General features: G+C 58.9%; 1 protein-coding gene across 4 annotated transcripts; it reads right to left on the bottom strand.

Moving 5' to 3' along the window:
• Window positions 1-9,015: 9,015 nt before the first annotated feature.
• On the bottom strand, window positions 9,016-60,677 carry PRR5 (proline rich 5). 4 transcript variants are annotated; one of them, XM_079936664.1, is made up of 9 exons: window positions 60,160-60,677; window positions 34,422-34,541; window positions 24,552-24,632; window positions 22,036-22,084; window positions 20,478-20,535; window positions 15,676-15,767; window positions 15,117-15,257; window positions 11,504-11,639; window positions 9,016-9,936 (listed from the first exon to the last, which is right to left on the bottom strand). In XM_079936664.1, the coding sequence occupies exons 2-9, from the start codon at window positions 34,529-34,531 to the stop codon at window positions 9,461-9,463; spliced, it is 1,143 nt and encodes a 380-aa protein (XP_079792790.1). In that variant the 5' UTR covers window positions 34,532-34,541; window positions 60,160-60,677; the 3' UTR covers window positions 9,016-9,460. The 4 variants fall into 4 exon arrangements, with proteins under 4 accessions (XP_079792790.1, XP_079792789.1, XP_079792791.1 ...); XM_079936663.1 differs by lacking the exon at window positions 60,160-60,677 and having other exon boundaries at window positions 34,422-35,055; XM_079936665.1 differs by lacking the exons at window positions 15,117-15,257; window positions 60,160-60,677 and having other exon boundaries at window positions 34,422-35,055.
• Window positions 60,678-69,618: the final 8,941 nt, after the last annotated feature.

Below are 69,618 nucleotides of genomic sequence, written 5' to 3' on the forward strand. Positions count from 1 at the left end.
GCTGCCTCCTCCCCGTCTCCCTGGTTTCTGAAGGTCGGCGCCCGGGACTGGGGCTGCACCTCTTTTCATTTACTCCCCAGCCTCCTGCTTTCAATACAGCCTGTACCAGATGATCCCCAACCGTTGTCTCTCGACTCCAGCCTCCTGCCTCTGACTGCCCACCTGACATCCCCACACGTCCACGTGGCCTTCTCTCCTGGGCTTCCCATCCGGTTCTCCACCAGCCCCTTCCAAACCCGTCGGGGCATCCTTGGCTCCCCTCATTCCCTCACACCCCATGCGTGGTCCCTGGATGAGCCCCGATAGCTTTTCCTTCAAAACATGTCGCAGTGCCACCACTTCTGTCCACCCACGCTGGCCCAAGTGGTCCAGGCCACCAGCATCTCTACGTGGCTCAGTGCAGCAGAGCCTCCTAATACATCTGGCTTCTGCCCTTGCCCCTTTCCATCTGTGTTAGCACAGCAGCCAGGGGCATCCTTCCATGCGATGCTGCCCTGCCCCTGCTCGTGTCCCTCCCCCTTCCTGCTCTTGGGGGAGGGGGCTGGCGCTAGCAGCTGCAGAATCCCAGGCTGCCTTGCGTGGAAGGTGGCACGGCTGCTGGCAGCTCTGGGATCACGTGTGGTGGGCTCTGTGGTCCCCAGTGGCCTGGGTACAGCAGCCAAGACAATCAGGTGTGTTGGCCCCTCCCCATTTCTAGAGGGGGGATCTGATTGCAGAGGCCAGCTGGCATAATATCACACGCTGCTACAGTGACTGGTTCCGGTTCCGGAAGTCACTGGGCCCAAGCCAATGACGCAGGCCTTCGCTGGGCCACAGTGAGCAGTTCAGGACACTCCAGTTGGTGGGAGGAGCTGGACTTTGCCTGGAAGATTGGGGAAGAACAAATCCTGCTCTGTCCTTTTCTCTCCCCCAACTTAGATGAGAAGCTTAGTGCACTGGGAATAGCAAGAAGCCATCCTGTGACCACAATGGGATCAAGGCTTGGGATAAAACAGAGATGGCAAGGAACTGGGTCCTTGGTGACCTTGCAGAGCCCCTGGATCAAACCCACCCGGGGGGCCCACACTTCCTCCAGACTTTCTCATTAAACGCACCAATAAATTCTCTTATTGTTTGAACTAGTTTGAATTTTCTATTTCTTACAACCAAAATGCCCTCTGATAAAATATCTTTATACCTTTTAGCTAAATTACAAAGAGTTTCTCTCCTGACAGCATTAGCAGAAAAAAAAAAAAAAAAAAGCCCAGGGAAGCCCTGGATGACTGAGCCCAAGACACATGACCATTCCAGGGATAGGAAGGGAGTTAGACAGACCAAAACTTTATCCTCCCCAAAGTCAAGACAGTCAGCTTCAAGCCAGTTGTGCTAATGGTAGCCATGAACCATGAGGCTGTTTGCTCGCTGCAGTATCTCCAGTGTCTAGCCCTGGGTCCGGCACATGGTAGCCACTATCCCCAATCAGTATGAATGAATGAATGACCACTGTTTCTCTCTACCGTCACTCAAGCAGCTGCCTGTTTCTGTGCAAAGAATTTGTAACCATCCTAGCACATGGGCCTGTTCACCTCACACAGCACACTTGCACGTTATTTGGACCTTCCTTGCTCCCAGTGGACTTTGGTGGTGAGAAAGCGGAAGCATCTATGGTACTGCCTGACCTCTAAGTCTCACGCATACCTGAGCCCCCCTCGATGGATCAGGAAGGGGGCCTATTTCTGGGTCGAAACTCTTCTTCCCTCTCAAAACTTGACAAGGAAATCGAGAGGATGCCTAATGCCAGGGACTCACACTTGATGGGTTTCATCTAGTGCTTTGCGCTGGTTTCCCTTTTCCTTTTGTGGAATGTAAACACCTTTTATTATCAGTGTCAGATGGGTCTCATGAAAGCCGGACAATTTGCAGGTTTTCTGGTTCAAAAAGCGACTTTGGACAGAAGTAAGAGAAAACACGCCCCAGATGGTCTATGGCTGGCAGAGTAATTCCGTGGTATCAAGACATGTCAGGGGGAATGCCACCCTCCTCGCATTTGTGTTTTGTGAAAATCTCATACAAATTCCGCTACCATAGCTTAGTGATATTTAAATATATACAATAAAGCAATCATACAGAATGATTGTCAGGAAAAGAATGCAGGTGTATCCTGCCTTTCATAATAAAAGGAAAAAGAAGTAGAAAGAAACTGTGAGACCCAGGCCAGCTCCCTTTTTGGTTCTTCTGTTTTTCCCCAAGCACGTCTAATCAATAACCCACCAGTTAGTCATTTCCTTTTGTAGCTATAACAATAACTCCTTGCATTTCAAATGCTTTGCGATAGAAAAGAAAGAATAATAATGCAAAATGAAGGAATTACATCTGAATGGTATTATTCTCAGCTTTATTAAATTTGCTCTCGGTACAAATGTTTATGAAGTCGGAGAGCTGCTTTTCCCCCAAGCAGCAAATTCCACATCAATAAGCAGTGGGGGATGGGAACTTGAAGGAAGGAGGAAAGAAAGACCCCTGGTCCCTGGTCTTGGACTTCTCATTTGTTTTTTCCCAAATTAACTCTCCCTGCCAGCTGCTTGAGCCAAGACGTGGTCTGCTTTGAACCTTATTAAAACCATGAAACCAAAATAGGTTGAGCCAGAAGGCATCTGGGAGATCGCGTTCCAACCCTCCCCCTTAAGGGCGCAGACCAGCGAGGTAAGGGGTTTTCTCTGCTGCTGCGTAGCCAAGCCAGGAACCCCAGCCAGGTTTCCCGACTCCCTGGCCTCCTATCATGTGCCCTGGTCCAAGTTTTAGAGCAAATGCATTTGGTTGTTAGCGTCGACTGCAAACGGCAAACCACTTCTCTGCAAACTGAGTACAACCCACATGCACACTCCACGATGTCTTCTGTGATTGCTTGGACCTAATTGTTGAAACTCTTTTGATCTGAAACTGAGCAGGTGACATTCTTGATGCCTTTTTGACATCAGGCTGGAACGCTGGTTGTGCCCCCTGACACCGTGCACCTTTCAAATGCCCTTGTTCTATTGGGATTCCCTGTCCTACCAGTCTCTCCACCCGAGGTGGCCAGACCACGGGTTTACCCAGAGTCCTTTGCAGTCAGGACCCAGACATTGACTAGGCTCCACCATTGCGACCTACACCTTAAGAGAGGAGGTGGCCCTGCAATTTATTATGGGAAAGGGCAGCCTCGGATGTTCAGCTGGGGGTGGGGGGTGGGGTTGACACTGCAGTGGGTACAAGTTTAAATACCTGGGACGTGATTGCTATTGGTGCTGGTGACAGTTGTGGGTTTGGTCCAGTACAACCGGAGCATCCTTGTGTGGTGGGAGCATCTCTATGTGGTAAGCACATCCCTGTGTGGTAGAAGCATCTCTGAGTGGTGGGAGCATCTCTGTGCCATAGCAGCCTCTCCAGGCAATGGGAGTATCTCTGTGGGGTGTGAGTATCCCTGTGCAGTGGCGTGGTAGTGGCAGTTTTCCCACCAGGCCTGTCATATGCGACAGTTTGAGGCATTTGGAAGGTAAGCCTCGAGCTTGGCTCTCCCACCTCCTGACAGCTCTAGGAACTCCCAACATCCTTCAATAAACTCCTTCTCTGGGTAATCAGCAGAATCTGCCGCCATTGCTTGCAGATAAGAGCCCTGCCTTATCCTCTGCACCCTCCTATTTCGCGCTACCTCTCCCTCCTCCCCTGCCAAACACAGGCTGATGTAAACCTGTCCCTCCTCCCCTGCCAAACACAGGCTGACGTAAATCCCCGTAGTGAAAAGAGAAATGCCAACGTGAGAAATTCTTCTCGTGATGACGTCGATGATGCTTTACATTTTTATAGCTTTTTGCAGTCTGTTAAAGCAGTTCTGAGTTTTCTGCAAACATGTCTGTCAATGAGGGGAAGCGTTCTTGGGTGAAACCATCAGTTTATTAAGTCATTATCACCTTCAGGTCAAAATCCATTAAGTTCTTGTCAGGCCCCATACATTGTCATCTGCACAGAGTTTCTTTCTTTTTTTTTTTTGTGGTACGCGGGCCTCTCACTGTTGTGGCCTCTCCCGTTGCGGAGCCCAGGCTCCGGACGCGCAGGCTCAGCGGCCATGGCTCATGGGCCCAGCCGCTCCGCGGCATGTGGGATCTTCCCGGACCGGGGCATGAACCCGCGTCCCCTGCATCAGCAGGCGGACTCTCAACCACTGCGCCATCAGGGAAGCCCTGCACAGAGTTTCTTAATCAAGGATGCTTGGTATCTCGGGGTTTGTGATCTTACAGCCCCTGCTCTGCCTGTGTCCATAGTGTACAGACTAGCAGAGAAATATCATCGGTCACAGAATATTACATCTGGAAAGAGCCTCACTATGGACGAGGAATCTGAGAATGTGTGACTGGCCCAATATTACACAGCAAGGTAGTGACCAATTCAGGATCAGAACCCTGGGTCCTGGCTCTGCCCACGAGGGGGATGCAGCACACATAAATAAATAAATAAAATGCCATATGCCAGCATCAGCCTTCTCCCCATCCGCAGATGACCTTCCTCTAGAGTGTTTGGGAAAGAGGAGTGTATCAGTTAGTCACGCCAGGTTATGCTGCAGCAATAAATATCCCCAGTCTCCTGGGCTTACACCAAACTGGTCTACTTCTCATGCACGCTGCCCGTCCACAGCCCCCTGGGACCCAGCCTGCCGGAGCAGCCCCATCTGGAGAGTGCCCATCACCACACAGAGAAGAGGAGAGCTCTGGAGGGTCTCTGCCTGGCAATGAAAAGATCCAACGCCAGAGGGGCCCTCTGCTCAGAAGTCGCTGGCCAGAGCTGGTCACAGCACCCCACCCAGCCCCAAGGGGACCAGGAAGTGTGGCCCTTCTGTGTGCTCGGGAAGCAGGGAGCAGGAGACCATTGTGATTTTAGGGACTTATCTTGAGTCTGTGCCCGTTGCATCCCTGGCACATGCTCCTCTGTCCAGCAGCCTCCCCACTTCTCCCAGCCTCCCCAAGAGTACTGCCCACTCCACTGCCGGACACGCCTGAGCTTTGGGAACACGGTTCCCTGCTGGAAGGCTGCTCCCCTCCACTCGGGCCCTTGCAGAGGGGCCCACACGGGCCGCCCACACTCCCCAAGGCAAGCGCTGCGGAACTGCAAGGAGAAAGGGAACTCTTCATCCCCCCTCCCCCCTTCTTCCTTTCGTTCTTGTGTGTGTGCACGCGTGCGTGTTTTAATGTGGTAAAATACACGTAACATAACATTTACTGTCGTAACCACATCTAAGTCTACAGTGAGTGTTGTTAAGCACACGGACGTTGCAAAACCGAAACTCGGGACTTCCCTGGCAGACCAGTGGTTGAGGCTCCGCGCTGCCAATGCAGGGGATGCGGGTCCGATCCCTGGTCGGGGAACTAGGGTCCCACATGCCGTGTGGTGTGCTCCCCGCACCCCCCACCAAAAAATGTTTTAAAAAAAGAAAACTGAAACTCTGTCCCCATAAACACTGACTCCACATCCCCTCCCCCTGCCCCTGGCCCCCACCATCTACTTTCTGTCTTGATGAACTTGACTCCTCTAGGTGCCTCATGTAAGTGGAATCCTACAATATTTGTCCTTGTGACTAGCTTGTTTCACTTAGAAAGGTTCATCCCCGGTGTAGCACATGGCAGAATTTCCTTCCTTTTTAAGGCTGAGTCATATTTCATTGAATGGATGGACCACATTTTGCTTAGCCACCATCCACTGATGGACACCCTCCCCTCCTGCATCTATACATAGTTTTCATTGCTGTCCCATCACATCAAGGACTGTGTTCGCAAGAATATAGGTCCTGGGGACACACACACACACACACCCCAACAGCCAATTTCCCTTCCTCCCTCCCCCCCAACCCGGCAGGAGTTCCCGACTCTACCAGCAATGTTCCTGGAACCAGCTATCCCTTGAGACTGTGGGCCTCTAGGGTGGTGGGCAGGGAGCCTGTATCCTGTGTGCCCTTTACCCCCTGAAGGGCTGAGTCCAGCTCCTCTGGTGGGGAGAGGAGGCCAGCAGACACTGGAGGGCTTACAAGGCCCCAGCGGAGGGGAGTGTGGAGGTGGGCGGCAGGGTCTGGAGTGCAGCTCTCGGACTCCCCGCTGCCTGGGGAAAGCACTTGGCAAAAGCGACGGCTTTGTGCTGGCTAACTGACCTCGGAGTGGCGGTCAGCCTCTCCGCGACAAATCGGCTTGTCACCAGCAGAGGTGGGGACTGTGCTGACGTCACACCCAGCGGTTGCTAGTTCCACTCATCGCCACCCCGACCCCGGTCAGCAGGTGACCTGCAGGAGATCTGTCTACTGATGAGTTAATAAGGCACCACCAGTCACACATTTTAAAGAGACCTTCAAGGTTGTACGTCAGCATAGTTGGTTTCCTCGTCATCCTATGCGTTTTATCGTGAAAACACTATTCTAAGACTGTGTCCCTGGGCTTCCCGGGACGCCCGAAGGAGATACACAGGGCAGGTCAAGACCCCCCCGAGGTGGAGAATGGCCCCCGCTCAGTGCTGACGGGGAGCCCCCAAGTGTGTTTTTTAAATAACATCTTTTTCACTTCCCCCAGATCTCCTGGACGTGCAGCTCTCCGGGGCCCCTCGTACCCCCTTCACCGTGAGCACATCCTCTCCACAGCGAGCACCCCTGCTGCAGGTTGCTGGACGGATGGGACAGACGTCCTACTCTGACTACAAGCGATGTTCTGCCACCTGCTTTTTGGCTGTTTCGCCTGAAGTGCTGTCGACTTTCATTATTTAGCGGGACCTTCCATTCCAGATGCCTTCGGAACACCCGCCTCAGACCCCGAGCACAGCCAGCACAGCTCACAGCACGCAGACCCCCAGCATCTGGCTGAAATGCAGATCCAGCATCAGCAGGCGTGGGCTGGCCTGAGACTCTGCATCTGAGAGGCAAAGGCGAGCGTGGTCATCAGGGTCCCCTGGAAGACCTACAGCAAATAAACCAGAAAAAGACAAAAACAGTGAGCTGGTCTCTTGCACCTCAGCCTTGGAGATGCAGACGGACCATCCTCTGAAGAAGGCTCCCCTGCTCATGCTGAGGCCGGATCAACCTTCAATTAACTGAGCAACCAGCGTGTGCTGGGCACTGACCTGGGGCTGAGGGCTCAGTGGGAACAGGGCAGGGGGGCCTCCTGGCCACGTGGGGCTGCCTTCTTGTGGGGGGAAAAGCTAATAACAAATTCATTTCTTCCAGAGGGGTCTCCCATGAGCTAAAACCTCCGAGCCTCTCTCGGGCTCTGGTCCCTCCAAGGCAGATGTAGTTTATCCACTGTCTCTTTCCACTCTGCTCTGAAAGAAAACTGCACCACATAAGCTTCCGACCGCACAGTCCCTGTTTCCACCCTTAATTACAGAGTGACAAGTGCCGTGAATGGGTGGGGAAACAGGAGGTGGGGAGAGGACTCGGGGGTGGGAGGCGGGTAGGCCGGTGGGACGGACACAGGGCCATAGGCTGGCCTTGGCCACAGCTAGCTTGGGGCTTGGCCTGAGCTCCCTGGTGGCCAAAGTGAGACACGGTCGGTGATGTGACCTTCATTGCAAGGTTTGGGTCTCGGCTGGGAAACCTGGGCTCCATCTTAAACCAAGGCCCATACGGCTGCGCGTGACGGTTCTGTAGATTGGGGAGACCAGCAATAGCTGGTTTTCTATTCGAATTTCTGTGTTCCCTGGTCCTGATTTTTCATTTATAATTTACCAATTTATAGCAAGATGTTTCGATGTAGAGTTCCTCAAACATTTTTCGAACAAGAGTGGGTTCAACACATGGACACACTCAAAGCCCACCTTGATGGGATACCCCTTTATGGGGGGAGCGGGGGCAGCCCCAGCTGGAGGCCCCGCCTGGGTGTCTGGAGCTGCTGCGGGACCCAGGCTCAGCAGCCACCCCCTCCCCGGGTTCCGTCTCCCCACTGCTGGGAAGGCACGGCTGGCCGGTGTCTGGGGCTCCCCTTCCGCCCGGGGTGGAGGGATTGGTCAAAGAGCTCAGGGCCCCCCACAGACAAAGGTCATGCCTGGGCGTGGGGCCGTGTGCCAGCAGAGTCCCCACGTATCAGAGCAGGCCCAGCAGCCCACGAGGTGGCAGTGCTCGATAGAGCCCCCGACACTCGGGAGGTGAGGGCAGGACAGGGCCCAGTGCCGGGGCGGTGGGGGGGGGGCGGATAGAGCCCAGGCAGACAGCCCCCTGCTACAGCCTCTGCCCTTTGCCTGGTCCTTCCGTCTCGAGGGCACCCTGCCCATAATACTCCCCACCCCACCCCAGGCTCAGCCGGTCCCAGGCCTATCCCGGGTTCCGTAAGGGAGCTGGGAGCCAAGCAGGGCGGTTCAGGGATCTCAGCCCCATCAGCGCAGCTGAGCGGCCACATGCTCGTTGGTCCTCAGACTGGGGACGGGCTTCCGGCCCCATCCCCCACCTGGCTCCTCCCAGGCCGGCTCACTTCCGCTCTGCCGGCCACGCCCCTGGGCACCTTCCCGCTGCTGAGGAGCGACGAGGCCCCGTGCAGTCAGTACGTCCCAGATCAGACCACGAAGCTTCGCTCCTACCCTGCCATCCCCCGCGCACCCCTCCCTGGGCTGGAGCAGGGGCTGCTGGCTCGCTTTTCCCACTCGACAGGAGGAGCTTGTCCCCCCAGGTGGCTCCCCCCGCAGGCCCCCGTGGGCTGACGCTTCTCACCAGGCGCCCACCTCCCTTCCCCGACCACCCGACTCCCAGCAACCGCCAATCACCGGCTCACGCGCCCTGGGTCTGTCCTGTTATCTGCTCGTAGGGCACCCACGCCCCACCTCCAACCAAAGGTTAACTCCACGAGAGGGGAGCCCTGGGAACGGGGTCCCCGCCTAGCCCGGAAGGCCCCCTCCAGAGGCCCAGAGCCGGCCCTGGGAACCTGAGCCCTCTGGGAGCGGGAAGGGGAGACCCCAGTGAGGCCGGGTGCAGCCCGAGGGTGAGGACCCTGGAGGAACGTCCTCAGGGCCTGGCATCGCAGACACAGCTCGAGAGCCGGGCAGACAAGTTTTATTCCACCCGCTTCCCACCCACGGCCACGCCAGGCCGAGCGAGGACGGGCTGTGTGGAGGGTCTGGGACAGAGGTGCACACAGGAGGTCACGCTGTGGCCCGAGGCGAGTGGGGGGCGGGGAGGCAGTTCTGCCACCGACCCTGGGGGTCTCTCTGGGGGCCTGGCCGAGCTGAGGGGTTCACAGTCTGCATGGTGTGGACACTGGAGGGCTGAGCAGGCTGGGGTGCAGGGAGCAGCCAGGTCTGCTCCACGCACAGGAGGCTGCCCTGCACCTGCTGAGCCCCTGACGCAGCGACGGTCTTTTCGACAAAGACTCAGGAATGCCAAAGTGGCTGAGGCCGATGGGGGACTGGACGGGACAGAGTAGAAAACTCTCGCACTCACGCACCGCACAGGCGTACACGCGGGGTCAGTAAAAACACAAGGCCTGGGTCACACGACACTCTGCCGGCCCCCTGCCCCCTCAGACTCAGACGTGCCACAGCCGCCGCCCCGCCCAAAGTCAATGAAGATCCCTTCCGAATCCGAGTCGACCGACTCCAGGATCTGGTCCACCAGGTTCTCGGGGCTGGAGGAGGCCGGTGAGCTGCGGGCCGGGCCTGGGCCAGGCTCAGGGGGCTGCGCTGGGGGGTACAGTCTGCTGGGGCAAGGCCCCGACGGGGGCGCTGGGGAGGGTCTGAAGGTCCCAGCAGGGTCCTGGCCGGGTGTGTCAGCAAAGCCCTGGGGCTCGGGGCAGGACGTCATCTCGGAGACCGAGTGCCTGCGGATGCCCGTGCCGCCGGCCACCGCACCCTCGGCCTCGTGCTCCGCCACGGGGTTCAGCAGTGGCGTGTTGTAGCTCTTGGACCGCACCACCGGGTTCTTGGCCAGGATGTCCCCCGATCGGGAGCGGCGCAGGAAGTGCTTCTCTGCATACAGACAGACAGACAGGGCATCAGGCAGGGGGCCAGGGTGGGGCTGGCCAGATGCTAGGGAACACCCACTGCAAGCACCTACTTGGCGCCCAGCTCTGCAGGAAGGGACCGCTACAGGGAAAAGCCCGACCGGTGGAGATCCTGCTGGGGCAGCCTGGAGGGGAGCTGGGGTTTCCACCCCAGCTGATACTGGGTCCAGCCCTACGTGACCTCCTTCTCTCCTCAGTCTGGCCTCTCAGCCTGGAATGGGGGCGGGGGGCCTCAAGTCAACCGCCTGGGTTCAGACATGCACCTTGCCAGGGACCTATGCACGTGCCTCAGTTTCCTCACCTGCGGAAAGTCAACAAACCCAAGCACTTGCTAAGGGCCAGCACTTTCTTAGGCAGACACAGCCCCTGTCCTCAGAGCTGGAGTCCTACTGTGTGTGTGTGGGACTAGAAACTCCTCTGGGTGGGCCACAGGTCGGGCAGTGGCAAGTGCCCGGATGGGGCAGCACATGAGGTCAGGGCTGGGGTTTGTTCTGAGTGTGGGGGGTGACCCCGGGGGTGGGAGAGGACGGATGTAGGGGCAGGTTTCAGGCTCCCACTCAGGACCCTGCAGTTCCAGAGTTGACCGCCAGGTGGCAGGGCTGAGCGGGATGAACCAGAGGCTGTCCTGGACCACAGGACACAGGCTCCCTCTTTGCCTGGCAGGGGTCTCGGTGTCCAGGGCCACACAGACCTCAAAGTTCCTCCAGCTGCTGGAGCCCCGCCGGAGCTGGGACATGCTAGCTGGGCAGGTTTTATAACTGCAGGTGTGTGGGCCCTCTGGACGAGGGGACACTCCTGATGAGCTCTCGTACCGCTGTCCCCTTGGTTCTCTTCATGCATTTCTTCCCAGGCCTGGATCCTCCCTGCCCTTCAGCTCCCAGTCTGGCCTTCCCTGAGTTCCCCGCCCATGGCCCTCATGTCACCTGGGCACTTGTCCCCTTGGGCGCTCATCTGGGGATGGTTTACTCATTGGTCTGCCTCCCCTGGTGGACAAGAGCAAATGAGGGTGGGGCTTGGTCTCTGCTGAACCCTCAGGACCAAGAACAGGGGCTGGCGCACAGTAGGTGTTCAGTTTACAGTGCTGAACGAACCGACGGGGCCAGGCAGCCCCAGGACGCCCAGCCATGCCCACTTCACAGCCCCTCCACACCCCCCGTGAGTCCCCAGGTAAGCCAGGACTTCTTGGGCTCCGGGCCTTTGCACATGCTGGGTCCTCTCCCTCGTCAACTCCTGACTTTCAGGACTGAGCTCGGAGGTGACCTCCGTGGCGGGTGCGGGGGTCTCTGCCGGGCTCTCAGGGGAGGCACTGCAGCACCACTTGTGACGTCAGCCCTTGAAGGAGGGACCCCACGTGACCCGCCCTCTGCCCGGTGCCCCGCACACAGCACGGCCGGTGGATGCTCAGGTCAGGTTTGCCGTGGCTGCACATCTGGTTCTGCATGACTCCCCTGGGAGGCCTGGGCCCCTGACCGGGCAGAGGTGGAGGGGGCCAGGGGTCACCCTGCTCCCACCCACGCCCAGGCGACGCCTACCCAGGATGCAGGAGTGTGTGAAGGCACCCTCGCTGGAGTAGAGGCCGTAGGTGCCCAGGTAGGGCGACACCACCTTCTGGATCAGCGTCTCCAGGCGCAGGTAGTCCTTGGTCACTCCCCGGGACTCGTGCACCCCCTGCAAGAGGGAGGGGTGCGGGGGTCCGCTGGTCGGCCTGTTCCCTGCCTCCCTAGCCCAGCCGTGCTTAGCTCAAAGGCCACCACGAATGGCGCCCTCCCCCTCCCCCGGGGTCCTGGCCCCCAAGGCGGTGGCCCCGCACCCTCCCTTCTCAGCCGTCTCTCGGGTTGGGGCCTCTGAGCCACCCTCCTGCTTTAACGCCCTCGTGGCTGCCCGCTGCACACAGGAGCCCGCGTGGCTGGGAGACCATGATGCCTGCGGGAAAGGGGTCTGTGGCCAAATTAGGCTGGGCACCCTGCACCTCCCCCTCGGGACAGTTGTGTGTCCCCTTCCGTGAGCTGGCTTCCCAGAGGCTCTGGGCAGTCCTGGGGGGCCAAGCTCATTCACCTGGACCCGCACCCTCACTCCCTCGCCCCAAGGAGCACTGTAGGCAGGACAGGCTGCCCCCTGGGCCAGGCCCAGGTCCAGGTCTGTATCCAAGCTGAGTGGTCAAGGCCCGTCCATCTGATAGAGCCGCCCCTCCCCCTCCCACACTGCTTCCCCGGCCAGGCACCGTCCAGCGCCTCCCAACACCTCCCCTCATTCGCAGCTTTGAAGGGTTTTCCACCCCTCCCGTTTCACTGGAGCCAAAGCCTGGAAAATGAGGCTGCCCACGGGACAGCCGTGGCCTTGCCCACTCAGCTGTGAGCTGACCAGGAGGCAAGCTCTGGGTCCCCAGTGCCCCCGGCAGAGGGCCGGGCACACAGCAGGTTTTTAGCGAGTGCTTGCTGAACGAATGATGTCTCTGAACGAATGAATCATCCCCAAGGGGCTGCCAGCAGTTAAGAAGCAAGATACACCCAGGTTAACGTTGAACGACGATTCAAGACAGCGAGAACCCAACTCTGTGCTGCCTACGAGAAACCCACTTAAACTATTAAAGACACACACAGACGAGAAGTAAGGGAGTGCAGGACTGTATGTGAGAACACGGATCACAGATCACCATAACACAGATCACAGCAGGAGGAGCCATGTCGATTTCAGACAGGACAGACTTCAGACCAAAGCAATCTATCAGGGATAAGGAAGGGCATTACCTAATGGTAAAGAGGTCACTTCTCCGAGGTGACATAACAATCCCTAATGTGTACGGACCTAACACAGAGCAGGAAACTACGGAGGCAAAAAGTGACGGGGCTGCGAGGACAGAGAAATCCATCCTCCTAGCTGGAGGCTTCAACACCCCTCTCAGAAACAGATCCAGCAGGCAGAAAATCAGGAAGGACACAGATGAACCCAACACCACCATCAATCAACTGGATAAAACTGACAGCTATAGACAACTTGTCCAATAGCAGAATCTAGATTCTTCTCAAGCTCACGTGGGACATCCTCCAAGACAGACCACGTTCTGGGCCATAAAACACACCTCGACACATTTAAAAGAACAGAAGTCGTACAATGTCTGCCCTCAGACCACCAAGAAATTAAACCAGGAATCCGTAACACAATGATAACTGAAAACCCCCAAACACACGGAGATTAAACAACTCCCTTCTAAATGACACAGGGGTCAAAGAAGAGTTTTTAAATATTTTGAATTAATGAAAATGAAAACGCCAACGTCCAAATTATCAGGATGCGTCGAAGCAGTGCTTAGAGGGAAATTTATAGCACTGAATGGATACATTAGAATATAAAAAGTCTACAAGCAGTCTTGTAAACTTCCACCTTAGGAAACTAGACAAAGAAGAGCAAATTAAGTCCAAAGTAAGCAGAAGAAAAAAAATAAGAATCAGCAGAAATCAACGGAATTGAAAACAGAAAAATGGATGGAGAAAATCAACAAGAGCAAAAGCTTTGAAAAGATCAATAAAACCCACAAGCCTCTAGCCAGACCAGCTACGGACAAAAGAGAGAGAAGACCCAAAGGACTAACGTGAGAAACGAAAGCGGGGACATCACTACAGACCCACGGATCCAGCTGTGTTTGGACAAGGAGGGGGTGCCCCCGGAAGTCATCCAGATGAACCTGGAGGAGCCGCCCCCGCCCCCAGCAACAGTGCCATGGATGAGGATGGCGTTACTGCTGAGCTGTGCTGGGCGTTTCACAAACGTTGTGTCCCTTCATTCCCAGCATTTGTTTGTGGTGTCTGGTCTCTGCTCCCCATTGCCCGGTGAGGAAATGCGGGCCCCGGGGTTGCATTATTTGTGTACCACGCTCAGATGCAGGGCTGGTACTCAGCTTCTGGGACCCCAGTGAGAAGGAGCTTTGATTCTGCACGTGAAGCATGGGGCACATAGTAGGCCCTCAAAAGATATGCTGACCAGTAGCTGTGACCTCAGATCCATCTGGGACTTGAAAACAGTGGGGACAAGTTCACCGCAGGGCTGGGACAAGGCCATTCAAAGTGGAGGCCAAGGCGAGAGCAAAGGGTTGTGGCTGGGGGTAGGGGTCGCACCCAGGAGGGATAGAAGGACGCTCTGGGGGAAAATGGGGCCAAGCCCAGAAGCTGCATGAGGCACAGCGACCACCAGGGGGCAGCACCACCGCGGCCTGGCCGCCACCCGGGTGCTGTTCATGGGATCAAGATGAGACCTTATTCCTTGGCTTGAAATCCCAGCCTCATCACTTCCCGCCCCCAAGAGGAAGTGCACCATGGAGGACTTTGTGTCGATTTCTCCTCGTTATCCTTCGAGGAAACAGGCCGAGGGATGCAATGTCCCGCCAGTCGCTGCCCTGCGTGGCCGCCAGGACGACCACCGGCTCCCACCGAGTGTAGCCCCTCGACCCTTCTAACGTCCACATTCATCAGCCCCTTCTTTGCTCTGGAATCTTCAACCAGCTGCCCTGGGCCCCAGGACCAACCTCACAGACATAAATTTAGAAGGACTTCCACGTGCATGGGTGGGTTCAGGACAGTGAACAGGGTTGGGAGCCTGTCAGCCTCAGGGAAGGCCAGGCTCCCAGCCATCACAGCTCCGGGCAAGTGAGGACTCTACTTCCCCACCTGTAACATGGGGTTGTCCTGGGGCTGTGACAGTGAGACAGGCTGGCAAACTGTAGGGTGCCGTGCCCGCCACAGGGCTTGGGGCGCAGCAGTTTGCAGAAAGGTCCTTCGGAAATGTCTGGAACTGCTGTGGGGAGCGGGAGGCGGTGGCCCCCAACCTCAGTGACTGACCGATGGGGGAGTAAAGGCCTGGCCCCGCTGCCCTCGAGGGACACTCTGTCCACACTCCTGGGCTCCCTGTGGGCTCCCGGGCCGGCCTTATTGTGAAAGAACCCACACCTTCGTCCAGCTCCTTCTCAGCCCCCGCTGCTTCCTTCTCCCTCCCAGGTTTCTCCTGGGAGTCCCTCCCCACCCCCGCCCTCCCCCACCGTTGAGAAGTCACGTGGCCCCACACCCACATCTCAGGCTCTGTCCCCGGGGAGCCTGGGACATGCCGCCTGTGCCCGTCACCGGGCTGAGCGCAGCCCCCACGGGCCCCGCGCACCTGCAGCACCAACAGCATCTGCACGACGGCGGGGGGCACGCGGGCGCGGGCCCGGGCCAGCGCGTCCTCCAGCTTCACACTGAGGGTGATGATGTTCCGGAAGTGCAGCAGAGCCAGCTGGCGCACCGACGGCTCCTTGCCCTGCAGACGTGGGGGCCGCCGCTATCACGTGAGACCCTTGCTCCCCTGCCCCCACCAGTTCTGGGGCCAGATACAGGGACGGACCACTGACCGCCAGATCCCCTTCCACCCCGTCCTCCTCCCCAGATGACCCTCGTTCTGCGGAGAGAGGGCCCCACGCGGCTCCCTCAGGCAAGGGAAGGGCGGCTGTCACGCACAGAGCCCCTACTGCGGGCAGGGCACGGCCTACTGTGTGCTAAGGGCTTCCCAAGGTTCTGAGCATGGAGCTGTCCTTATGCCTGTCTTGGGGGTGGGGAGCAGGTTCTGGGAGGTCCGGGGGCGAGCACAGGCGCAGATGGCCCACACGTGGCAACAAGGGCAGAGGTGTGCCCACCCCCAGGCCGGGATCGGCTGTCCCTGTGGCCCAGGAGCCGCTCACCTGCACCGGGTAGAAGACGGCCTGCAGCGTGGGCAGCACGTCGCTGAAGAAGAAATCCCAGGTCTCTGCCAGCGAGTCCAGCAGCTTCTGTCCTGTGGGCACAGGGACCGTCACCATTACCCCAAGGGGCGCCGGCAGATGCTTCCCGCCTTCCCAGGTCGCGAGTCACTTCTCCTGGCAGCAGGAGGACGTGGGAGCTGAGGGCCGGGCCCTGGAAGGCCCCCCCACCTGCCAGGGTAATGGGCCCGGATGCCCAGCTTCACCCCCCTGAGCCTCAGCTGCCCCACTAATAAAACGGGGCTGTAGCAGGGCGAACCCCTCAGAGCCGACAGGAGGAAAGGAGATGAAGCAGGGCCTGGGGCAGAGAGGTGCCAGGGGGTCCGTTTCCTCTGCACACAAACCCTACAGGCACAGCCCGACAGGCGCTCCACTCACACCCTTGTCTCATCCGCCCTCCCCCTCCTTCCGCCCACCCATCGGTCTGTCCCTCTGTCCACCTGACAGACATTCACACAGCAGCTATGCTGTGCCAGGCCTGGCACTGGGGACCCAGCTGAGCCCAAAACTGCTCCAGTCTCACCACGTGACAGGGCAGCGGGACAGTGAACAGCCACCCTGGCGAGGGAGGAGTGACCCCCAGCGGGCAGATGAGGTGCCTGGGCCTCAGAGGTGCGGGTCTCTGCCTCGAGGGCCTGCGTCCCCACCACCCAGGCTGCCTGGGCTGGGATCTGGGGAGCCAGGGAAACCGCATCCAACAGCAGCAATGGTCCCAGGCACGAGGGGGTCACGCAGGGAGAGCTTCCTGGAGGAGGTGATACCCAAGCTAATTCAGGAGGACCGTTTTGCCTGGTGGACTGAAACCCTTGGCACATGAACCATGGAAGTACACGTGTGGAAAGCAGGCATTTGGACAAGCTCTGTGGGCCTTTCTGCCGGCTCTGGGGAAGCAGCAGCGCCAGTCACAAGGTGGACAGACCCTGGGGGTGGGGACAGCTGAGGTGCCCCCCAGCCGGCTCTGCACTCCCCCAGGAAACGCCAAGTGCTGAACCCTCAGCCCCTCTGCCTGGAAGGAGCGGAGAGCTGGGATGAAAGGCTGCTGGGTCAGGATAAGCAGGCCTCCGGGACATGTCGCCGAGGCCTCTGCTGCTTGGCGGGACCCCACCTGGAAGCCAGACTGGCGGTTGGCTGGAGAAACACGGCCGTGGTGGCGGGCATCCCCAGGAGTGGAGGGGCCAGGGCCACGGGCTGGCCAGCCTCCCAGAGCGCAACGCCCATGCCCGACTCCTCAAGGTTTCCGTGGGAACCAGGAGGTCGGTCAAGGGCCTTTGCCTCTTGTGCTCCCTTTTCCTGGGCTCTGAGCCCCCCAACCCCTCCCCCCCATAAAGCCCCCGGGTCTGTGTGGGTGCCGGGCTCTGGGAGGGGAGCCTGGTGGGGGTGACCGTGGTGAGGGCGGGTCCACCTTTCCATGCAGCCCGTCTGCCGGAACTGGAGCACCCTGGCTGGCGGCCAGCTCCTGGTCCGACCGGGGCCCCACAGCCCACAGCGGGCTCTATGGAACCCAGGACGGTGGGTGCCCATCACCCGAGGAGCTCTGCCTGCATACAAAGGTCCCTTGAGGTCCCCGCCGTCACCGGCGAGAAGAAAGGCGGCTCAGTTCCCCAGGCGGCCGTGGGGCGGCTCTGGGCGCGGGCCAGGCGGCGTCTGCGGAGCGCAGGCTGCTCTCCAGCCCGCGGGGCGGAAAGAGGATGTCGTACAGTCCAGGCCCCGCCAGAGCCACACGCCGACCAAGGGGCCAGGAAGCTCGGCTCCGTGTCCTGGCTGGGCTCTCTGCTGCCCGGGAACTGCGGTCTGGGGACACCAGGGTCGGCAGGGGTGAGTCAAGCACACGGCGTCGAAGTCCCGCCCTGGGGCCCCAGGGGGTCCCTCAGCCCGAGCCTCAGTGTGGTCCTCTGTAAAATGGGCGTGATCAACGTGTCCACACTCAAAGGCCAAAAGCTACCCTGTAGCAAGTGCTCAGCTGTTAGCCTGGCGCTGACTAGCGGGCCCGCGTGGTCTGAGGCCGCGCCGACGCTCAGGACACACGCCACCCAGCGGCCGTGCCCTTGAGCTGGATCTCCCAGGATGGGGCGTGGGTCAGCCTGTCTGTCTTCCTTTCTTCAGTCCGACTGTGCAGGCCCTGGAGACGGAATGCACCAGGCTGATCTTAGCTCAGATCTTAGTGGTGACCAGAGGGCAGTCGGAAAGGCCACAGCAGGAGCTTGGAGGAGGGTGGCCAGGCTCGGAGGAGAGCGTGTGAGGGCCGTCGCAGTGCAGTTTGGTGGCCTGACCTTAACAGGCTGGGATTCCTGCAGGGCAGGCAGAGCCCAGGGCCCGGAGCCTGCAGAAACCCTGGGCTCCCCCTCGGAGTCCCAGAGCGTCCGGCTGCTGAGAAGCTACCCCCGCTGCAGCTGAGCCCACCGAACCACCACCTTGAATGTGGCCCCAGGGAGGGAGGCCTCCACCTCAAGGCCCCTCCAGGCCTCCCACTTCCAGGAATCACTGTGCTCGGGTTCAAGGTCTTGCTGGAGGCTGGAGGGGGGCAGGTGGCCAGGTCCTGGGCTGCCCCTCGTGGGGCTACCCACCACCTCCAGCAGAGGCACGGGCTGAGGACATGGCTGGCCGCAGGGAGTAGTCTTAAGGGAGAGCTCTCCCTGGGACCCGGTAGTAGGCAGAACGGGGAGGCTCCCAAGGCAGCCCCTCGGGGTGTGATGTCAGCCACTGTCCCCACTGCACTGGCTGAAGGGGGGCAGATGTCCTCTCGATGTTTCGAGGCCTGACTCAAAGGCTGCCGCTTCCACGCAGCCCTCCCTGACTGCCAAGGTGGAACTAGCCCTTCCTTCCCCAGGGCTTCCCTTCACTTTGACATTCATCACAGTGGACTCTCACTGTCTGGTCCATGTCTGTGTCCCCAGCTGGGCTGTGAGCCCCTGCCAGGCAGGGCCTAGGTCCATCTCCAGGTCCCCAAAGGCTACCTGGGGCCTGACCTGTAGTGAGCACATGGGTGGAGCCTGTCTAACCCCCTGTGCTAAGGTGGGGACAGAAGGAAATGACAGTCTGTGGCTGGAAGGGAACTGGAGGCCGGGCCCCCTGGCCCCCAGCCTGGGGCTCGGTGCCTGTGCCTGAGGCCAAGGGCGGTTGGATGGGGTCGGCGCTCCCTCCTGGGTGGCCTGGCGGACACGGCCACTGCGGGCAGGACTCCACCAAGCCACACAAAGCGCCTCTTCTGCTAAGGTCCCAGCTCCCCTGGGCCGGAGCTGGTGGGAGGGCAGGCACTGCCGGAATGTGCTGAGCCTGCTGGCTCGGTGCTGCCCCCTCCAGGAAGCCCGCCCGGACGCCCAGCGGCCTGTGCCTCCTGCCGCCACGTCTGTGGTCCTCACAGCCCTTCTCAGGCTCCCGCCTCGGCTGCTTCCCCTCGACACACGCAGAGGCGGCGCAGGAGGAACACAGGACACGGGGCTCTGAGTTACGCTGAGCACCCCAAGCCTTGGTCTCTGCCTCTGTGAAATGGGCGACGACCCGTGCTTCCTGGGGTCACTGAGAACTCGAGGAGGAACCTGGAGCAGCACAGAGAGGAGTGCAGGCTCGGGAGCCAGGCTGCCAGGTAGGGCTGTGGGGCTCAGGCGAGTTACTCAGCCCCTCTGTGCCTCAGTTTCCCCAAGTGTTCAGTGGCTACAACAATGGAAGCTTCTTCACAGGGTTGTGGGGTGATCTAGGAGTCAGGCAATGGAAACTCTCGGACAAGCCCAGCACAGGGTGAGGACGTGCGGCGGCTGGTGCCTGGTACACAGAGGGAGGGTCGTGACCTGCACAGGGCCTGACACACAGCGGGCCCATAGCAAGATGTGCCGGTTTGAGCTGCGTCTCCCCCCATAATTTGATTTCTCTCTACACCAACTCATTCCTGCCGGGAAGTGTACACACAGTACTTGTCACCCCCAGCCCATGGGCACAGGGAGCCCAAGGGTTCCGGGACCGGGCACATCCTGCCAGGGCTCTGGGCCTGGCAGAAGGAGACAGCGGCCGGCCAGGACCTCCCTCTCCTTGCTGGGGCCCGAGCTGGGCAGCGAGGCCAGCTGTGACTTGTGGGCCTGCCCCTAGAAGGGCAAAGGGGGTGTGTTCTGGAGTCGGGATGCCCTGGGTTCGAATCCCACCTCCACCCCTTACGTGCACTGTGGCTATGGACACGTTGAGGGCCATCGCTGCGTTGTTCCCCATCTGTGAAATGGGTACAGTGACCCAAAGGCCTCACAGGGTAGGTATGAGCATTAAAAGAGAAAATTTGCCCAGAAAGCCCCGCACCAAGCCTGGGCCCCAAACCCTGGCAGGGAGCCCACATCCGCTGGTCCTCCAGGCGGCAGCTTCCACCTCTACCTCTTCCCCCAGGTCTAGGCCAGTTCCCCTCCGGTCCTCAAAGATCCTGATGGGGGTTCTCCCAGGCTGCTGGGACAGGGTTCACGGGGGCCAGAAGCCCTCGTGGGCAGTGAGGTGAAGCAGGGGCCTTCTCCCAGACATCCCTCAGCCCTCCTGGGCCCCAGCAAGATGGGGGGCAGATGCTCTTCCCAGCAGGGTCCCCTCCCGGGGTCAGATCTCAGCCCTGCTGCCCTCGAGGCATTGCTTCTGCCCCTCTGGACTCTCTCGACCAGAAGGGCCACAGCACCCACCCACAGCCCCAGGTGGAGCCCATGTAAGGCCACGGCTCCCAGCGGCCACCCTGCGAGCAGCGTGGCCCGGCACCCGGTCCCGGCAGCGGCCACCAGACTCACCTTCGTAGAAGCGGATCTTGTCTCGCAGGATCACCATGCCTTTTGTCAACAGCTGGTTCTGCAAGGCACACGTGGAGATGCTGTCACCGCCCCAGGGGTACCCAGGGCCCCCAAGGCTCCGCCAACAGGCAGCCAAGGCCCAGAGGGGGAAGGACTCACCGACAACCCGGTCCAGTCGTTGCAGAGCTGGAACCTCAGCTCCCCGGGCGCACGTGGGCAACTGACCCAACCAGGCTGTCCCAGATGGGAGGTGGTGCGGGGACCCCACCCTCACCGCCCCCAAGAGACAGGCCAGGCCTGGGCCTCCTGTTTCAGGCTCAGCGGGCGGGCAGGCAGCTGCCCCCGCATCCCACAAGGAAGGAGGGACTTTCGGGCAAGAGGGGCCCCGGGACCAAAGGCCTGGCTTGAGCGCTGCCATCACCCACTGCCATGAGGCTCCAACGGCAGCCCCCCTGCACTCTCACCCTGGGCGTGGCTGAGTGACACCCCGTGGTCTCAGCAGCAGTCATAGCAGCCCGAGAGTAGAAACAACCCGGGGACCACAGACGGACGGATGCATAAGCAAGACGTGGCCTCGCCGCACTGTGGAACACTACGTGGCCGTAAAAGGGGATGAGGTTCTGATACGAACAACATGGACGAACCTCGAAAACTCTGTGCTCAGCGAGAGAAGCCAGACACAAAGAGCAACGCGCTGTGAGATCCCACTGACGGGAAATGTCCACACAGGTAAATCCAGAGACAGAAAAGAGACTAGTGGTGACCTAGGGCTGGGGGAGAGGGCAAGGGGGGTTACCCAGCTATAAACATGCGGTCTCCTTTTGGGGTGATGAAAAGCCCTGGCATTAGCAGTGACGGCTGCCCAACCCTGCGAATACACTGCATACCACTGACCTGCACACGTTCAGCGGGTGTGCAGTATGGTTAGGTGAATTACACCTCAATAAAGCTGTTAACTTAAAAAAAAACCAACCCTAAACCCACAGGATGGGAGGAGCCGCAGGCTGGTCCTCACTTCGCCCTCCCCCGGGAGGGTGGGCACGATACTCCGAGGCTGCGTGAGGACGCCCCTGCCTGCAGCATCTCTGCCTTCCTGCCTGTGCGACCTCGGGGGTCCTCTCCCTTCCCCGAGCCCCAGGGTTCCATGTGTTCATCCACTTGGCAAGCCTGCGGCCGCAGCGCCTACCACAGCTCAGCCTCGGCGACACTGGTGCCACGCTAACATCATCACCACGCGGCTCAGGGCCCTGGGGTTTGCAGATGAGCCACCCGTGGGCTCTGGGGACCCACCCCGATGCTCCAGGAGGAGGTGGACAACTAATCACAAAACTGACCTCGAGCCACGCCACGTGCCAGGCAGGGTGGTGAGTCCTCACCTGCATCTCACCGTATAACCTACCCAACAACCCACACTGGCTAGACGGGGGAAACTGAGTCATGGCCAGGCGGAGACCTTGAACCCAGAGCTCCACGTACCCACCGGGAGCCAGTGGCCCCTACCCCCGCCCTTTCTGGCCAGCTCAGGAAGCAACCCCTCAGGAGAGCACAGAGCACCCACCTGTAGGTACTCCGTGAAGAAGGACCCCAGCTCCGTCTTCAGCAGCTGCCTGTGGGCGGGAGGGCAGGAGTCAAAGACCCCACGGTGCCAGTGAGGGCTGGGGGCCGCCTGCAGCGGGAGACCCGCCCCCTTAGCCCAGTGACGTGAGGACGTGACTAGATATTTCTCTGAAGATACACAAATGGCCAATAAGCGTGTGGGAAGATGCCCCATCGTGAGTAACCAGGGGGACACGAACCCAAACCCCGAGATGGTACTTCACCTGCACTACTGCTGTTAGAATCAAAACCCCAGGCGGAAAAGAAAAAAGCCGGGCAGTAACAAGTGTCGGTGAGAAAGTGGGGAAATCGAACCTCACTCACAGCTAGTGGGAACGTAAAATGGTGCAGTCTCTGTGCACAACAGCTGGGCGGTTCCTCAAAAGATTACAGGTAGAGCCGATATATGACCCAGTCATTCCGCCCCAGGTGCGGACCCGAGAGCAGTGGAAACACAGATCCACACAAGGTCTCCTACACAGATGCTCCCAGCGGCGCTGCTCACAACAGCCAAAAGGTGGAAACGACCCAAATGTCCATCAACAGATGACTGGATAAACACAGTGGTGTTTTTCACACAACGGGGTAGCCTCTGGCCATAAAAAGAAACGAAGCGCTGACACCTGCCCCAGCCTGGATGACCCCCGAGTGTGGAGGACCATCACGCTGTGAACGAAGCTAGATGCAAAAGGCCACACGTACGTAGCACGACTCCATTTATATGAAATGTCCAGGATATGCAAATCCATGGAGACAAAGTTGACTGGTGTCGGCCAGAGGCTGCTGGGGGAGGTCGGGTAACCGGGAGAGACCGTTAAGGAGTACAGGCTTTTTTTGGGGCGGGTGAGGAAAATGTTCTGGAATTAAATAGTGATAGTTATACCAGCTTGTGAACGTACTAAAAACCACTGAACTGTACATTGTAAAAGGACAACCTGTATCTTAAAAAAACAAAAGCTATGTCTATTTGGTGGTGGCCTGGGGCTGGGGGGAGAGGAGAATGGGGACTACCTGTCTATAAATATGGGGTATCCTTCTGAGGTGACGAAAAAGCCCTGGAATTAACGACAGTTGCACAACTTGTGAATACACGAAACCACACACACACACACACACTCACACACACTCACACACACACACGCGTATAAAATGGCAGAAAACAAGAATGACGGCCAGACATCAGAGCCTTGTTACCCTGCACCATCCCCGGCCCTTCTCATGGCTGGGCAAAGCCGAGGGATGCAGAGGCATATTAGGAAAATGGGGTTCCTGGGGCCCCACCCCTGAGTGGCCACATGAGCCCAAAAAAAGCAGGACCCCCTGCAACGGTCACACACATCAGGCCTGGGAGAGGCTACAAGCCCCTGCTGTGACCGCAGGCAGCCCCTTTCCCTCCCTGGGCCTCGGTTTATCTGTCTGTAAGGGCCATTTAGGGTTGGAGTGGGGGGACCCTGCCCCAATTACCCTTTTACTCCTGCCCCAAGCTGATGAGGAGGTCTGCATATTCTTTTGCTGTAGGGACAGGGTGGCACAGGCCAGGGCGTGAGGGAAAGAGCACAGAGGTGGGAAATGCCTCCTTGCGGCAGCTGTGACCCCGGGCAAGTCTCTCGACCTCTCTGAGCTCCAGCCTCCTCCACTAAAACGCAGGACTAATGCCTCGGCTCCGCAGATTCCCTCAAAGCTGGTCCATGCTGGGCCCCTTCACAAGCGCTCAATTCTCAGCTATTCACAGGAAATGAGGGGTACTCGGCGGGGCTGTGATTGCTTTTCTGGGAACAACACTCCCATCATTAGGCAGGTGGGTCCTTCCTCTTTTTTTTTTTTTTTAACTTTATTTATTTTTGGCTGCGTTGGGTCTTCGTTGCTGCGCGCGGGCTTTCTCTAGTTGTGGCGAGTGGGAGCTACTCTTTGATGCGGTGCACGGGCTTCTCATTGCGGTGGCTTCTCTTGTTGAGAAGCACGGGCTCTAGGTGCGTGGGCTTCAGTAGTCGTGGCTCACGGACTCAGCAGTTGTGGCTCGTGGGCTCTAGAGCGCAGGCTCAGTAGTTGTGGCGCACGGCCTTAGTTGCTCCGTGGCACGTGGGATCTTCCCCGGGCCAGGGCTCGAACCCGTGTCCCCTGCGTTGGCAGGCGGATTCTTAACCACTGTGCCACCAGTGAAGTTCCAGTCCTTCCTCTTTTAACAGAACAAATACGCTTTGTGATGCTTAACACCAGCGGGGCATGTGGGCGTTATCTTGAGCCACTGTCCCAGTCCCTCCCTGTTTCCCCTGAAAAGGAGTCTTCAGGAGGGTGGGGGTGAAGGCCACAGGACAGGGCCTGGGGTCAAGGTCCACGTGGTGGTCACCGCCCACCTGGGCTCCAAAGGCAGAACCTGAGGCTGGTGGACCCACGGGGTGGGGGGGGCAGGCCTCCCACCTGGCACAGCCCTCCCACCACTTACAGACCCAGGCCTGGATGGGACAAACGACCACTCACCGGACGCCCTCGTTGAGGCTGAAAAGCTCCTGGTCGGGCAGCCCCTTGCGCTGGAAGACGGCAATCACCCCGTTGTGGATGCTGCGTGGGGGACGGAAGAAGAGCGCTGCTGTCCAGAGGCCCTAAGACTCCTCCCCTCCTTCCCTCTCCCACTGAGCCCCTCCTGCTCTCCTCGAGGAACAGAAGGGGCCCGGTCAGAAGCAGGGCGCCAGTCCTTTCGCTTCGAAGGCAGGCCTGGAGCACAGGGACTGGCCGCCCCATCGGACCCCATCCGCCCCAGAGCCTCAATTCCCATCTTGAGCGCCAGATCCTGGGCTCCCAGCCCCAGCTTCCCTGGAGCCCCAGGCCTGCCACCGGTCACCTCTCCAGGCTGTCACTGGGTTACCTTCCACACACTCTGCCTCCCTTCCCATGTTCTTGAACCCTCTGCCTCCAGGCTGGAAACTAGGGGACACCCTCTGATGGTCTCTCGCACCCCCAAACATAACCAAGTCCAACTGGCTTTCTCACCCTGTGCTTCCAGGTGCCTGTGAGCCAGCGCCTGCCTCACTGAACTGGGTACCTGTGTTATCTGCACCTGGCCCCACTGGGGAAGCTGCCCTCACCACAGGACCTTTGCACATGTCCTTTCTTCTGCTTGGTCCCCACCCTCACCCCCCACGCCTGTCTACGTGGATCCTTCCTTCAGGTCACAAGAGGTCACAGCGTTTACAGCACTTGTCAGTGTGCACCTACATGTTTATCTGGGACTCGTTTGACTGATTGGTTCCCACGGCCATCTATAAACCTCGGCGCACAGGGCCCTGTGCCGTCTATGACTGTGTGCTCTCACCTGGCTCAAAGGAGCAGCCTGGTAGTTATCTGGTGAAATGCACCCTGACTCTCCCTGGCCCTCCAGGTCCTACAGACCCTGAAGCCCCAACAATCTCTACCCGCTAGATCTCTGCTGCACGCTTCTCTCTCCTCCATGCTCGCCTGGCCTCTGATCGCACAGGCACCTCCTCATGCACTCAGTGCCCCCTGCCCTGGGCCCTGCAGGTACAGCCCAAGGCCTGAATGTGGCATTCAAGGCTCGTCTGGAATGGCCCCTCCCCGCATTCTCGGGCACCCAATGCTCACAGAGTACTGGAGCCGCCAGGGGAGCCTCAGCTCAGGGTCTCTGTACCCACTGCCCTTCCTACCTGGGGCGGGGGGGCTTTATGCTATCTACTAGGCAAGGAGCTATTCATACTGGAGCCCTGGCTCAGAGGCCACTGCCTCCAGAAGCCCTCCTGACCGCCTCCCTTCCCCGTGCAGACGTAGGTCCCGGCACTCTGCCGATTTACTTTCATGTTAGCCCTCACCACCGGCCATAAGCTCCCAAGGGGGAGCACCAGGTCTGGGGGGCTCCACCGCCCTCCACTCAGGACTGGTTTGCTGCTCTAAACTCACCACTGCAGACGAGCTGTGTGATTCTGATGGACAGGGACAGGGGACACGTGCTGCCGTTCACATCATGGAGTGGGTGGGGGCCCCCAAGCTCCTGCTGCCCCTGTCTGCTCTCACCAGCTCCACCCTTCCCAGCAATGTGGACTGGCCGCCCACTTTGCAGATGAGGAAACTGAGGCTCAGAGGGACCAAGCTCTGGGAGGCCACAGAGCTCACCCAACCGCTGCCCCCTCTCCCCACGGAGCCAGGTGTGGGCAGGGCTTCCAGTTCCGCACCCTGGAAGGGGCAGGGCAGGGGCAGGGCCCCGCACCCCAGGTGGGTGAAGGCAGCTCTGAGCAGTGCAGGGACGCGCCCCAGGGGTCCACAGCTGGTCCCGACCAGGCCAGGCCAGAGGCCTTGTCACCTGACCCGACGACGCCTGACTACACAGGCACCTGGTGTTGAAATGTTGCTTATTCGCATGTCCAGGCACACATGCCCTCTAACTTCTGTTTCCCGCCTGTGAAACGGAGGCCGCGAATGTGCCCGCCCCCAGGTTGCTGTCAGGACGAAAGCCCGGCCGGCGCCGAGCCTTGGTGTGGTCACGGCCGGGGCTGTGCTCGGCTCTGTCAGAAGTGCCTGGTGAGGGCTTCCCTGGTGGCGCAGTGGTTGAGAGTCCGCCTGCCGATGCAGGAGATGCGGGTTCGTGCCCCGGTCCGGGAAGATCCCACATGCCGCGGAGCGGCTGGGCCCGTGAGCCATGGCCACTGAGCCTGCGCGTCCGGAGCCTGTGCTCCGCAACGGGAGAGGCCACAACAGTGAGAGGCCCGCGTACCACAAAAAAAAAAAAAAAAAAAAAAAAAGTGCCTGGTGGGCTCTGGCGAACAGCTACAGTAAGGCTGTTCCCCATTTACAGTCTGACGGGAAGTCTAATGGCTGCCACCCTGAAATCCTAACAGATGCGGACTCGTGCCCAGCCTGGGGGCTGCTGGGGGCAGAGGTCAGACCCTCCCAAACCTGCAGGAGCCTGGGAGCTGGCAAATGGGGCGTCCTGAGCATGGCCCCGGGGGCCCGGCCCCTCCTGAGGCTCAGAGGGGCCTTGCCAAGTCCTCCCTGGGGACCAGGTCTCCACCAGGTCTCCACCAGGCCGAGGGGACAGCGTGGGGGACCCTCGTCAGCCTCCCAGGCCTGGCCCTGCTCTTCTCACCAGCCTTTCCAAGTCCCTCCTCCCTCCTCCCTCCTGTAAGCCTTCCGGAGGGAGCGCAGCCCACTCTGGTCCCCGGCCCGGAGGCACCTTAACCCAAGAGCCTTGGGTTAAGGCTCTTTGGACAAGTCTTTCCCCGAGGCCCTCAGGGGCCCATCGCCATCTGTGTCACTTGAACCGCCCACCCCTGGGTCTGAGCAGTGCTGGCCTCCTCCTGCCTCAGGGCCATCATCCTTGCTGTTCCCGCTCCCTGAGGCTCACTGTGACGTCAGGTCCCTCCCTGCTCACACCTGTGTGCAGACAGCATTTGATCCCAGCTCCTTCGCGGGGAGGGGAGGTCTATTTGGTTTACCACTTAGGCCTGGCTCCCCCCAGCCCGGGTCTCGCACCACCCTACGTGTATCTGAGCAGCGCCCCGGCCAGCCCTAGGGTCACCCTTGAGTTCTCCTATCCACACCCCCACCCAGCCCGGCCTCCACCCTGGTGGACCCTGCCCCTGCCTTTCCCACCTCCAGCCCCGAGGCTCGTTCAGGTGCGGGCCTGGGGTTGAATCCCAGCTCTGGGCTTCCCTGCTGCCCGCCTCTGGAGACTGGACCGTGAGTGCCTCAGCTTCCCCCTCCATACAATGGGACTCAATCGCAGCCCTTGTGGGGTTCCGTGTGCCACGGCATCATCAGCAGTGACTGCGGGGGGGCAGGATATGTGCCCCCGGAAGCATCCCACGGCCCAGCCATCTGCCCCGGGGTTCCTCCATCTCCTTCTAACCACACCATGAGGTGGGGACTGTGACAGCCCAGGCTGCAGAAGGAAACACTGAGGCTCAGAGAAGCCAGCGGACGGCCCAGAGTCACACAGCTCGACGCCCGGCAGGGCCAGAAGGGAGCCCGGGGCCCACCGTCCTCCTGCCCCCCACAGCTGCTCAACCTGGGCTTGGTGGACAGGCAAGGCCCCGCTCCTTCCCGTTTCTCTGCAGCCTTCTTTCCAAAGTCCAAGTTGGGTCAATAACAAAGCCCTGCTGTGAGCCGTGGGAGAGAGAGGAGGAGGGGTGGGGAGAGGAGAGGCCCTCATGTGACTTATCCCCCCAGACAGAAGTGAAACTCCGGCCCGGGGCCTCCCACACCGAGGCCCAGCTGGGGGCACTGGGAGCAGCCCCCTGGAAACGGCAGGCGCTCCGGGGCACTTCTGGGTGAGGGCCGAGCAGCAGCTGACCCATCACCTCCTCTCTCCGGGCCTGTCGCTCTGCCCATGTAGGGAGACAGGAGGGCAGTGACAAGTCTCAGCATCTGTCACCTGAGCACGGGCTGAGGGGAGATGCCAGAACCCTTAGTGGGGACCCACGGCATGCAGGACGGTGCCAAGGCCTGCTGCCACCAGGGGGGCCGGGGGCCCTGTGGTCAGGCTTGGGGGGGAAGGGCTGATGGTGAGGCCTCTGGGGGGACCCGCCTGTAGCAGCCCCGGCTCGGCTGGGGCCGGTGTGGTACTGCGAGCCGGTGGGACCCCAGCGGGGCGGGTCCCTGGCCCACCGTCACCGGTCTCAGTGTTGCCCACCTGCCCACACAGGAAGGTCCGGCAGAGAGTGCGTGGGGGACCCCGAAGCCTGGCCTCTGGGGGGACAGACAACACACCTCCGGGAACCCTCGGAGAGGCGGAGAGGCCTGGAGGTGGAGCTCTGCCCTTTCTCAGGCCCCACCCTGCTCTGGCGCTGCCTCTGGAGCCTCAGAAATCAGAGAGGGGGGCAGGCCTCCGCCAGGTGCCCGCCTCACCCTCTCACTTGGTGTCCCCAGAAGGGCGACCCGGACCCCGAGAGGGGTTAGCGCTTCCTCGAGCCCCTCCCCCTGCTGTCGAGGCCTGGCTCTTTCTCAGGAGCTGGCCTGTGGGCGCGGGTGGGCGAGGGTGGGCGGAGGCGCTGGGCTCCACCGGTGTGCCCGCCTGGGCTCCCGCCCCGGACAGCCCAGGCTCTAGTCCCCCCTCTGCCCTGTCCATCCAAGGGTGATCAACCCTTGGGTCGATAAAAAGCCCTGCTGTGAGCCGCCGGAGAGAGGGGAGGTGGGGTGGGCAGAGGAGAGGCCCTCATGTGACGTATCCCCCCAGACAGAAGTGCAACTCGGGCCCGGGGCCTCCAACATCCTCATCATTATCCCAGGGGCCCAAGGCCAGCCCTGAGAGAGGAAGCCCTGCTTCGCTCTGCCCCGGTCGCCCCGGGGGAAGCACCCACAGGCCTCCTCTTCACGCCCAGTGAAGGCACAGGGGAGGCAGGCAACTCGGAACCCAATCCGACCCCCTCCGGGCCTCAAGGTGACCCTCTGGCAGATGCGGGTACTGAGGGCACCACTCTCAGGCCTGCGGGCCGTTCCCACGCTCACCCTGCTTTCAGTGCCCTGGCCCTGGCTTACACGGCCCCCAGTTCCCAGCCCTGCTCCTCCCTGGGCTCCAGGCAAGAACTCAGAGCTTTTCTCCAGAGCCCCACCTGCCCAGGGAGGCAGACGCCTGACTGCGCTGACCCCCCGTCCCGACAGGCTGCAGGGGGACAGCAGGGTGCCCACGCCGCCCCCATGGCTGCCTGGCCGCACAGTCCCACCCGTCCAGCTGGAGGGCAGGTTCTGGACGCTGGGCTGGGGGCCGATGGCCCTGAGCCCCGACTGCTGGGAGAAGTGAGGGCCCAGGGCGCAGGGCGGGGAGGGAGGGAAGCCCAGCACACGAGTGTCCTCTGGCTGCTGTAACCAAGGCCCCCACACAGCGGCTGCAAGGCAGCCAAAGGCTGGCTTTTGACAGCTCTGCAGCCGGAAGCTGTGTCAGTGTCACAGGGCTGGAATCAAGGTGCGGCTCCTTCACGCTCCGGGCGAGAGTCTGCTTCCCGGCCTCTCCCAGCTCGGTCAGGACTCCTCCCTCCATCCTTACAGCCAGCAGTGCGGTGTCCTCAGCCTCTCGGTTCCCATCCTCGCGTCTCCTTCTTGAACTCTGACCCCTGGGCCTCCCTCCCATTAGCACCCTTGTGGTGACACTGGGTCCACCTGGACCATCTCCCCATCTGAGGGTCATTTACTTAATTACATCTGACAAGTCCCTCTTGCCGTGTAAGGGAACGTATTCACAGATTCCCAGACATCTTCGAGGGCCGTGACTCTGCTGGCCACTCCCAGACCGCCTCAGAGCGGCAGGGGGCTCAGGACCCAGGCCCGACTCAGAGCAAGTTGTCCGTGAGGGTTGGCCGGGAAGCCAAGCACCGGCCCCCCACTGGCCTCCACCCCCCAACTCCCAACCAACCGGTCACCCTGAGGGCTTCAGCCAACCTCCTCCGGCCCCTGAGACCCCATGAGGCGGTGGCAGAAGCTCTGGACTTAGACCTGGGCAGTGCCCACACCTCTGGACCTCAGTATCCCCATCTGCAAGATGGGGGCAACAAGTCCCACCTTGAAGGCCGTTGCAGGGATGAAAGCAGCTTCTCCACGCCTGGGGTTGGGACAGGGCCCGGCACAGGTCAGGGTTGGTGGGCACCGCCGTCCAGGGGATAGAGCAATCACAGGCCCGGTGCAGGACGCCCTGTGGGCTTTGGCCAGCAGTGGCCCCGTCCAGGACCAGGGACGAGCAGATGAGGAGGGAGGGCTGCACCTCGGGCTCTCACCACCAACCCCCGCCTCGCCCGGCCCCAGCAGACACCAACTCACACGTGTCCCTGGGCAGCGGCTTCAGGTCAGGCCAGGGTTCAGACTCAACGTGAGCAGGGGCTCTTGGCCAAGTCCCTCTCCTTCTCTGGCCTCAGTTTCTCTATCTGGATGCTAAGGACCATCAGCCCAGCCTCGGAGGTGGTCCCGTGGGAACGAGAGGGCGTGCGCTCCACCTGCGCAGGGCCTCTGCTCTCACAGCCAGAAGGCGGGTGGGCGCCAGGCTCACCAAGCCCCAGGCATTCGGGCAGATCCAGGCCTGGCAAGGAGTAGGGCTCCATAATGGTGTACACCCTCTGGCCCAAACGCGGGTACATGGGACTCCTGCCCGCCCCCCAGCGGGCCCCTCAGCTCAGTGACCTTCGTGCAGCTGGGGGCCTTGCACACGCGTGGGGTGCACACCCGGCGAGGAGCTAACTGGGGCCAACACAGGGACAGACAGGGACACAACATGCCATGCCCGGGCCCTTCGGGAGGGAGGGGATCAGGGGCTCCAGGTGGGAGTGACAGGTTAGCCTTCTAAGCCAGCCCTGTGCCCTCCCCTGCAGTGCCCTGGGCCGGGCACAGGGGGCAAACCCGCCCCGTAAAGCAGCAGCAGGGGCTTAGGAAACAGCTTCTGACGGTTCTGTTCTAGTTTCCGGTTTGTGAGTGTGGCCCAGCCGGCCGGCAGCCCGGCACCCAGCACTCAGACCTGCCCTGCGCACGTGCGGAAGGGAGCCCGGGCCCCCTCTGTGTGTGGTCAGCACCCGCGGTCCCCCGGCTACTCCTCCCCTCAGCGCTCAACACCACCCGCTCGGACCAGTGCCGGAGAGTGAATGAATGAACGAATGAGCGAGTGGCTAGGTGAGTGCACGGATTCCACTATCACGGGAGCAAGCTATGTATTTTGCCCCATGTCCAGATGAGGAAACAGAGGCACAAGGAATTTAGGGGATGGACCCAGGGTCCACTGTAGTGGGTTGAACAGTGTCCCCTAGAAATTCATGTCCACCTGCTACCCCAGAGCTTACGTGGAAACAGGGTCTTTGCAGATGTAATTAGTTAAGAATCTTGAGACCAAGTCATCCTGGATTTGGGGTGGCCGCTACATTAGGGGGCCCAATGACTTTCTAAGAGAAAGGAGAGGGAGGTTTGGACACAGAGAAGGTGGCCAGATGAAGAGAGAATCGGAGAACGGGGTGATGCAGCCACAGGCCAAGGAGCCACTGGGAGCTGGAAGAGGCAGGAAGGAGCCTTCCCTGGAACCTCCAGAGGGAGCGAGGCCCTGGCGACACCCTGATGTGGGGCTTCCGGCCTCCAGCGCTGTGAGAGAACGAACCTCTGTGGTTTTAAGCTACAAGTTTGTGACAATTTGTTACGGTTGCCCCGGGAAGCTAACGTGGTCACGTGGAAAAAGGGGGTTCATCTTGGACTCAAAATAAGGAGTCTACAACCTAGCAAGGCAGGACCTGTACTGTCCCGCCCCCCAAGGCTGTGTCCTGGGGGGCCCCGGCAGGGAGGACTGCGAGGATCGGGGCTGGGCAGCTAGGCAGCGACCAGAAGAGGCCCCGACCTCCCCGTGGTACCTGCGGAACGCTGGCGGGGAAGGCACTGCCCCTCCCTGGCTCAGGGCCCCCTCTGCCCAGGGAGAGCGGTGGCTCCGCTCTGCGGCGTCCACACGGGCAGGCTTCCTGGTCCTCTCTGCGTCCCCCTCTGCACCTCTATATGGGGCGTGGTAGTCATAACTCCCTCCCTGGGCTACGAAGGGCACCAAGGGCCGTGAAGGGGCCCGGCACGCAGGAGTGCCGCATGGCAAGCGGGGCTCGTGGGTCCAAGGGCTGGGCGGCTCGGGGCCTTAGAGACGCCGGCTGTGGGCCGGGCCGCTGCCCTGCAGTCTGCCCGGCCGAGGCACAGGATGGCACTGAAGTTTGAAAGTTCCTTTAAGTGAGAAGCAGCGGGGGGGACCCAGGCGGCCTCTCCCTACAGGCACCTCCCTGAGCTCCAGAAGACTCCGAGCCTACCCCAGGGTGCCCCCACCTCTGCCTGGAGAACCCCTCAGCAGGAGAAAGCTGCTGGTGGTGAAAGCTCAGGGACCAGCAGACGCCTGAGGGCCCCCCCAAACCCTGTCCCTACAGGCCCTCCCTGACACGAGTTTGTCCCCAGCACGAGTTGGAGCTTGAAATATAAGTTACGGAGGCCCTACCACGTGCCAGGCACGTGCTGAGGACTTCAATACAGATCTTCACATTTAATCCCCACAATGGCCCATTTTACAGAAAAGGAAATTAAGGACCAGGGAGGCTAAACAGCTTGCTCAAGCACACGCAGCAGGGAAGAGGCAGAGCTGGGATTTGAACTAAGTCTGTTTGGCTCCTTGCGCTAAACCACGGCAGAGAAACGAGGAGGGAGACCGCTTCTCTCCGCAATTCTGCGAGAGGAGGAAACGCCTCTGAAGGCAGTGTGCAGTCACTGAGCTGATGATATTACCCAGCGAGAGTCCTTCCTTCTCTGTCCCCACACCGGTCCTGTAAGAAGGAATGTGTACGCCCGCTGACCGATAGGGAAACTGAGGCAGGCTCGTCCCAGCACTCAAGCAATTCGCAACTTGGCAGGGGGCAGAAGACAAGCACGCGACTGGACGACGGCGTCCTGCCTAGTGCACAGAGGAGGGTCTCGGGCCGGAAGCCCTGTGCCCACCATGACGCTCATGAAACGACTGATGGACAGAATAAATGAGTGTCCACACTGACAGCTGGTTTTCCGATGGCCAAGACCACAGACGGTGGAGCATCTGGCAGGGTTTCACTGCCGGGTGTGTGCGGTGACGGGGGCACAGCCCCCTGGATAGCCTGCCCTACTCTCTTCTCCTGCCCTCCCATTTTCCCTTTGGTGGAAATATCTATTGTTGAAAAGGGCTCATGAGCAAACACGGTGGGGAATCCCACTAAATAAATCGTCTCTTTTCCGGAGATCCCAGCCTTGCTCTTCAAACCAAGTGGGAGGGAGTGGTGGGACTTCCCACGCCCCTGCTTGTCTGGGAAGGGCCCGCGGGGGGAAGGTCGTCTAAAGAATGCCGGGCAGCTGCTGCACCCCTGCTGACAGCTGGGAGGGCAGGGGGCCGCTCAAGGGAAAGCCACCCGCCCACTGCCGACCAAAGGGACCTAAACGCAGAACAGGAAGCGCAGCGGCAACCCACCGACTGCGCCCGCGAGGTTTATCTGCGAAATGGGATAAATACTTCCTGCTCTATTTACCTCCCAGGTTGCCATGAGCACTGGAGCGAAGACGTGGGAAGACCCCGGGGGGAGGGCGGGGGAGGCTGGCTCTCGGGATCCAGGCCCACCCCACCACCCACCAGCTGGGCGCGTTGGGACCAGCCCCGGGTCTGCGGTCTCGTCCCTCCGTTCTAGAAACACGTTGCACTAAACTTCCCTTCCCGTCCGCACAACTCCGGCGGAGCAAGTTCTCTACAAACTGTAAAGTGCCGCGCTGCCCCCCAGCACAGTTCCTCGCTGGGGGCCGGCCCTCGCCCGCGGACCTGCTCCAGGGCTCCCCCTTCCCTGGCTCTGGCACCCGGGGCCAGCGGCCCGCGGGCCGGCCGGGAGGGCGCGGCCTTACCTGTTCCAGGTGGCGTTGGCGCAGGCCCGGCGCTGCTGCGTGCCCCGCTCGTCCGCGGCGGCGGCGGCCGGCTCTCTCTTGCCCAGGTCACTGAGGCTGGGCGAACTCATGAACTTCAACCTGCGGAGAGTCCTCATGGTGACCCCGGCGACAGGCTCCGCGCCCACGCGCGCCCGGCACCTCGCCCTGCGCCACGCCGCGCCGCGGGCCCCGGCCGTTGCGGCGCCCTCTACGAGGAGACTTGGGCAAAAGCAGGAAGCCGAGCGGCCCTCCAGGGTCCCGCCCCGGCCCCACGCCTCCGCCCCGGGCCCCGCGCCGGCCGCCCCGCCAGGTTAATCATTGCTCGGAGCGGCCGCAACGTGGAGCTCCCAGAGCGCTGCCAGTAGCGCGGACTCGGCGCTAAACGGGCCCGGGGGCGGGGTTCAGGGCTGGAGGCGGGGTTCAGGGCTGGAGGCGGAGCATGGTAGGCCCCGGGGGCGGAGCAGGAGAGGGGCGGAGCCGAGGCGGGGCCTCAAGAAAGAGGGCGTGCGCAGAGGCGGGACCAAGCTGGGCGGGGCCACGAGCTGGGGGCGGGGCCACGAGCTGGGGGCGGGGCCGGGGCCTCCGCGGCCTCGGCCGCCGCATCCCACTCGCCCCGCCCCTCCCCCAGGCAACCCGAGTCCGCCCTCCTGGGGTCGCACTCTGGCCCCCTCTGTCCTTCCAAGGGCCACCAGTGCCCACAGGAAATCAACACGGACGACCGCACAATCCAACCCCAAGCACCCACCCAGCGCCGGCTCCTGCGGCCACACCCACACGGTGCTCAGCTTCGCGCCCGCTCCCAGACCCCTAGTGCAGTGGTTATCTTTCCCCTTCTTGCCATCCCTCCCCACAAAGGCTGTGCCCACACAGATCCCTCAGGACCCCGCCACGTGGACACAGACTCCTCCGTGGTTATCATGAAGACTGGGTCGAGGTCTTCAGCCCATTTTCCAGTCGAGGAAACTGAAGCTCAGAGGGTGAAAGAACGTGCCCAACGTCATGCAATCGACCAATGGCAAGGCTGGGCCTAACTCAGGCCTCCTGAGCACACGGCAGGGGACTCCTCCAGCTTCCGGGTTCCCCGTGGGGCTCCCTCCCCCCTACCCCCTCCATCAGACAGAGCAAGACAGTGTTGCCGCCCTCCCCTACTTCCTTCATTTCTTTCCTGAAGCAATGCCTGTGTCACCAGAGCACGGGCCTCATGTCTTCCTATAAATGCTTCCTGCGTGAATCAGAGGGGGAGAGGAGGGGCCAATCCTAGAACCTCAGCATGGGACGTGTGCTCAGAGGCCCCCCAACCATGCTGTACAGAAGAGGGAACGGAGGCCCAGAGGCCACTGGGTTCCCGGGGTCCTCCATGCCAGGGTGTGTGAGTGAGATGCTCCTCCCCAAGGGCAGAATCAAAGCACCTGCCCCCCGGGCCTCGTGGGGCTTGCTAGTTCAGTCTGACACGGCATAGGTCGACGTTATCGTCCCCACTCAGAGACAGGGATCTGCTCCTCGGTGTGGAGGAGGTGGTGCAGGGGGCCTGCCTCAGGCCCCCCGGCTGGGGCTCTTTCTGCTGAATGCCCCAGGCAGGGTGGGTTGCCAAGGCCAGGCCGAGCAGCCAATGAGCCTGTTTTGTGGCTCCAGGAACCAGGAGAACCTCATATAAGGTGTATGAGACCCTGGTGAGGAGACGTCCAGTGAAATCAACCAGCATTTTCCGAGCACCTACTGCGTGCCAGACATTACCATCATCCTAGGGGGGCAGAGTCATGCCCGGCAACTCCCCTGACCCTGAGCTCCAAATCGAGGGAACAGAGACCTTTGACTCCCCCAGAACCCATAATCCCCAAGGCCGAGACCTGCGTGACCCGGTGTGAGTGACAGACCAGGAAGGACTGAACTCTCAGTGAAGCCCCTGGTGGTTTCTCGCCCTTTTAGAAACTTCTGTGGACCCCGTCTACTCCTTCCACTTCCACTGTCACCTTCCCAGGCCAGGACAACAGACACTCCCTGACCTCTCTCCCCGGGGCCACACAGGTCACCGGACAAGCCCATCCTCTGGGTGGTGGCTGGAGTGCACACTCACACGCCCCTGGGCTTAGAGCTCCTGTGTGTTCCCACTGCCCCGAGAATCAGGTCCAGAGCCTGGAGTCCAGAGCAGAGCTTGGAGGGCCTTCCCTGCCTCTCCTGGCTCCCCCTTCTGACCGCCTTCACCCTGGGTTAGGCTCAAGGGTTGCCCTCTGGTCATCTGGTGAGTTTTCCATGCGATGCCTTTAGCCAGGAGGGCTGGGACTGTACTAACTGGTTCACCACTACATTCCTGAGCCCAGCATGCAGTAGACACGCAGTAAATATTTGGTCAAATGGACGGATAAGCATCTGTCTCACAGGCAGGAAGGGATTCAATGCTTTGTAAAAGGTACCACACTGGACAGAGATAGAACCACTGTAACTGCCTCTGGTGCAAATGCAGCAGAGAACCCCCGGGACTGGCTCAGACCCCGGGTGGACGGGATGAAGGATGGTTTCCCGAACTGGAGGCAGACTCGCGGGGGAGGGGCTGGCTGCGTTTGCTTGGCACCCTCGGGCGCGAAACACTCAACCACCGGGAGGCCCTTGCTGGCCGGAGCGGCCAGCTGAGTGCGGAGGGAGGCTGGACTGCTCTGGATGGGGAATCGAGGGAAAAATGGAGGTGCGTGGTAAGGGCAGCCCACGGTGGGAGGGCAGGAGAAGACAAGAAGAGGAGGGGCTGGGAGAAGAGGCCAGCAAGAAATGCCAGAGGTGGGGACGGCTGAGGGATTTAAAAGCCATGCACACCCAGTGCTAAGGAATCCGCTTTAGCTGCCCCCTGAAGCCCGCCGCAGACTTCTGTAAGATCCGTCTGCACCCAACAGCCCAGTACTGGGGGTGTAGTGGAGACCCAGGCAAAGGTGCCGCCGCCCTGTGTTTGGGCTGGCGACAGGCAGGGAGGGGCACGGGGCGGGGAAGGGGGCTGGACAGCCAGGGGAGCAGCCAGCCCCCAGGGCCAGAATCTGAGGCCGAGGCCAGGAGGAGACAAACCCTCCCACCCCCCAAAGCAGGGGCAACTGGGTGGCCGATGGCCAAGTCCAGCCCTTAAACGTGTTCCGCGCAGCCGGCAGTGCGGGGAAAGAAAACAAAAAACCCCAACTGCATGCAGCCAAGGTTTTACAATGGAGAGGCTGACATAGAAACCCTGATTTCTGGCTTCCTGGGAAGCATCAGATGACCAGGCCTCCGGGGCCTGAGGCCCCACGTGACCGCTCTGGCTGAGCTGCTGCCCCGCAGGCAGGCACGGGCCCTCCACTCACTTACAGAGCCTTCCAGGCCAGATGAGGGGTTGGGGATTGAGCAACCGTACGGGGGAGGGGGGATGCTGCGCTGGGCCCATGTGTGTCTGGCACTCAGGGATGGGAAATGCCCTCCATTCAAGGGAATGGGAGACGGGGGTACCCATCATGCACCCCCAAAGCTGCCAGAGTAACCCTGCCCCGAGAACCGTGCCAGGCCTGACAGCATCAACCATGTCCTCTCCTTCAGGATCCAAACTTCATTCCAACCCCTCCCCGACCAGTGGGGTGTCGGGAGCTGGTACAGGACCCTGGTCACTAAGCGGGACCGCCCCCCGCAGGGCTCTTCCTTCTGCTGGGAGAGGGAGCCCTCGGTTGGGGGGCCAGAACTGGGGTCCACTGGCCCTGCCACCAAGTCAAATGACCTCTAGGGCCTCGGTCTGCCCATCTGTAAGATGCATGGGGTTGAGGGTTGAGGGACAGGGGAAATGAGACCCCATAAAGCCTTTCAGAGGCCACGTGCTCCCCGTAGATGTGGCAGGAGATGGTGACCTAGGTGTCTTTGGTCCCTGAGGTATGACTGTGCTGAGGAGCTGGCCAGAGGTTTTGTCTTCACGGGCACCGCTCTAGGGCTGGCAGTGACCTTTAGGATGGGCTCAAGGCACTGGGACTTTGCATCAGGAAGTCCCCTGGGGCTGGGACAAAACCCCAGTCAGGACCTTTGGGAGTGGGACCTGGGATTTCTCAGGAGCACCTCGGGGACTCTTGCGTGATTCCGTGGGGTCTGCAAACCCCTGAGCCTGGCTCAGCCCCTCACGTCACGGATGGACGGCCTGACGCCTGGGGACAGGACTGCCGTAAGTCCGTGCAGCTCTGGAACCCAGGCCTTCAGACCTCTAGGCCACCGGGGTGAGGACACGAGCGGGGAAGAGACAGCCGCCAGCTCTGTCACCTTCTTGTCCCTCTCTCGGGTGCTGACTTCAGCCGGCCGCTCCCTGCCCGCCCCAGGCCTGCCCACTCTGAGGGGCACGTGCGCCCCCTGGTGGCGAAGGCTGGTGCTCCCCACAGCTGCCTGGGAAAGTCCCTCCTGCTGGTTGGGGACCCCCAGGGCCTGGACACCCAGGCAAGGGCTTGGCAATATGCCGGGCGCAGGGAGCCATGCGGGGAGTGCTCGGCCCATCCCTCCCTTCTCTGGGATGGACAGGGATGGGGACACACCTGCCCCACGATGGGCCGAGGTGGGACGAGACCATTCACGTAGTCGTGGGGTGCACGCCAAGGGCTTGCTTACTGCCGACTGTGACGGTCGCACTGCAGAAGGAGCTTCCTGAGTCAGGGCTAAGCCCACGTCACCCTCGGTGACTCCAGCCTGGTCATCTCCGAACGCTTTGCAACGCGCCGGTTCCGTCCCAAGGCTGCACGGCCGGTCCTCCTCCAAGGCTGGATGGGCGTCGGCCCACCAGAAGCAACATGTGTGGCATTTCGTGACTGGGGGGACTTATAGATGCTCCCCGTGCCAAGCCTGGGTTGGGGGCACCAACACCAAAGGTGGGTGGGTCCTACCCTCACGGTGCTCCGGAGGAAAAGTCCCTTCCAGTGGCTTCAGAGCCAGTGCCAACCGTTATCACCCCGATTTCACAGATGGGGACAGTGAAGCTGAGTGGGGTTAAGCTACCTGCTCGAGCTGTCAGCTAGAAAGTGCGGGAGTGGGGACACTGTGCTGCTGGGGGACGAAGCCCACCTCCCCAGTGCTTTAATAAACGCCGAGAACCTACTACATGCCTGGCGCTGTTCTCGGTGTCGGGAATACAGCAGGGGACAGGAAAGACAGGGTCTCTGCCGTCATGGGGTGAGCTCGCCGTCCCATCCTAGCTCTGTCATCCGACACCTCCTGACATGTTCATGGTCCCCTCAAGTATTCTCTCTACCAGCTGAGCCCCGACTCCCACCCCACGGCCACCAGGACCCCTCCTGGAGCCCCTTCCCCACACTAGTGGTCTCTGTCCTCTGCTCTCAGAACACTCCCCTTTCCTTTCACTCTGGATCCCACTCCTGGGGTGGGTCAGGGGGCTCGGATCAGCAGAGGTCCCTGTTCTTAGATCCCACAGGGCATCCACAGGAGACTCTCCAAGCCTCAGTTTCCCATCTGTAAACGAGGTCTCAAACAATCAGTCCTCAAGGCCCCTCCCGGGCGGGTGTTGTGTAACCCTGATTCTGGTCTATAAATAGGTGCCCCGTGGCGCAGTGAGGGGAGTAGAGCACAGCAGAGATGCCAGGCTCCATGGCCCCCCGAACCGGGTCTGCTCCCTGCTCGGCCACCTCCCCTGCAAGCTCCTTAGCCCCCTGAGCCTTGGACTCCTCTGCAGAATGTCCCTCCTAGGGTGAGCGGCACCCGCCCTTCAATTTCCATAGCAGTTCCACCGGGAGGGAGCTGCTCTCATCAACCCAGTTTACAGGTGAGCCAGGGGCGCCCCTGGAAAAAGCGATGGGTCCAAGGTCACGCGGCCTGGCCAGGGATTCAAACCAGCTGGCTTCGGCGTCTGGACGTTTGCTCAGTGACCTCCTACACTAATGAGGATGTGCATGTCTGCCTGGGACCCAGCGCGGAGCAGGCCCCGAGAAAGCAGCAGCCACTACTTCCTTCCTTTCAGCGATGTCACGAGAAGAGGCAACACTGACGCAGGGGGGCCACCACCACCCAGGTGCCTCCTGTTCGGAAAAGGACCCCACCTGCCCCGTCCAGCTCTGCACCATCAACTTGAAGACAGGAGAAGCAATCTGCCCGCTGGGCTGAGTCCTGGGGTACCCAGACTGCTCACCCGTTGTCGTTGCCCCCAAAAGACACGCTGGAGTCCTAACCCCGGGTGCCTGTGAACTCATTTGGGTGTAGGTCTTTGCAGCTGTGCTCAAGCTGAGATAAGATCATACCGGAGTCGGGTGGGCCCTGCAGCCAGTGACTGTTGTCCTTATGAGAAGGCCACCTGAAGACACAGAGATCCAGGCACAGAGGGAAGACAGCGACGTGGTGGCAGCTACCAGCAGAGGCTGGAAGAGACGAGGAGCGACCCTTGACCTGCTGACACCTTGATGTCAGACTTCCAGCCTCCAGAACTGTGAGAAAATCAACTTCTGTTTTAAGTCACCCAGTTTGTGGCGACTGGTGAAAGCAGTCCTGAGACACCAGTATACTGCCTTTCCCCACACAGGGCCTGCACTCCCCCAGACTCCGGCTTTGACCTCCACGTCCAGAAAACTCCCACATCCAAACGTGGAAAGGCCAGGCCCCAAAGCTCAGCACACCGGAGGCACCCTCATCCCCCTACTCCCGATTTCTTTAACAGGAGCACACAAACTCCGGGAGACGGGCGGTGACAGGTTACTTCTGGCGAAGGCATCGTGGTGTGGCCCCCGAACGAGAGCAGAGCCGGGTCCACATCTGCCTTTCCTGACCTGGATAAATGCAGCTGCCCCGCAAGGCGGCCCTGCCACCATCCCCACTGTGCAGATAGGTGGACTGAGGGCACACAGGGCAGAGCTGGGCGGACTGGGCTTGATGTCCAGCTTTATATCCTCCCTAGGCACTTTCCTGGCCAGCAGCCTTTTCTTAGAAGAATCCTTGGAAAGAAAAGTACCGCTCAGGACATCAGAACTCACACTGATGATGAAAAGCCCCAGGAGAAGGAGCCTGAGCTCGTGGACCAGGTTGGTGGCCGTGGGAGCTTTGGAAGTGCCGCTTCACGTATTCTTCCAAACGGCCCCGTGAGGCAGGAATGACTAGCTCCGGTGGGGGGTGGGTGGCTGTGTTCTTGACCTTGTAAACAAAGCCCAAAGAGCCCAGAGGGGAGGTGATGCGGGGTCAGCTGGGCTCTGCTCAGGCTTCGCTCCCAGGGGAGGGGCGTCCCCCCAGGACGGCGCTCCAGTCGCCATCCTCCCGCTTCTCCAAGGACGAAGTTCACAGTCCACGAAGGGATGCATTTAATGCAGGAGAAACGGTTGCGGAGATTTGCTGTAAGGTTTGGGGGCGGGGGGAGCGTCTCCTCCTAGGGGTGAGAGGTACCCCTTACTGAGGGCTCACCCCATGGTCCCCACGGTAACCCTGCCAGCTGGGTTGCCTCTTCCTCCACTGCAGATGGACGTTGAGGCCACAGATCCTGTGTCACCTACCAGGTCACAGGCTGAGAGAGGCAGGGCCAGCATAGATGCAGGGGTCCCTGTTCCAGTCCCCGGCTTCTTCCATGGTGGGCCGTGGACTGAACCCAGGCCTGTTCCTGGAGGAGACTGGGGCCTTCCCCGCCCGAAGCCTGGGCAGGTAGCACCCCCTTGCTGTCCCCCAGCCCCTGCAGGGCCAGCTAGCGTAGGCCCCGTCCCTGTCCCTGGAGCCTGCCCGCCTCTGGGCCTCGAAGGCTCCAGACTTCACCACCTCCCCTGCCCCAGACACGGCCTCCTGGCCTCACAGCCTACGGGGCTCTACCCTGCTGCTGGCACACTCACTCTGCCACCCAGGTGTGACCTGTCCGTCTGCCCAGCGGCTTCAGCTGGGGCCCCTCGCCTGCAGGATGAACTCCATGGTTCCGGCAAGGTGTCCAAGACCTCCGCAGCCTGGGTGCGGTACTCATCCTCCCATCTCTGCTGCGTCTCCCACGAAGCCCCCCCAGGCCCCGTCCTGCCACCCCCAGCCCCCGAGGAGACAAGGCAACCACTGTCCTACAGCCCTTCTGCCTGCTTCCCACCTCCGGGCCTTTACCCAGCCTCTGCCCTCTGCCTGGGTGCCCTTCCTCCCTTCCCTCCAACTAGTTTCTTTTTCAGGGATTGTATTAGTAGTAAAAGGCAGTAAAGAATTGTGATTCGGGGCATGGGCTCTGGAGCCAGATGGCCTGGGCTGGAACGTGCCTTCACTAGTGGACAGCTGACCACCTGGGGCTGAGTACTTCTGTTGAATTGTGCCTCAGTTTCCTCATCTGTAAGATGAGAGTCAGAATAACACCTTCCTCCCTGGGAGATCTCAAGGCTGTAAATGTATTCAGAGACGTCCAGCGCTTAGGATGGGCCTGGCACACAGTAGGTCCTCAGCAGCCTTAGCCATTACCACCAGCTGGCCTCCCGCTCTCCACTCCCAGTCCTCTGGCTTCCCCTGGGCACTGGGTCCCCACCCCAGTGATGCAGACCTTTCTCCCCTCGACCCAGCTCAGCCAACAACCCCCAGACCGTCCTCCCTCTGTCTTGCGTTAGGATCTCGGGACAGGCCTACCTTCTCCATCAGATGCTCTCGGAGGCCGAGGCTTCTGCAAGCTGAGGTGAGAGGCAAACGCCCAGCGGACACGGACAAAAACTTTCTTCTTGACCTAACTGTAACCAGTCTCCTTGGAGCCTCTGCTGGACGAGGCCTGACCTTGGGCTTCCCTCTCTGTCCTTGTAGGATCCACTGTGAGAATCCTAAGTCAGTTTAGTGAAAATCCTCCACCCGCCACTGTCAGACCCCCCTCGTTGCCCCCCCACCCCCCCCGCAGTCTCACCACCCTGGCTCGCCTTGAGCAAGGATTTGGCTAAGTGGGTCAGCAAGAATCCTCCTTCCCCAGATGTTTCCTCTTCCTACTTTCCCATCCACTGACCCCCGCCCCGCTCCTTGGCTATAAATCCCCACTTCTCCTTGTTGGAGTGACAGTCAAGTCCAATCCCCCGCCCCGACTGCAAGACTCCATCTGTGATTCAGAAATGCAAAGAGCTCTGAAAACTCAGATTTTTCAGGGCTCATTCGGCCACAAAACCTGACCTGACCAGAAGTGAGGTTACTTAGAGTCTCTGTCTACCCTACTTAGTGGAGATCCTGTGCAATACTTTCCCCAGGATGCCTCCCTGATCCCTTCTACAGGGCAGCAACAGACTGTATTATCATTCAAAAACAGTAGGAATTCCAAAGTCACATCTGGCCCTGGGGGTGTCAGTCGGATAAAGGATGGAAGATTTGCACAGACCCCAAGATGTGTCACAGATGTGTCACAGAGCTGGCAGGTATGCAGCTGAGCTGGATTCCACCGGACTCCAAAGGTGGCCTGCAACTTACTAGGAGAATTAGACAGGTATCTACAGGCTCTGAAAGTGCTTGGTAAGAAGTAGTAATACCTGGAGAGTATGATCATTGTTTTGCATTAACCACTGAAAGGTCAATTTAGAGAACGACACAACCTGAAAGCTCTTTCCTACATAGCGCCTAGAAATGCTGGATAAAAAAATTACACACATCTCAATGCATAACTGAGCTAGTAAGGAAATGAGGATGATCACCGGGGCCAGAATAATATTAGGATTATCATTAAGATAATCTTATCAGTATACTTATGTCATAGTTAATATTAATTTTACTGAAGGCCAGTATAATGCTTGCAATATGCAATAATTCAATAAGGAGCGATGTTCTCAATTGTCTTAATGTATCAAGCCCTTGTGAAAATTAATAAACAGAAACTTCATTTCAAATGGATTTGGGAGGCCAGAAGGGGGAGCTCTCACACCCCATCACTCCTGGTCAACCACAGACCCAACAGGAAGAGACATACCTTTGCATCTCCAACAGGAAAAAGGTTACTACTTTACTTGCCAGCAGGAGGAAGGAAGAATTTCTCCTCGCCTGGCAACAGCCCAGCCAATGAGAGACTGGTACAACTCAGCCAATGAAAAGCCATTACACTTCAAACTCCCAGTTTGCTCCAATGGACTCTTTGTTTATAACAGCCCCTCCCAGCTCCCCTTCTCTCTTATAAAAGAATGGTACCCTGGACTCGCCTGTGGTTCACCATAGGTTGTGCATCCTGAATTGCAATTCTTTGCCGTTCCCGAATAAACCCATTTTTGCTGGTAAAATAACAGGTGTTTTACTGTTTTCCGTCAACGCCCTCTAGCGCTTGCAGCAACCCCAACTACTGCTATTCCCATTTCACAGATGAAGAAACTGAGCACATCTCATGCTGGTGGAGCTGGGATTCAAGCCCAGGCAGTTCAGCTCCAGAGTCTGTATTCTTAACTATTACACTCTACTAGCTGTACTCTAATTAGCATAATATTTAAGTCACAGGAAAATACTGTGAACTAAAAACCCAGACGTTAAATGAAGGTGCCTTGTAGGGTAGGGAGAGGGATATCGAGACAGAGAGGTTAAACCCAGCAGTCGGGAGATAAGACACCAGCAAGCAGGACGATGGGAGATGCAACTGAGCTCTTCACAGAAAGCCAGGGGTCTCGAGGGGCTGCACCCCTAATAAATGGGTAGCCGGGAGAAAGATCTCCCCATTGACAGAGATGACACGAAAACTTGTCTCTGACCACCTGAACTCGAGGTAGGAAAAAGCATGGGCTCCTGAAAATCGGTAGCCAAGAGCCTACCTTCACAGGCTGCTGGGTTAGGGTGGAGAGAGCCTAAACTGATTAACATAGACGTGGCCCCGGGCTGTGACAGCCCTAGACTGCCAAGCAGAGCGACCACAGAGATGCTCTGGAGGGGTAAGCGCACAAGCCAGGCCTCCTGGGGTTTCCACAGATAAAGCCTGGCTGGAAATAAACTCATGATCTCAAATTATGCGACACACGGAGAAACAGCCGCTATGCGGGAAAGGAGAGCAAACGCTACAAATGTCAGGATGACATTCCTAAAACTTCAGCCACGAAACTATTGGAAAGAGACTGTAAAGTGAACTTGCTTAACATAATCAAAGAGAAAAGAAAGCATGAATATAACAAGATGCTATAAAAGCCAGGTACCAGCTTACTGGGCACCCACCCAGGTGTAAAAGGGGATGGGGGGCTTCCCTGGTGGCGCAGTGGTTGAGAGTCCGCCTGCCGATGCAGGGGACACGGGTTCGTGCCCCGGTCTGGGAAGATCCTACATGCCGCGGAGCGGCTAGGCCCGTGAGCCATGGCCGCTGAGCCTGCGCGTCCGGAGCCTGTGCTCCGCAACGGGAGAGGCCGCAACAGCGAGAGGCCCGTGTACCGCAAAAAGAAAAAAAAAAGAAAAAAAAAAGGGGATGGGACCCAGGACAAGGGAGCATCGTACGCAGTCTCAGCGTTGATTTCCCTGTCCTTCCCTGGTGTTCTGCAGTCAGTGCAAAAGTCCTCACTGACTCAAGTGCCTGGCGTGTCCAGGAGGCTGTTAGGCACCAGGTCTACTCCTGTTTGGGCCACAGTGAAAACATCTGGCTCTGTACAGAGTAGACAGCCTCAAGATCAATTGGAGATTTCTGCTGCTCCATGTCTAACAGAAGCCCACCTGGGAGAAAAAATTCTCATGAGCTTGGTTCAGAAGATATGCACTTACCCCTGTCACCCCAGATCAGAGCCTGTCAAGCCAGGGTCCTGGAGGCCCGGGAGTTTTTCAGGATCTGTGAAACCCTGAAATTGTCTGCATAACTCCTGAATGTGAGTGTGCGTTTTGTTGGGGAGAGGAGTGTGGCTTTCATGCGCTTCTCTAAAAGGGCTGGGACCCCACCTTACGGCAAAGCCAAGGAATGAGCATGGCCCATCTGTAGGGAACGTCTGTGGTACCCAAAGATTTTGAGTAGAGGAGGGAAAACATTATTTTTAGAGTTAATACAGATGCCTTAATTATAGACTGAGGTGAAATCCTCACGGATTTTGAAGATAACACATGAAGCTTCAGTCATCTCAAGGTTATGGGCCTCACTGGGTCCCCCTTGCAGACCACCTGAGGATGCCCCTCTCCATCTTCCCTGCAGTTAGGAAAGCCTGAGGGTCCTGCTCCAGATACTAGGTCCTTGGATCAAGCCAGGGTGTTGTTCACCACATCACACAGGGAGCCCTTTAGGAGGGCACCTAGGAGGATCATCTCTTGGATTTCATTCCCAGAAAAGGCTGTTTTCATCTTAAGGGCATTATGAATCTAGTGAGTGATCCACTTTCCCTCTTTGCTTTTGTTGCCAGGAAGCTCAGAGTAAAAAAAATCAGTCCGTATCTCACACATGTACTAGATCTCCTAGCATGTTTTGTTTTTGTATTTTAAAATCCAGGAACATCTTGATAATGATTATAGCAATAACACAACCATAGTTATTACGTTATAAGCATTTTCTAATAGCCAAGCACAGGCCTGAAGGGTGTACCATACGATCATACAGTCCCAATACCCTCTCACACGGGTATCGCCATTCCCGCTTCTGCAGACAGGGCTAATGAAGCTGCAGGAGGCGCGGTGATGTTCCCGCGGCACCTGGAGGGTGAGATCAGAGCAGTGGAGCCTCAGACAGGGCATTTCCCCTGGCAGCCTGCATAGCTTGGTAGCAGCAGCAATCAGGCTCCGCTGTCTCGGGAGGGGCTGGGGGCAGGGGTGGACTGGGGGTGGGGGGAGTAGGAGACTGGGAGGATTCCACTCCTAGAGATGTCTGGAGGGAAGGGACCCAGGACCCTGGAGTCCCGGACCCTCCAGCCCTCCTCACACACCTGAGTCTGCAGTTCCTACACTTTCTTGGCCGTGAATGTGGTTTAAGTTTGGTAACTGACACAAGCAGCTAAGAAAGAGCATTTAACAAAACCCACCTGGCCCTCCGTTCCTACAAGAAAGGCGGGTCAATGCAATAAACGCAGGGGGGAAGGAAGAGACGCTGCTTCCCAGGCCCTCTGCACCCCACTCGCTCCCACAGGAGGCCAGGTCCAAAGGCCCCCAGAGTTCATGTAGCTCAGTTGTCCATTTTACAGACAGAAAGACGGAGGCCGGGAGCAGGGGTGGGACATTCAGGGTCACACACAGAGCAGGACTGTCCTAATGTGTGGTGAAAAGAGCAAATACTGAGGTCCTACTGGGTGCTGGGCCCCCCACTCCCTCCCTCCTGGGGCAGCCAGGTCAGAATTTCCACCCACATTTTTCTCAGGAGGAAACTGAGGTTCTGAGGGAACTGACCTACCCTGTTGCACGGCAGTGCTGAGATCGAGCCCAGGTCCAACCTGGAGGGCCCGCGCTACACGCTGTCACTCCGGGGGACCCCCTCTGCCCCCATCAAGTCATTAGTGATTGTGAGCACCTGCTGCAGGCCGGAACCTGTCCCCAGGGGAGGCCACGTTTCCCCTTCCCTGGAGTCGCAGGAGGCCAGGAACAGAGGAGGCAATGGGTGGAGGGTTATGGGAACCCCTAGGACACCAACTGCCCTGGGGAGCTCTGAAGTGCTTCCAGAGGCAGTGACATTTCAAACGAGCCTGGAAGGATGGCCTCGCCCAGCAGGGCCGGGGCGGGCTGCAGACCTGGTGGCAGGAATTGGACGGACCGCAGCATCGATGAGGACATGGGCTGAGCCATCAATAGAGGACAGGCCCTGCACTCAGCGGTCCCCGGGAGAGACTCTGGGCTCTGGAGGGGACGGTCAGGGCAAAGGCAGGAGGTGGCCCTCTGGCCTCTCCTTCTCTCCTCAGCACTCCTCACCCCCCCCTGCAGCTTCAGGCCCCAGACCTGCCCGGGGCATCTGGGTGGGGGGCGTCTGGGGATGGGCCATGGCTGGTGCTCAGATGGGCCAGGTCTCTCTCCAGGCCGAAGGGGAGGGCATCACAGAGGGAGGGCAGAGCACACACAGAGCAGAGGCAGAAGATGCAACCCGGGGAGGCGGGAGCCAGAGCTCCAGGGGCTGTGAAGGGTGTGAGGCCACCAGGCAGGGGCCCCAAAGGCTGGGAGGACAGTGGGTGCCACGATGCCGCCTCGGGGTGCATGAGGGGGTTTGGGGGGAAAGGTTTCAGGAAGACCCCGTGATGAGTCCGAGTTGCCGCCCAGAGATTTTACAGTGTGACCACCCGGTTCACGCCCAGAGATTGGACAGTAGATAAGGGAGGGCCTGAGCTTAGGATTCCGCCCCGGGTTCCCACTTTGCTTTTCCAGGGGCTCTGCTTTCCCCGGGGCACTTAGAGTTGAGGCTGAGAAGAGCCAGTGCCTCCGCCCCAGATGCCTTCTAAGTCACGGAGGCTGCCGCCCTGCTCTCCACGTGTCCTTCTTGCTGGTGACCTGGGATGGGGGCTGCCCTTCCCCCTTCCCCCCCTCATTATGCTCCCCCAGCCCCATTTCTGGGATCTGTAAGTAGTGACTCTTGTGACTTTGCTTTCTTTGTGTGAGTGTATCGAAACTGTGCCTCCAGGGGTCCTGGGGCGCGGCTGGATGGGCTCAGGGAAGGGACTCCCCGCGGGCCCATAAGTCGCCCAAGTGACAGAGCCTGGGCAGATCAATGGCCTGACAGGGCCAGGGCCAGGAGCTGGCACGGGGACACAGCGTCCTGGCACCTGTTCTCCCTGGAGCCCCCCTCTGGGGTGCTGGGCGTGGGAGGGCGGCCCTGCCCAGCCCCCGGCCTGACCCCCAAGCGGCTCAGGTCTCAGCAGTTTCTGTTTTTGAGCCATGGAGGCCTGGGCTCTTTCTCTGTGGTTGCTGGTGTGGGTGGCAGATGCCGGGGGGGGGACCGAGGTGAGAAGTCTGCCTGGGAGCTGAGGCCGCCAGCTCCACTGTAAAGCTGCGTGGTACCTGCTGCACTGGCCGGGCCCATGGGACTTCCCCAGACTCGGGGGCAGGTGACAGGAGCGGGGTCTCCTGGGCTTTGCCGCAGGGATGAGACAGAGGGTAAGCAGTCAGTCACAAGCTCCCAGCCCCTTACAGGGAGGCCGTCAGCTCATGGGTTGTCTGAAGGGAGACGAAAGGGAGCCAATAGCCTTCCTGAAGCCTCCCAAACAAATGAAAGCAGAAGTCAGCTTCTTGGTGGAAGGTGCAGTCCTTGGAGGCCAGGCCCAGTTCACGTCCACATGCTTGCCCTTGTCCCACTGTCTGGGATAACCTTTCCCTAAGCCTGGGCTGCTTGGCCAACTCCTATTCATCCTGCAAAACCCTGCTCAGGGTGATGTCACCCACCTAAGCCTTCTCCACAAGCCCCACCCGACCACACATACCCGTGCATTTGGAGGACAGTACTGCCCAGGCCACCTGCTGCAGTGGCACTTTCCCCCAGGAAGCTCAGAGAGTGAGATCCCTCACTATTAAGGACATGCTCCTGTCTCTTTCCTTAGCTGGTTCCTATGGTCCTAACCTGGCTAGCAGCTTAGTACTCCCCTCCGCACCAGGCCTGTCTGCACAACATTCCTGGGTGGCGTGGGCCTCGGCAGCCCCCTTCCCTGAGGACACGGGGACTCAGAGGGCCACACAATTTGCCAAAGGCCATGTGCACTTTCTCTCCAGGAAGTATTTCATGCAAATCTAATATGTACCAGGCCCTGAGCGAAGCGCTGGATTTGAACCTGACCTTGGCCAAATCTTCTACCCTGTGGCAGCCTCAGTGTCTGTCTGGCCCCATAACTGCTCTGGGAGCAAGCTAGAATGTGGGGGAAGGGAGGGGGCTGTCCTCATTTTTCCAGCGGGGGACAGAGGCCCACACTGGGCACACGTCCAGGTCCCTGGGGGGCCACTGCACACCGCCTTCTCTGCCCACCTTGCCCAGCCAGCTGAAAGCCACAGAAAGCAGGGGCCCCTCACCCTCTGCTGGTGAAGCAAAGGGAAGAGAATGGTGGGCCCTGGCTGGGGCCTGGGCGGGCCTCTCCCTCCCCGCTCCTCCCCTCTCGCCCACCTACTGCCTACAGCACCCATCAGAGCCCTTTGTATTAGCATACGTGCAGGGAGGAAACCCATCTGAGCTCAGCGACATCCCCCCTACACCTTGCCCAGCACCAAGGCCTGCAGCCCACAGACCAAGGTGAGGGCCGGTGACCTTGACCATCAGCACGGAGGCCTTTTCCCTTCGCTGGCTGGTTCTTCTCTGCAGCTTCAGGTAAAGCAGAGGACACCTTACCTGCACGGGGGCTGCCCCCTCTGTGGGCAGCTGTGTTCCCCACCTGCCTGAGTCCTCAGCTGGCCCGGCCCAGAGCATTCTGAACCGGCTCCCTCGCCACCGGCCTGCTTTGTTTCTGCCACCCCCGGGGCCCGCGGCCCACACTCCCCCGGGTCCGGTCCTGGGACTGTCCACGTTGACCTCCTTTTGGCTGCTTGAAGTTCCTTCCGGTTGGTCTTGAGAAATCAAACTCATTTCCCATTTCTGTGGGTTCTCCTCAGAGCCCTGTCCCCAAGGCGCCTCCTGCGCTTGTGTCTCGTCCCCCTAACCTGCCACCCCGGGCGATGCTCTAACCATAGATGACAGAAATCATGAACTCAGCAAATATTCAAGGGGTGGACCTGACAGTTATAGGAAGGGTGCTCATTTGGTCTAAGATGTCAGGTTCTAATCCCCACTCTACGGATGACAAAACAGAGGCCCCAAGGCTCAGCGACAAGCAAGGGCTGCAGGAGAGGCCAGATGGTCCCGGTTGGGCTCTGGGGACAAACACACCTGGATCTGAAGTGCAGCTTGGTCACTCACTGTACTTGGCCTCGGTTTCGCCATTCTGTAAAGTGGGGACACAGCAGTGCCAGTCCCATAGGGTCCCTATAGGGGTAAGGGTCGCCTGGGCTCCTTAGTGCACAGTGCCTCCCCCCACCCCCCAAAGGCTGGTGGGTGGACCCTCAGGGGATGCAGCCATTGTGATTCTAACAGAAGCACCCCCTCCCCCCATCCCTCAGGATCTGGTCCAGACCCTCTCCTTGCAGGGTCTCTCACCATCCTCACCTCACCGTCATCCAGGTCTCCAGCCAAAGACCACTCCCCAGTCCCAGCACACCGGCCTCCCTAGCAACCCACCCCCTGCGCACCCCCCGCCCTCCCCCACTCCCCAGCAAGGTCCCAACTTCACAAGCCTGCAGGCTGGGCCAGGGGCCTCCTCCGGGCTTCCCACCAGGACAGCTCCATCACACCATGGGTCCATCAGACCATGTAGGGCCAGTCTGTTGGAGAGGGGCTACCTCTCTATCAGACGGAGCGTTCCAGCAGCACGGGCTCTGTTGCCTCGTAGGGTTCAACGCAAGGCTCTCAACACCCATGCAAAGTCACTGAATGAACTTGAGAAAATTGGAAAAACACAAAAAAGTTGGAAGAGGAAACAAACCACCAGAGAAAGTTCTTGCTACCACCTTGGTGCATTTCCCTCCAGCCTTTTTTCTGTGCCGGTTGTGAGTGTTTGTCGGACACCCCCGTGAGCACCCCGTGAACGCAAGCCTGCCGCCTGTCCGCTTCTCTTCCACAAATAAATGCTGGGTTTGCAGAATGGGAGTGAGGCCTGACAGAGGGGCTGAGTCGCTTGGGGTCATGCAGTTCCAAAAGGAGGGGCCCAGCCCTCCCGAACCCCAGGACTCAGCACCCCGTGCCCCACAAGAGTCTCAGCCCCAGAAGCCCTTATTTCCCGCTGTCTAGCTGAACGTCTATCGTCTGTGAAGACCAAGAAAACAGGGGTCCCTCACAGAAACACAGGGAGTTCACACGTGGAGCATACCTCACAGGTTTGCGGCTGCCCCTTACCACACGTTCCTAAAACCCCAGCCCCGCCCTCATGTCCGACATTCTCTCTCGTTCCTCAGACATCCTTGGGGCTCCACTCTGTGCCAACCCCGAGCTGAGCCCTGGGACCCAGAGATGAAGAGAGCAGAATTCCGCCCTTGGAGCCCCAGGCTGGAGGGGAGGAGACCGGGGAGCTGATCCAGTGCTGGATCAAAGATATGAGCAAAGATTCCAGGGTAAAGGGCACGGGAGGGGCGCCTACCCACCCTGCCTGGGGTGGACGCAGGGCAGCCAGGAGGGCTTCCTGGAAGAGGAGGGTATCTTCCAGCGGGGGCTTGAAGAACCAACAAAAGCCCCCAGTGAAGAAGGGAAGAAAAGAATTCCAGATAGAGGAATGGCAGGAGGAGGGTCCAGAGGAGGGAAAGGCGGACAGCAAGCAGGAATATGAGATGACCTGCAGGCAGTGAGCGGGGAGATGACCCGGGCCACCCACAGGGCTCCCTCTCACAGCTGTGGGCAGCGAGTACGGCTCCAGAGGCCAGTTCCCTTCAGAACCAAGCTTGGCAAAAACTTCCACCTTCAACCATCAGACCTGCAAGGCCCCTGGGGCAGTGGTTCCAGGTTATTTCCTGGGAGAGCCAACCTCAAGGCCTGCCGGGATCTCTCTGGAAACCAGACCTGTCCCAAAGGCCAATCGATGTCCGTCAGGCCAACGTGAAGGTGTGACGGAGAACAAGGACACAGGTGTGATCCTCACTTGAGAAAGCGGATTCTACCCCCCCATTCACAGACCAGAGACCAACCCCCTAGAGGTCACAGAGCACGGACGCAAGCAGTAAGTGGGCCCGGGCGCAGAGGCCAGCCCTCTCCGGCTCCGAGGGCGCCCCCAGCCACGGCCTAAGTGTCCCCCATTGGTCCCCAGGGCCTGGAACGCTGGCCCTGGCCAGCGCACCCAGAATGTATTTTATGAATGAGCGAACGAAAGAATCCGAAAGCCCTGTCCTTCCACCCACACCTCCGGCAGCAGGAAGGCGCCGTCTGCTACTGTGTTTTGTTGTTGCTGTCACTCTGAAAATCAAACGCACAAACCTGAATTCACAACTGTGTCACTTTGGGGCGGGCAGGACCCCCAGCCCCTGACCCCGGACTAGAACAGAGTCCAGCACCTCGGCGGAGGGGTCAGACAGCTGAGGACCAAATCTCCGCTCGGCCACTAACAGCGTGAGACTGGACCCGTCGTGCCCCTGCTCTGAGCCTCGGTGTCTCCGTCACTAAACGGAGGTGCTGAGGACCTACCCTGCTGGGTGGGTGCAGTGAGGACTAAGGAGCTGGGACCCCGCGGGGGCGGGTGCGGGGGAGATCCCGTCCCTCTGGCCTCCTCTGCCTATGACCTTGGCCGCCGAATGAGCTCTGAAACCCTCAGCACTGACCAAGCTGGATGTCCTGGCCCTGTGTGCAGCCGAATGGCTTACATATTATGAGGCATCCACGTGGCCAAAGGGCAGAGGGGCTGAGGAGGGCTCGGGCTCGCGCGTGACTCAGCGGAACTCGTCAAGGCTGCAGGTCTGGGGTGGGAGGTGCCCCCAGCTGCACGCTGTGCAGGGAAGCCCGGCTGCCGGCATCTCTGATAAATATTTTATCACTGCTCACAGAGCAGGCAGGCCCCAGGAAGGTGCCTGCAGCCTCTGATCCCACAGAGCACCCCTTCCTGCCTGGACAGAAGGAAGTGGCTGGGTGGGGTGCCGGTGGGGTCAGGAGCCCAGACAGCTAGCTCATTCCTGCCCTGCTGTCACTTCAGGTCAGCTCAGCCCAGCAGACGCCCCTGAGCCTCAGCCACCATCTGCCTTGCACTGTGCGGGTGCTGGGCTCCACTCTGCCCTGGACAGCTCCCAGGCTCCTCTGCACTGCCCCCAGAACACCAGCACTCTGCACCTTGGCCTGGTCAGACACCCCTTCCTGTTGGCCCAGAGCACTGCCACCTCCTCCAGGAAGTATTCCTGGCTTTTTTCTTCCCACTGTGTGACCTTGGGCAGGCCCATCACACTCTCTGAGCCTGTTTCTAAAATGGGGCTGGTGGTCCCCACTCATGGTGGACCAGATGAGACTGTATAAACAAAGGGTCTCCCAGCTCCTTGCCCACATGGACTCATTCTTTTTGGAGGGACCTGAACATTTGGAATCAAATCAATAAATATCATAGGGCACGTCTAGGGGTGGGACACAGGAATAGTATAGAGCCTGGCTCCTGCTTGCAGGGCTCCACAATTTAACTGTGGAGATAGGACCTAAGTAATAATAATAATAGTAATAATAATAATAACAGCAACAGTAATAACAGCTACCACATTTCAAGCCCCCACTACGGCCAGATAATTGACATCACATCCCCTTGTCTACTCCTCCCAGCAGCCCTGTGATATGAGGTTCCCACCCTCATTTCACAGCACGGCAGGAACCTGAGACTCAGAGAGGGGCAGGACCCTGCCTGAGGTCACACAGCTTGGGGGGGCTGACCAGCTGTCCTGCTGGACCTCTGGGGCGTGCCCTCGGGGTCAACACCTGCTTTTCACATCCTTGTCCACGTGGGGGCTCCACTGAGAGGGGGATGGTCCAAGTCGAATGATGAAGATGCACAGGATACAGTGCAGCCAGTGAAAAATCGTCACTGCTCTTTAGGAGCTAGTGGACTATTGAGGGAACAGGGGAAATGCTAGCAGTATTACAGCAAGTGAAAAGGAAGAGGATACGGAACTGCGTGTGGTGTGATGACATCCTGTGAAAAGAGTTCTACATCAAGATGTACTGACTCAAAAAAGACTGGAAATGATACACAAGATGGTAATGTTCAGAGGCTGAGGTTACGAGTAAAATCGGAGCCTATTTTCCAGACTTTGTACAACGTGGCTATGTTGGTTTTATAATTTGAAATTTTCCTTAGAAATAGGATTGGGGGGCTTCCCTGGTGGCGCAGTGGTTAAGAATCCGCCTGCCAACGCGGGGGACACGGTTCGATCCCTGGTCCGGGAAGATCCCACATGCCGCGGAGCAACTAAGGCCATGCGGCCCAGCTAGAGCCTGCTGTGCACTCTAGAGCCCGTGAGACACAACTACTGAAGCCTGTGCACCTAGAGCCCGTGCTCCGCAACAAGAGAAGCCACCGCAAGGAGAAGCCCGCACACCGCAACGAAGAGTCGCCCCCGCTCGCTGCAACTAGAGAAAGCCTGCGTGCAGCAAGGAAGATACAACGCAGCCAAAAATAAAAATAAATAAAATAAATAACTTTAAAAAAAGAAGTAGGATTGGTCCACCACAAGGATTTATTGAGCACCTAGTGTCTGCCCTCCCTTGCTGAGAGTTTTCTCCTCTCTCAGCCTCAGATCTAGTCAGTGGGAGGAATGAGATGGACACCATTGTAAGTAACAAAGAACTTGGGGCCACCCTCCCCATCTCTCCATGACTGGGCCTGTCAGCAGCTCAAACCCAGCACAGCCAAAGCCAGGCTCAGGATGTTCTCCCACGTTAAGTCAACTGTACCAGGGATCACCACCACCACCACCTACTCAAGTCCTAGACTAACAATCACAGGGGCTCACGAGGTAGTGAGCTCCCTGTCATGGGAATAACCAAGCAAGGAGCGTCATGTCTCTCCACCAAGACGTGGCCTCAATGGCTGTCTTTCAGTCCATCTTAATGAGACCTAAAGTCTTACCAGCTGTGTGACACTGGACAAGATACTGACCTCTCTGTGCCTTGCCCTCCTCATCTGTACAATGGGATCATACAATGACCTCATAAGGCCTCAGAGGGTTAACTGAGAGCAAATAGGTAAGATGCCTTCCAGGTGCCTGTCCAGGACTATTATAATTTCACAGCTTTACCTACCCACTTGTGGGAGCTAAGTGGGACAGAAATAAAAATTCCTATTTCACAGACTTGAAAACTGAAGCACAGAGAGTCACCCCCCTCAGACTCAAAGGGATGTAAGTGACTCCAAGCTGATTGTTTTTGCTGGAGAAACTGCTTTGGCAACACAAAGAAGGCCTTTAGCCAGCCCAGCTGATGGCACAGAAAGCAAAACCTTAAGACCCTTCCAGAAAGTGAGCAGGACTTCTGCTGGGGTCAGAGGAGCCCACGGTGGCAGTTCCTGACAGTGAGGCATCTTGGTGACATTCCCTCACCTTAAGGCATGTAGCATTGTGGAAAGTGGGCGCGCACACCTCATGCCAGAGACCCTGGTGTTTGAGCCCCAACCCTGCTCCTTGCCGCCCTGTGTCTCTGGGCAGCCCTTGGCCTCTCCAGGCCTCAGTTTGCCCATCTGTTAACTGGGCATGGCCACGATCACCTTCTGGGCTGCTGGGAGGAGTAAGTGGGACGGTGCCTGGGGAAGACTTCACACAGGGCCTGGCACACAGTAGGTGCTCAGGAAATGGCTGTCCCCTGCTTCCTTCCAGAGGTAAATCCAGGCTTTGGAGTCAGAACCGAGGAGAGCAGTACTCCCCGCTGCAATGAACTACATAGATTTTCCTGAAAATCTTTTCAGAAAGGAGCTGGCCCTGGCCCCTCCCCACTTGCGCCTGGGTGTAGTACGTGGTAATGCGGTAGCAAATGTCACCTCTGTCCTCTCTGCTCTCCCTAGAGGGTACAGATGGGCGCCAGCATCACCTGAGGGCTTCCTTGTGCACCGAGGGGCCCTGTACATGGCTTCACCCAGTCATCACGTGACCCCACAAGTGAGTTTCCAACAACAACATTAACGCTAATACTGATAAGAACTCCAGGGCCGGTGCCAGGTCAGCCTGACCGCAAGCCACTGTCACTGCAAGACCACACGTCACTGCACGACCCCTCTACCACACCGACACAGGGCACCGTCCTTCTGGAAACCTCCCACGGAGCCACGTTGTCCTCACAAGCACCCTATGTGGTAGATGCTACGATAATCACCACGTCATAGATGAAGAAACCGAGGTGCACACAGACGTTTGGTGACTTGCCAACATCACATAGCTGGGGAGAGGTGGGGCTGAAATTCGAACCCAAATAGCCTGGCTCCAGAACCCAGGTCTTAATCACCTAAGTGTGTTTTCCAATCCACTCTGTACACATGAGAGCACTGAAGCTCAGCAGGTGGACCTGACTCTGGGCTCTCCAGCCTTTGCGGCCCCTCCCTGGCCCCTGCTGGCTCCCCTTCCAGGCCACCCAGAGTCCAGGGTCTGAGGTTAGAGCCAAGTCCTCTGTGCAGCGGCACCCGGGCTGCTCCCCCGAGACATCTGGATTCCTGAGTCACTAGAACTCTGCTCACACAGAGTTTCAAAGTCCCTGCGCCTCTAGGCGCTCCCCCACTGAGGTTCGATTCTGAGACATAAAAGAGGGATGTGGTTAGAAGAAAAAAGAAGGTTATACTGTCACCAGGAAGTCACCTCCTTGTCTCACTCTCCCATGTCTTCATCACAGCCCACGGTCCTAATTCATTCCTCCCGACCCTAACTCTGGTCGTCCTCAGCATCCGTACCCCCGAGGGCCACCCTGGGCTATGGGGTGAGTCCCGCAGCAGGACATCCTGACTCCGCTTTTGACCTGGAGGACCACTGACAGCACGTCTGACCCAACAGCTCCCCATCCAGGTTGCTTCTGTGGCCTCCCCCTTTCTGCGTGGGTCCCTCTGCCTCCCTGGGGACGCTTGCCATCCTCCAGGCCTGAAGAAGGCCTGGGGGAACGAGTGAGTGAGCGAATGAATGAATGAATGAATGACTTTTCCCGTTCCTCTCTGGGCGTCACAAGAGCTCTGCTCTCCTTACAGATGTCCCAGAAGATGATTTTGTTCACGTCCATGAATGTCCACAATTTGGGGAACCTGGTGAGGGCCCGGGGCTTTCGCCCTCCTTCTCCCATCCCAGCCTCTCCAGAATCTGCCGGAGTCGCCGGGGAACAAGGGTGTCGTCTCCCAGTGCCTGCCTTGAGCAAGAGAGCTGGCACTGGCGCACAGCCGGGTGCCATGAAATGCCGCCTGAGGCTGCGAGGCAATTCCACGTGCCCGTCCTCAGGCCTTTTAAGCCACCCATTAGAAACAAAACATCCGTCAGCTACCAAATGTTTCTGCACAGACCACTTTCCCTGCTGATGAGAAATTAAGTCCATGTGACTGTCCCCATCACCAGAGAGTTAAAACAGTCGAGACACACGGAGTGCCAGCCACTCTCAAAACGGGTACCCACCCCCACCGCCAGTTTGCGGTGAGCTTGTGATATGTCGGGAAAACGGGTACCCACCCCCACCGCCAGTTTGCGGTGAGCTTGTGATATGTCGGGCGTTGTGCCTCTTTGGATCCTGACTACCCACAAGGAGTTCGTAATTTTAAGGTTCCCAGTTTTCAGATAAGGAAACTGAGGCCCAGAGAAGCAGTGACTTGCCCAGGGCCACACAGCCAGCCAGTGGTGGATGCTGACCCAGGTGCTAACCCAGGTCAGCTTTTCTCTAGCCCTCACCCACCCCTTACCACCATTTAAACAAATGGCTCAGAATCCCAGACCGTTTGGCAGGAAAGACCCTAGGGAGGCCCTAATCTCCTCTGACTGACGGGGACGTGGGCTCAGAGAGGGGAAGTGGCTTGCCCAGGGACACAGCAAGGCCATGCACCCAGGATGGACTCCTCTTGGGTCCGCTCCACTGCCTGCCAGCCAGAGGGAGCTAATGTGACCTTGTCCGATCACCCAATGCCACCAGCCAGCGGCACTCACACTTGAATGTGCACCAGAAGGGGGGGGAGTGATAAAATGTAGATTCCTGGTGCCCCATCAGAGGTCAGGATAGGAGTCCAGGAATCGGCATTGTATCAAGCCCTGTCATTAAAGAGGACCGTCTGGTGGTCCCAGGCTCTTCTCCCAGAGCCCCCAGCTTACCCCTCCAGGGAGGGTCTTGGGTTGGGCCTGGTGCAGCAGGTCTGAGAGGCCACAGAGAGCTCGCCCTCCCCCTCCAGATGCAGTCCAGGGACCGGCCTTTGGGATCCCGGGGAACTCAGGCACAGCCACGCTCTAGCCAAGAGCATCGCTGATCACCTGGACACGCTGGGTTCTCACAGCAGCTGCACACAGCTCTCAGGGCTGCCCTGAGCCACGGACGGGAAAATGGAGCTCGCCCTCAGGAAGTGGCCTGGCCGAGCAGGGCTGAGACCACACCCTGCGACCTTCGGGCCAGGGACCCTCCCCCAGCCCAGCAAGTTCTCCCCTACCTTGGCTCCATCAGAGAAAACCTTAGAAAGCGTCAGGCGCTGCTCATGTGAACGGGCTCTCTGCATGATGAGGTTTTGCCAGAGGCCCACACCCCGGACCGGGCAGACCTGCCCCGTGTGCCACCGCTCAAGGGCTGGGAGGGGGCCCACCAGGTTGAGGGCACGAACCTCTACAGGCTCTGCCTCTGCCCTCAGCTGTGCCCGCTGCCCCAAACGCACCCGCACAGCTCTGCAGGGCCAGCTCCCCGCAGGAAGGTGGCGGGCGGCCCAGGCCAGAGGCCAGAGGGGTGGGGCCGCACGCCGAGCCAGGACAGGGCTCAGAAAGGAGGTGTCTCCCTTCTGACCATCTTTGTTCGCTCTGTTGGGGGGGGGCAGTGGAAAGACAGGGGGGAGCTGCGATGGGGAGGGGCAGTGTCGGGGGAGGGGAAGATCAGGAAACAAGGCAGCTGGACAAGCGGCCGGACGGACACGCAGAGACCCACCCACGGAGACAGAGAAAAACTCAGAGACAGAGAAGAGAAGGGGGGGCGGGGGGGCGGGGCGTGGGCGAGAGAGAGACTGCGAGAGAGGATGCGCTCCGGAGGTCCCAGGAGACGGGGGTGGGAGGGGCTGGACCCCCAACCAAGGGGAAGGCCCGACCCCCACCCAACCCATGTCCCCGCACTCGGCGGGGACACGCGCGCGCGCGCGCACACACGCCACTCCGCCGGCGCCGCCCGGGCCCCCGCCCTCCGAGGGGCGCGCGTGCCGCCCTCTGCCCACCCGGACCCCTCCTCCGACGGGGGCCTCCGGGACCCGTCCCCGCCACTCACCTTGGTCCCCGCACCACCTCCGCCGCCGCTGCCACCGCTCAGAGCCGGAGCCCGGGGCCGGGGGAGGGGGCCTCGGAGGCCCCGCCCCGCCCCGCCCCCCGGGCCCGCGTAGGGCGCCCGACGCGGCCGGAGCCACCGGACTCCTGGGCTGCTGGAGACGCGCGGCAGGTAGCCACCTGGGTCGCGGGTACGCCCACCCACCGGAGCCCGCCCGAGCTGGGAGCCGGGGGCCGGGGGCGCCCTCCCGGGATCCCCCCACCCGGGTGTACTGCGCAGGCTGTGGGCGGTGCCCGCCGGGGAAGGGGGTGTCCCCGGCCACCCTGGCGGCCCAGATCGGCTCTCCGGCCAGTGAGCATTCCTCCGCGGCCCTCTAACGCCCACGGAGCGCCCCTTCCCCAAGCCCCAGCCTGTGGGGGTCGCCGGTAGCCCGGAGGAAAAATCAGACACTCAGATTCAGTCCCTGCCCTGGGGCTTGGGGTCTTGAGGGAGGCCGAGGGGTCAGGGATGGGACAAACAAACGCTTCCAGCATCTGAATATCCCAGGGCCATGGTTGTCAAAGGGTGGCGCGACTGCTCCATGGGCAGCACCCTGGAACTTGGTAGGATGGAAATTTTCGGGCCTCCCCAGACCTACAGTAACTGGGGATGGGGCCTGGGAATCTAGGTTTTAACAAGCCCTCCTGGTGATTCCCAAGCTCCCGTGAAGTCTGAGAAGTTCTGCTCTGGTGGAAATAGCCCACACCCCATGCCCCACGCCCATAGTAGGATGTAAATTCCCTGAGGTGGGGGATTTGTCGCTTTTCTTCCCCCAGAGGGTCCCCAGTGGTTAAGACAGTGTTCGTCTGTTGAAAGAACACGTGGATGAATGGCCCCATCTTGAGCAGCGCTGGTCACTTTTCACTTGTGGCATCCCCTGCCCCCCAGATCCATCCGCTGCTGGCTCTGCGCCGACCCTGGTGGGCTGCATCCCCCACTGGTGCGTGGTTGGGTCTGGCCAGTGGGGGCAACAGCTGGAGATCAGAGGGAGAGAGGATGGGGCATTTCCTCCCACTGCCATGTGCTGTACACTGACACTGTCGGTGCCCCTGAAGCTGAATCCAGCCTCTGTCCCCCGACACCGAATTAAATCTCAGAGACAGAGTTTTGGGTGAAGTAGGAAAGAACAGCTTTATTGCTTTGCCAGGCAAAAGGAGCCAGGCGGGCTCCTGCCCTCAAAACTGTGTGTCCCACCTTGGAGAGGGTAGTGAGAAGTTTAATAGTAATGGTTCAGAGAGGGCTCCCCACCTGTCACGCAGGAGACCGGGGTTCGATTTCCCGACGGGGAGCCAAAGGGAAGGGATGGGAGACAAGGGAGAAACAAACGGTCAAGAAAAACAATAGGGCAGCCTTGGGGCAAGGTCCTGGGTCCCCATCAACATATACATACAATATCTTTGAGCTGTTTTGCGGATACTGAAACCCCTTCCGGGTGGGAAAAGTGAACAATTGACCAAGGTATGCCGCCCACAAGCAAGTAGACCCCAGACCAGTTGGAACCTGAAGGTTGATGATGCTGACTCCGACTTACCTCACCACCAACCAATCAGAAGAATGTCCACAGGCGGATCACACCCTCTTTGAACCATCACTATAAAACTTCTCACTACTCTCTCCAAGGTGGGACACACAGTTTTGAGGGCGTTAGTCCGCTGTGGCCCCCTTTGCCTGGCAAAGCAATAAAGCTGTTCTTTTCTACTTCACCCAAAACTCTGTCTCCGAGATTTAATTCGGTGTCCGGGGACAGAGGCTGGATGCGGCTTCACCTCTCTATGACCACAGCTCCTGCCGGGAGGCCCTCTAGCTCCCACCAGCTTCCGCTGGAAGCGTCATCTCCTCTGCTAGTTCCTCCAGCCCCAGGGATGGTAGCATCTTCCCGCCATTACCAGTCTCTGGGTGCTCCTGAACCTGCCCGCATCTCTGTAAGCAATCCCTTTGGTCACGTGCCTTATTTGGACCACCTGGGGTAAATTCTATCTTCTGCTGGGACTGTGACTGAAACAGATAGATATGATTTTTGCCACTTTACAGAATTGGAAACTGAGGCATGGAGAGGTTATAAAACATGCCGAGCCAGAGATCTTAATAGACACCTCACCAAAGAAGATATACAAATGGCAAAGAAGCATAAGAAAAGATACCTTGCATCTAACGGTATTGGGGAAATGCAAGTTAAAACAACAATGCGATACTATTATACACCTATTAGAATGGCCGAAATCCAGGACACTGACATCACCAAATGCTGGCGAGGATGTGGAGCAACAGGAACTCTCCTTCACGGCAGGCGGGGGTGCAGAATGATGCCGCCATTTTGGAAGACAGCTTAGCAGTTTCTTACAAAACTAAACATACTCTTACCATATGTACGATCCAGCAATCACTCTCCTTGGTATTTACCCAAGGGAGCTGAAACTTATTTCCATGCAAAACCTGCATACAAATGTTTATAGCAGCTTTATTCATATTTGCTGGAAGCAGCAAAGGTGTCCCTCGGTAAGTGAGTGGAAAAACTGTGGTATAGCCGTACAATGGAACATTATTCAGCGCTAAAGAGAAGTGAGCCATCAAGCCATCGAGACGGAGGAAAGTAAGTGCAGGTCACTAAGTGACAGCAGCCAGTCTGAAAAGGCTACATATTGTATGATTCCAACCCTATGGCGTTTGGAAAAGGCAAAACTACGGGGTCAGTAAGATCAGAGGTTGTCAAGGGTTGGGGTGGAGGGAGGGAGGGGTGAATAGGTGGAGACGGGATTTTTAGGGTCGTGAAACTTCTCTATGATATTGTAATAGTAGATACATGTCATTATACATTACTCCAAACCCACAGAATGTCCAACACCAAGAGTGAACCCTAATGTCACCTGTGTGTCAGTGTAGGTTCACCGATGGTGACAGATGTGCCACGAGGAGGCATCTGGTGTCGATAGTGGGGGAGGGCGCTATGCATTGTGGGGGGGGAGGGCGCTATGCATTGTGGGGGGGAGGGCGCTATGCATTGTGGGGGGGAGGGCGCTATGCATTGTGGGGGGGGAGGGTGTATATGGGAAATTTCTGTACCTCCCTCTTAATTTGGCTGGAAACCTAAAACTCTTCCAAAAAACATAAAGTCTTAAAAAAATGTCCAGGACCACACAGTGAGGAACGACAGAGCCAGTGTCCCAACCCAAGACCCCTGGTTTAAAGTCTATATCTGGCTTTTGGGGGATTTTGAGCTCTTCTCCTCGGAGGGGCCCAGGACTGTGGGGTACACGTGAAGGGGATGCAGGTGATGCAGAGGCAGCTGAACCCTAGAGCCCCATCCACATCCTCCAAGCAAGCGGGTGAGAACTGAGTGTGTCCCCGGGCCTGGCAGGAAACCCCAGCACGCACATGTGTCACCTCCGAGCCGCTCTGCGGGTCACGAGAGACTGTGGGAAACCGTGGGAGGTTCAGGGGAGGCCCCAGCCCCGCAGTGGCAGCCAACTTCCTATTTCCTTCCCTGCGCCCTGGTGGAGGCCAGCCCCACTGTGTGCCAGGACTGTCCCAGCACGGAAGGGCACAGGCTCTGCAGCTAGCAGACCGAGGCTGAGTCCCTTGTCAAGCGACCCATGCATTCTGGGCCTCAGCTCCTTGTCCGTACAGTGGGGATGGTCATACCTGCCAGTTTCACAAGTTTGTTCTTTTATGTATTTGTTCATTGGTTGAGTCACTGAACATGATTTAGTGAGCTTTTGCTCATTGCCTGGCACGTAAGAAAAGCGCTTTGCAAATCTAAGGCCCTGGGCCAAGCTCAGTTCTCTGACGGGTGAGTCTGCCTATTTCTAACACTGCCCCTGTGGATCTGGGGTCCCTTCTGGGGTCTCCTACACCCCACTTGGCCAAGAGGGGCTCTGGTGCCCTTGTGGCATGGGGTAATGGCCCAAAGATTCCAAGGGCTCGCTGAGCCTCTACTCCATGGGGAAGACCCTTGGAGACATCTACCCAGTGACTGCCCACAGGGAGACGGAGGCCAGCAATGTGCAGTGACTTGCCTCAGGTCTCCCTGTGTGCCAGGCTTGTAATGGCTCCCCAGAGACGTCCACGTCCTAAGCCCCGGAGCCTGTGGATATTACCTTTCATGGCAAAAGGAATTTTTTTTTTTTTTTTTTTTTTTGCAGTACGCGGGCCTCTCACTGTTGTGGCTTCTCCCGCTGCGGAGCACAGGCTCCGGACGCGCAGGCCCAGCAGCCATGGCTCACGGGCCCAGCCGCTCCGCAGCATGTGGGATCTTCCCGGACCGGGGCACGAACCCACGTCCCCTGCATCGGCAGGCGGACTCTCGACCGCTGCGCCACCAGGGAAGCCCTCACCTTGCATTTTAGCTTCTCAGACTTGACCTTTTGTCTTGGGTCTTGCGTTTGATGGCATTGCGGGAGCACGCGGATCCTCCTGTCCCCTAGGTAGACGCCTGTTCACTACGGAGCTGGCGTGGCCGAGCAGCCTTGATAAATAGGAGTAACTGTTGGGGTCCCTTCCTTACCTCCTCCTCTTCCCTGGACTGGAGTCTTCGAAAGCAGGGAGCCTGACCTTCAACTCTGGGTCCCTAGGGTGCAGTGCAGGGCTTGGCCCATCGTAGGTGCTCAGTGAATGGCAAATGATGGCTGTACCTTGCAGAGAGCGGGGCAAAGTCGGCACCCAAGAGACGTTTTGGTAAATGCATGCCTCACCTGGGCCCTACATCTGGGCATCACACCTGTGTACCAGGCACAGGCTGGCAAGTAGGAAGGACCCAGACTCAGTCAGGCCTGAGGACCTGACACTCTTCTCCGCAGCCCAGGCTTCACCCTTGACTGTGTCTCTCTTAGAAGGTTCCAGACTCTTCCTTTGGACTCTGGAAGTGCCGGCTCCACCCCAGGGCTCATGGTCCGAATGGAACCCACCCTGACAAGCTTGTGTCAAGAGGCTATTTCCTAGTGAGCGAACCTCGGACCTCTCAGCTTGGGAATGCCCAGTCCTGCCTCTTGGCCTGTCCACCCAGGGTCCCTGGGGCTTCCGGGCGGCTGCTACACTGCCTGGCAGTCCCTTTGCCTGGCCCCCGAGCCCTACAGGAGATCCAGGGACCCTGGGAGACGTCAGTGCAGGGCTTGGCCCCTCTGCCTCACCTCCACCCGAGCCCTCCCACCCCAGCATGAGGTGCCTTCAGGAACTTTCTTGAACGTTTAAGGGGCCTTTTGCTCCACACAGCCCTCCCCCTTCCCTGGGGAGCCCTCCCTCTCCAGAACAAACAGCGTGTGCTCCCATGGAACATAAGCATTTGCACAGAACACCAGACAGAGCTGATCAAAAACGAGGCTTCCGGGGCTTCCCTGGTGGAGCAGTGGTTGAGAGTCCACCTGCCGATACTGGGGATGCAGGTTCGTGCCCCGAGTCCGGTTCAGTTCAAGGAGTGTTTCCACGTGTCTCATCCGTGCTAGGCCCTGCGTTTGGGCCTGGATGTACATGGGAGCCCTGGGGAGCTCCGAGGTGGAGGCAGGGGAACCAGAGCCGGAAACCAATTCTGCCAGGTGGTGGCCGAGGACTGTAGTACTGGAAGCCCAGCAAGGGTCTTGGGAGCTGGAACTGGAGGTACCCCCCGCGCCCCCTCCTGGGAGCTGAGTGGAAGCTTCCCAGCCACCAAGGGCAGAGCCCGGCTCGGGACTCTGGGATGAATGTGAGTCCTGCAGGCTGCCACCTGAACACCCCACAGGCCTGGTCCTGCCTGTGACGGTCTAGGGCTCAGGTCCAGGCGCTGAGCCAAGGCAGGGGTGCCTGAGAGGGTGGGCTCGGAGGACCCAGCCTGCCAGCCCTGTGGGCCAGATTCCTCCTCCAGAGACCCTCTCTCTCACCCCTCCCTCTGGGAAGAGCTCTGACCACACAACTGACACTCCCTCCCCTGGCGGGGATAACTTGCCGATGAAAGGGTCTGGGCTGGGCCTTCCACACGCAGCCAGCCGCCAAAACCCCACTCCTCCAGTGCACACTCTGAGAAGCTGGCAGCCAGCCCCCTGCGCGCGGCCGAAGCACCCGGGGCTGGCGAGCAGAATTAGTGCAACCCCGCAGTCCCGCCAAGAATCTGTCTTCAATTGCTGCTTTCGGATTTCCCAGAGAGAGCAAGCCTGGCCTCCGCAGGAAACGCAGGCCCGATTTGCCTTGAAATAACTCAGCAGAAAAGGCGCCTGCAGCCCTCTCCCCAGCTTCAGTCTTCCTGGGTTCCCCCGACTCAATGCAAGGACCGGACCTCCCTCACCGGGGAGAGGCCTCGGGGGCCTTTTGTGCTGATTCCCTGATTCTGCAGGGTTTTCAGTGTGGACTACCATGTTGCTGGTACACAGAGGTGGGCTGTGACCATGGGCCAAGCTGGATGGAAGTGGGGACAGTGGACATCCTGTCTCCCTCCTGGTCTTTTGAGAAAAACCTCAGTCTCCCCACTTCCCCTGTGACGTTAGCTGTAGGTTTTCTTGCAGTTTCTTTATCCGGTTGGTGAAGTTCCCTCCTATTCCTGCATTGATGAAAATTAAAAACATCTTTTTAGCATGAATGAGTTTGATCATGTGATTTTTGCATCTATTGAAATCATATGATGTTTTAAATCCTTTATTCTGTGAATTATGTGAATCATTATTTATTTATTTATCTGTGGCTGCGTTGGGTCTTCGTTGCTGCGCACGGGCTTTCTCTAGTTGGGGCGAGCGGGGGCTACTCTTTGTTACGGTGCGTGGGCTTCTCATTGCGGTGGGCTCTCTCGTTGCGGAGCACGGGCTCTAGGCGCGTGGGCTTAGTAGTTGTGGCTCGCGGGCTCTAGAGCGCAGGCTCAGCAGCTGTGGCGCACGGGCTTAGTTGCTCCGCGGCATGTGGAACCTTCCTGGACCAGTGCTTGAACCCGTGTCTGCTGCACTGGCAGGCGGATTCTTAACCACCGCACCACCAGGGAAGCCCATTGATTTTGTTTTTGTTTTTTTTTAAATTTATTTAATTTATTTTATTTTTGACTGTGTTGGGTCTTCGTTGCTGTGTGTGGGCTCTTCTCTGGTTGAGGCGAGCGGGGGCTACTCTTCGTTGCAGTGCGCAGGCTTCTCATTGCGGTGGCTTCTCTTGTTGCAGAGCACGGGCTCTAGGCACGCAGCTTCAGTAGTTGTGGCACACAGGCTCAGTAGTTGTGGCTCGTGGGCTCTAGAGCGCAGGCTCAATAGTTGTGGTGCACGGGCTTAGTTACTCCACAGCATGTGGGATCTTCCCGGACCAGGGCTCGAACCTGTGTCCCCTGCATTGGCAGGCGGATTCTTAACCACTGTGCCACCAGGGAAGCCCCCATTGATTTTGAGTATTGAACGAACCTTGCATTTGTGAAGAAAAGCCCACTTTGTCACATTCATTATCCTTTGTATATATTGCTAGATTCGATTTGCTAAACTTGTGTTGAGGATTTTGCATATATGTTCATAAGTGATACTGGTCTGTAATTTTCTTATAAGGTCCTTGGCAAGTTTTGTTATCAGTGTAATTCTAACTTGTTAAAATACTTTTTAAAAAAGTATAAATGAGTGCAAAACCAAAACGACATCAACAACCTACCAAAAACCCTAAATCAAACCCTAGACAAGAATCGTTTCCTTAGATGAATCTTCTACCCTTTCTGATGGATATCAGGGCCCTAATACACTTACCTGAAATGTAAAAAATAATCTGTGAGACACAGAGGCATTGTGAGGTGTCCCTTTTTTTGCACCTGAGTGTGGGCCTGGTGTGGTGTGAGCGCTAGCTGCCAGAGCTGGAGTCCAGGGTCTTTTCTGATATGCCCACCCTCAGAGCCCCATTTTCTTAGATGTCCATAGTGGATGGGGAGGGGCTTGAATTTATTCAAGGTGGATAAAAATGTCCGTATGGAAAACCAGCCAGCGGCACTTCTAATGCTTTCCTCACTTTATCTTAGGTTATTTTATTTAGTGTTATTGTATTTTTAACGCCTGAGTAGAGGTTTACATATTCTATTTCTAATTCAAATAACAGGCATCTTCTTATTTAGCACTTGAAAGACTTTATGTGGCTTTATGTGGGCAGCGTTTCTCTCCAGGGACCTTCCTTTTCTGCCTCCATTTTCTCCTGGCTCCAGTCTCTCCACCGTCCTCCTGGCCCAGCTCCTGTCCCCAAGCAATGGACGCGAGCTCTCCTGGAGAAGGGAGGGGTGAGCCCAGCAGCTTTATCGGGGCGCTCTGTGCCTGGGCTGTCAGAGGCTTTGCACATTCATTGTGCCCATCTGTCTGCTGGCATGTGTCACTGCAGCTCCTGGCAACCCCCCTCACACACGCCTGGTTATCTACCAAGAAGCCCAGGTGGTGTAGTCAAGTCCAGAAGGAGAAGTCAGGAGACTAGTGGGCACCCATGTCGTCTCTGCCAGAATGCCTCAGTGTGGCCAGGGGCAAGTCGCTTGCCTCTCGAGGAGGGGGTCTCCCTGCCTGTGGGATGGGAGGAACCTGGGAGAACTGGGCGGAGAGCCAGACCCCGGGCAGAGACTCCCACTGAGCCATCCAGACTCAGCCTGCAGGCGCTGGATGTTGGGGCCCCCCATGTCCTTCCCTGGTGCACAGGAGCTGGAAAAGTAGACTCAGGTGGGAACATCCTCGTAGCCACCAGCAGAAGCCAATCGGGAGAATTTTAAGAGGGCAATGCAGCTTGAGTTCCGGGGCCCCGACCCCTACCTAGTGGGCAGGGGGCGGGGCTGGCCCCTCCAAGCCAGTCCTGGGAGTCAGGTTTGAAGGCTCAGGGAGCTCAGGAGGGTTAGCGTTGCCATGCTGGGGCTATGGGAACAGCTGCAGGGAGGTCGGGTGAGGCTCCTGTCCTTCACGCCCTGGCTCTGCTTGCCTGGGCCTCCCCCTGGGCCACCTCTGCTGGTCTCCCATCCCTAGACAGGAGCCCTGCCTCTGAGCCATACCCCAACCCCAAGACAGAGTGAGCCCCTGGATGTGAGGACCAACACCAGGCTTGGGGCTCTGTCTATCCCAGAGGGCCTCTGCGGGGAGGGGGGGGACGACAGGACTCAGAATCCTCTCTGCCAGAGGGCTGAGGGGTTTACCCCAGAGGGGAGGGCAGGACAGGGTGGGTCAGATGGAGGAAGCAGGGTGAGCTCAGGGGAGAGGTGTGGTCCTCAAAGTCTGCAGCCCCAGTCCCGGGACCTTGTTAGAAATGCAGACTCTTGGGCCTTCCCTGGCGGTCCAGTGGTTAGGGCTCCGTGCTTCCACTGCAGGGGGCACGGGTTCGACCCCTGGTCAGGGAACTAAGATTCCACATGCCGTGTAGTGCGGCCAAAAAAAAAAGAAATGCAGACTCTCGGGCCCCACCCAGCTTTCTGAATCAGAAGTGTCCGGTAGGGCCACAGTCTGGGTGGTAACGGGCCCTGCCTTCAGGGGATTCCGAGGCACACTTGCA

This window comes from Stenella coeruleoalba (genome assembly GCF_951394435.1).
Source record: "Stenella coeruleoalba genome assembly, chromosome: 11".
NCBI classification, from domain to species: Eukaryota; Metazoa; Chordata; class Mammalia; order Artiodactyla; family Delphinidae; genus Stenella; species Stenella coeruleoalba.

What these genes read in the sequence shown, in the direction of transcription:
- PRR5 (XM_079936663.1), bottom strand. Translation starts at nt 34,558, where the DNA reads ATGAGGACTCTCCGCAGGTTGAAGTTCATGAGTTCGCCCAGCCTCAGT. An exon ending in CCGTCTTCTACCCGGTGCAG is followed by an intron (nt 15,258 to 15,675) that starts GTGAGCGGCTCC and finishes CCACGTCTGCAG; the next exon opens with GGCAAGGAGCCGTCGGTGCG. An exon ending in AGATGCTGTTGGTGCTGCAG is followed by an intron (nt 11,640 to 15,116) that starts GTGCGCGGGGCC and finishes TCCCTCTTGCAG; the next exon opens with GGGGTGCACGAGTCCCGGGG.